This window comes from Notolabrus celidotus, chromosome 5, assembly GCF_009762535.1.
Source record: "Notolabrus celidotus isolate fNotCel1 chromosome 5, fNotCel1.pri, whole genome shotgun sequence".
Taxonomy (NCBI): domain Eukaryota; kingdom Metazoa; phylum Chordata; class Actinopteri; order Labriformes; family Labridae; genus Notolabrus; species Notolabrus celidotus.
This window is the reverse complement of record NC_048276.1, coordinates 12681659-12753747: the sequence shown is the minus strand read 5'-3', so window position 1 is coordinate 12753747 and position 72089 is coordinate 12681659. Positions and strand designations below refer to the sequence as shown.

The following is a 72089-nucleotide window of genomic DNA, read 5'->3' as shown; positions in this document are numbered from 1 at the left end:
TATTGTCCCCACTTGGCAAAGCAACAAAGTAGGGTCTTGTGCAGCATGGAGGCATGTGCTTCATAACAAAGAAATCCTATCCACATGCTGACAGTGTGCGCTCCAACCACATTCTTAGTAAACGGTTTCATAGACTACACACTAGGGATGTACACAATTAATCGATTATGGATTAATTGATTGTTAAGAAATTACTCAAAACACACATTTTTGTTTTCAATTTTCTGTCAGGTGGAACAAACATCATGTGGTCTCATATTACACTCAGCTATCAGGGAGGTGTTTTAAGTTTAAAGCATGTTTCGATGTGAATCAGCTGGTTAATGGTTATTGCACACAGCGGAGACGCTCAGCTGGCAGCTGCGGCTGTGCTTCGCGTAAGCTTTTTAAAGAGGATCAATGCGCAACTGCTGCCAACAACGACACAGACACGAAGGTTGACAACTTTAAACAGGACATTTCCCCACCTTTTGATACAAAGCCAACAGACTGGTGGGAGTTGCTAGTGCGCTATGTTTACAGACTAGCAACATCAGAACCGTCTGAGCTTTTCTGACGCTTGACTGATTATGACCCGGTTGCGCTCCCGGCTGACACCTGACCGAATACACACGTTTATTTTTCTCAATAAGAACGAGTAGACAGAAAACTAGACACTGTGAGTCTGAAGTACTTTTTTTTAGTTTTATGAGCCTTCACATTATAAGACTATGAGAATATTTTTATGAGCCTGATCGTTGATAATCAGTGTTAAACATGTACCCGTATTCAATAGCGTCAGTTGTATGTATTTTGTTGCTGTAGAAAATATAATTTAGGGGGGTAAAAATGTATTTGGCCTGTTTTTGTTATTTTATAACTTATATTTTGTTTGCTTTTCTTGATGAGGTTACATCAAAATAAACACATTAAACAACCTTTGGTGTCAGTTAACATACGTCAGTTTAGCCTCCTTTAATATCGTCCATTCTCTCCATACTTTTTGATGGGTTACAAAGTTAGTCCATTTTTTCCATTTTCCTTGACTGGCAGATTGTTAAAGTCTTGAATTGTGTGTAACGTTCTCCATATCGTGTAGTTTTTCCACAATGTCCAACAAGTTTGGACTCTGAGTGGGGGGTCCTCCATACACCACTATCTTGTTATAGCTTTCTTTGATGCCAGTAGTAGTATTCCAATTTTTTCTTGTTTTTGACATAAGAAAAATAATGTTTTTTATTTTTTTATTGATTAATCAATAATTGATCGTTAACATTTCCAAAAATCGATCATGGAAAATACATCCCTACTACACACCTTATGCTATTTACATTCAAATAGAAAAACAGATCCTGTATCTGTCCCAGTGTTTACTATGCTACAGCTTAGGTTGCACTACAAGCCCCAATAACTCAAATCACTGGGCAAGATTTCCGTCCATTGCCTCAACATGTCCCAGCTAAGTCTACAAACTCACTGGCTACAGGGTGATACGGTCAGATCAGATGGCTTTGAAAGATTGGTATTATTCCCTCACTGTGCTCAGATACCAAAAGATTAATGTACAAGTAAAAGCAGCCAACAGCCATTCATTTTCCATAAGAGCTGGTGATGAAGGCCAGCCATTGCTGTGGCAGAAGCAACCAGCCCAATGATGCCAACATCCAGTTTGACAAGTCGAGATGATGATGTATAACAGAATCCATCTACATCTTTTAAACGGCCATCCAAACATCCATAACTGCTCTTTTTTGCGAGGCTGACGCTTGAATTCAATCCTATGTGCTTTCACTTTTTAGATACATTTCCAGGAGGGATGTAGGTCACCTGAAGAACTTATTAAATTCTATTACTTTCTTAATACAATCTTGATTAACAGAGTTTCATAATGTTCTTGTTTTGCTCACTCTTCATATCAAATTACACAGAAACCATCTCCCAAGTGCTTTAAGTTAATCATCAGAACATTATCTAAGCCATTAAATTGTGTCCTTTAATACATGCTATGGGCTCTTTGGCATAGTTTGGATTTCTGCTGCGCTGAGGGGTTTTTGAGCTGTAAAGAAATTCAATAAGGACAAATTTCCCAGTTTGTAGTCTTGTTGAATGCATAGATTAGCTTAGATAGAGCTTTATCTCATTTAAAAAGTGATGGCCATGAATCTGAATAAGTCTCACCAGTGTGCAGTCAGCAGTATTAAAAGGATGGAGCTACATAGCCTACATTATTCACAGGATCTCTACAGGAATAGTGAGGAAAATTGGGGGGAAATTAATAGATATGACCCACAGTTGACTTCTCTGTGAGACACGGTGGCGACATGTCGGAGCACTCACCTGAAGAACGACTGAGCTGTGTGTGTTGCTTGTGAAAAATCGAGTGTTTCCTGTCTTTGATGCCTGAAGGTGAGCAGATATGCCCATATCACCATAGCCCAGAGCCACTTTCATGTGAGCGTCGTCGTCCTCCACGAGGGATCTATTAGGAGAAGAGGAAAAAAAAGTTTAGACTTCAGGAAAGGTAGCAAAAACAAGTCCATACACCTAATTTTAGTTAACAGAAAGTAGGACGGGGAAGTTTTCAAAGTGACCCTACTTGAGGACAAATTGGGCGGTGGTAGCTGAACTGTTAGACAAATCGCAGGTCTGGGTGAGCCTTCAAGCTAAGACCTCCTTTCCTGTTGTAATATAGGCCATTCAGTGGTCTTAAATATGATCAGTGTCCTCCAGATTCCACTTCCTGTGCCGCCTTAAAGCTCCAATCTAAACAGACATAGCTCCTCTAAAAAAGGAACATTACATCTTATCTGTTGCCAGAGATGCAGGTAAGAGTTTGGTTACAGCTGCCAACAGGACCTGCAAGCAATTTCCTTCATAACACTTGAAATGAAGGAGACTCTTCTCCCATAAGGTAATAATTTCAATAACTCAAACCTGGTCTGCCTCACAACTAGCAGGCCAAGGATCCTGAGAGTCATTTGTAAATCAGTCTGTTCACATAATAAAGTCCAAAGCAAGATATATCGCTGCTGAATATTCATGTTCCTCTGACGATGATCACTCCTGATGACATTTGTAGCCTCCTGATCTTTAATCTTGTGCCACTGTCAGGTCAAAAAATACACACCAAATTTCCACTAAGTTTTATGTGGGTATTCATTGTACCCACAGAATGAATCTTGGTATTTTAGTGAGACCATGACCTTTAGTTTAGTGCCAATCTATAAATCCCACATGGAAAGCTGTGGCTCAGGAGGCAGAAGGGATCTATTCTGTCAGTGAGTTCTTGCACAAACAGTGAGCCGAAAATCGGTCCAGATTCAGGCGGCACCCTGCAGAGAAGCACTCTGTCATCGTAGGACACGTTTGTGAGGAGATGAGGAACATTTTTAAACACTCACTAACTCATGTGTACAGAAGTTACTGCTGGAACAGGAAGAATCTTCTGAGTGGTTCCCCTCAAAACAAAATAACCATGTTCCTTGGATGATGAACTGCCATTGAAAATGTAACGATCACATGACCTCTCCTTTTAGCACCAACCATTTTTCTTGTTGTATGCTGCACACAACATTAGTGCACTGCAGGTTATAATGAACATTAAGGCTTATTAAGTGTTTGCAGTAATTAAGTTCAACGGTTTAAATGAAAAATCTGAATGAGTGTTGATAATTTATTATATTAAAGCTGAAATTATTGTGGAAGCAGAATAATTGAAAGACCATAATGTTGTCCAGTCACTCGTAGTGCTTTGGCCCAGGCAGGTCGCTGCATCATGTGGATCCTATGAACCACCAGGAAAAATGAAGAGACCCCTCCAGCTTTTTAATCATATCAGCATCTCTACATGCATGGAAGCAGACCCATCGTTGGCCAGAATTAAATAAGATCATGAAATGAAACTCAAAAGTGGAATTTCTGCACAACAATGAAAAGATCACCGGGCCTCATTCACTTCTTAAGTCCAAGTGAGATTAATGACACAGTTTAAACACAGCATTGATCACAGTTGTGTTCTTAAACTGATGAATGCCATGTCCTCATAAATTTGAAGCTTGATGTTCCCAATTAGCATTGGTATACGCCCCTTTAATGTCCAAATAAGGGCATGAGACTCAGTGTCGTATGCACACAGGAGTAGGAAGAGAAGTCGAGAAACGTTGGTAATGATCAAATGAAACAATTGCACGCGAGTTAAGATATACTTAAGAACTCCAGAGATGATGGTAGTGCTGTTTGCAGTAAAGACAAACAGCCTGATTCATCAAATTAGGCTTTATTTTGCAGAGCATTTGATGACATTACTTGTTCAGAGGAGGCTGTCATCAGAGACGTTATGTTGAAAAGGACGCACACCAGATGAAGTGAAATATAAAGATCAAGCTCAAATTTCTTTTAAACATATATAACGTGTATAAATTGTGGACGATGTTATTGTCTAAGTTCAGCTTGTACATAGAGCTGAGCTTATCACAATAACATTTTTCACATCATTCTATATAGATAATTATCATGATTAATAAATATCAAATCATTATTTCATTCAAATTTAAAGGTAGAATTTTAAAAGTTGAATACGGTTTGTTTGTTGTTAGTGTCTGGATTTAGTTCTCTGATTAAATTTCTTGAATCCCTCATTTTTGACAGTGCTAACAGAAAGCTTGTCGTCAGTGTAAGGAGATTTTGGTGACGTTTTAGTTTGTAAATTCTTTTTTTTTTTTCCAGATAATTTCCATAATTTAATTTAAATTCACAACAAAGATATATCAATTTGTGTACTGTGTATACTGTGTATCAGTTTATAAAGTATTGTTTTCAGTTAGTGCATATAGACTGTATAAATAATGAACGTAGTATCTGTGACGTCACCCATCTGTTCCTGAGCGCTGTTTTAAAGGCAATCGCCGGTGGCAGCAATATTGGAAATGCGGAACTCAACCAGGCAGAGTGTTACATAAAGAGCAGGGTTTGAACCTCCAAGCCAACAGCTATGTGCTCCCGTCCGGGAGTCAAGTCAGTCATGTCCTTATTTGGGCAAAAAAATGTAATCTTAATATCTTCTGAACTGCTGCATTAGAAAAAAATTCACTCCCCCGTACAGTGTGTGCCGATAGAGAGATTAGCTACATAGAGCCAAGCCGTTTTTTGAACAAGGCTGTAAACATGTTTATTAATGCTGCAAAGATCGTCCTTTTCCCATTCATGTCTATGTGGTTTCCGGTGTTTCTGCAGCCAGCCTCAAGAGGATTCTTGATGAATTGCAGTTTATAACACTTCAGCATGGGCTTCATAGTTTGAGACCGGAGGTTGCCGCTTGGTAGTGCGCCCTTTAATGGTTTAAGTGATATTGTGTCCAACAGTGCACATTAGCGCCCCCTCTCTTTCCGATGGTTAGGGGGGGGAATTACAGGTTTAAATATATCAAATTTTGAATCCAACATTAGTTGTTTTTATATTGAGAAAAATTGTATCACGATAATTATCGTTATCAAATTATCACCCAGCCCTATTTTTACATATTAGTCTAATATTAAATGTTGCATGTTTGTAGGACTTCATATCATGCCAATAAAAACTAATTCTGATCTGATTATTATGTTTTTTAGTAGTTTATATTTAGAATTAAAAATTTTGCAGTTCATACCAAACATTGAACAGTGTAAAATAAGTTGTCTACATTAAAACATGTATTTATAAATGTCTTTAGTGTTATAAAAGTTGCTAAATGAGGCCCTTTGGTTTCAGAAACACTAAAAGATGAAACCACAGTGTGTGTACAAAAAATGCTTCCCAGTGATCTAAACTCTGGGAGGAAGATGAAATACACTCAGAGGAGAAACTCTGTGTTAATTGTGACTGAAGCTAATGAAGGTTTTCTTTCAAAAATGTGTAATTGATTTATAATCAAGGGTTTCTACACTGTAACAGAACTCTGATGATTATTCACAGCCGCAGGAAACAAATCAGCTCAGAGGGAACATGATATTACTGTTTCTCATCTGTACTGTCCAATCCCTGTAATGTGTCTGTGCTCTAGGACAGGCTGACTAAAATCTAAAGCAAAGTCCTTAACTGCTCCACGGGGAGTGAACGTGGAAAGATGGTGAGTGTGACTCAGAGCCCCAAGGGAAATACTCTGGGGATATTGGTACGATTCATGCTGACAAAGCTGACATTAGAGAATGAAGCTCATTTGGGTAAAAAAAAACAACAGTCTGTGAATCAACAAAATCAGCCAGGCATTAGTCATCAGCTATCAAATAAGATAACTGTCTCTGATGTTTGATAATAAGCTAACATTGTTGATTTCCCTGCTTTGCTTCTGTGTACAGTCTTAGAAGTGAGATTGATGCCTCTAAAAAGGCTGGCCTTGGTATGGAGAGTGTAATTAGTTGAACAAAAAACGCTGAAACAACCGTCTTTCACAGCAGTTCTTGAAAAGGTAGTTTGTTTTTTTAACTTACACAGAGAAACTAAGGTATCATTGAAACAGAAAGATGTGCAACTGATTATAATGAACGTGCTTTGTGTAAAAAGGTGTCTTAACCTGTTGAATTTTTAGTGTGAAAAATACAATTTGTATTTCACACATTGATTAAGAAACTTAGCTCATAAGTACTACAACTGCTTCTCTATGCAATATACGGAAATGACAGAGTAGTTGATGTAAGTGGCATGTGAGACTTGAAAGCCAGTGGTTTTCAGATGAAGATTTGCCTGGTTTGATAAAATATTCTTTTACAAAAATGTCTGGCTCAGCACAGCAGTAAATTTGTGTCTTCAAACAGGCCTGTGAGCAGGCAGTGCTTGTCAGATCTAAGAGACTAATGGTTTTTGGGTGGACTACTTATATAATTAGGCAACTCTAAGTCCTTGCGTGGATGAACATTTGATTTTTTTTTGTGGTTAGCAGAGTGGTTGTATTATTTGTAAATAAATGCCCCTTGTGTTTTGAGGGGACATTATTCAGCATTTCTGAATAAAACATAGCTTTATGGAGGCTTTTTGGCTTTAACAGTAGCCTGTCAATTATTTGAAGCACGTCCGTTTGCATCTACGATGGATGTGTTCGTGAATGTGGGAGATTTGGTCTGATAATCTGATATTCAAACGTACTGCACTTTAATTAAAAACTTCCGCTCTCCGTCTCTATTCCTGATTTCTCACAACAGCAACACTAAAACAGGAGAGTGGTAAAGACATGTACATGTGACGTATGTAATTAAATGTTCATTCAATGTGATGATATCTTTTCTTCTTCTTGTGGACTTAAATACATTCTTTAGTGAACTTGTAAATTAGGTCTTAAATAGAAAGGAGTCTTTTTTTAACAGTTACAAACCATTAATCCTTTTAAACACCCGCCTATTTTAAGAGTAATCAGGTGTAATGGTTTGTTCATCTGCTCAGCTTTTATAGATAGCACAGCACGCCACTTTGGATTAGTGAAACATTCACGGTAATTTGTTATCAATTTGATGATTGTAGCAGAGATGATCAGTATCTAGTTATAAATATGATACTGAGAAAGAAAAGGAAGCCAGATACGTTTTTTTAATTCCCTAATGGATTGAGGGGATTTGATGTTAAACTGGTGTCGTTACATCGGGACACAGCAGACAGATATTTGGCCATAAAAGGTTCAGAACAAGGTTGCTCTTATGGTGAAATCAATAATCTGAGACAGGATTTATATGTTATTTCTACCTGAGCGCTGACCTCGCTCATTCAGCAATGAGATTAACTACGACAATCAAATGAGGCACGCAACCTAGGAAACACATGTCCAATACAGCCATCTGCGATAAACCCAGCTTTAGGTTACGTCTCCACGTTAGAGTCTATCACACAGCCAGGGAAAAAACCCATGGCAGAACATTCACTTAAGTAACTTTTTCATGGTTAGTGGTTAGTCACAAATTCTGGAATGACTCTGAGGTGAATATGTTGGTTATCCTGTTAAAAAGAGACTGAGGTTGGCAAACTGAATGAAATGTATGTTGAATGCTGAAAGAAAATGTTACATAAAGGCCATTTCATCTACTGAATTTTGGGATGAAGTCTTTACTTCACATCAGGAATGTGATAATCAAAGTCCCAATGTGAATTAAGGGCTCAAAGTTACCTCTCCTGGCCTCACATCTTTGCAGCTGATCCCACGACAATGACATCAGCCAACTGAAGCCCATTTCACACAGTCATAGCACTCCTGAAAATTTAGCACACTTAGACCTTTTTCTTCCTGTTAGATCTGACGTGACCTTTTTGGAATGTATAAGATGATCTTTTACTTCACTAGGTTGGGTGATAAGTTGTTACGTTCCTACTTTATACCTTTGTTTTAATGATGTTTTTGTTTCTCAAATTGTTTAATTTACAATTGTTTGCTTGATAGCTTTTCTTTCCATTAGTTAAAGGCTCATCCTCTTTTTTCTACTTTGTTGCTTTGCCCACACATGATGCAGTGATACTGATTAGGCGATTACTGGGAGCCATGCCCTTTTGAAGTTGTTCTGCTGGTCTTTGCAAAATATTTGCCTAATGAAGGTCTAGTACCGAAACGTTGCCTTTAAACTTTTTATTTGCAAGTTGGACAGTGTGCGGGATTCTTAATATTCCTGAGAATTCACTGTCTTTATTCAGTGAGCGGGACAAAAAGCTGAATCGGTTCACTCTGACTTTAAGAGGACTTTTTTCCTTTTTCTTCCTGGCCCCCATGAAGTCAGTGTGAGTAGATGTGTGAACGCACCACCAGGGGACACTCTTTACATTTACGATACGTCAGGGGCGGAGTGATGTGGATAGTGATTTTAACACAGAAATAGTCCCCATTATTGAATATGACCTCACATCATTATCACCACTTAAACCAACGTAGTATCTGAAATTGTGAGAGCAAGCCAGACAGGGACAATCTCCTGCTTTGAGGTGCATGTGTGAAAGCAGTCCCTGAATACTGTCACTTTAATAATCTTTGAAATTGTTTTTCTATAATAACAAATTGTTTTATTTTATTTTGAATGCCCATTTAGCTTATTTATTTCTGCTTTTATTTATTAGCATATCAGTCATAGCTTTTTTTTTTACCCATTATGTTGCATTGAATTACTGAGTGGTGGATGTTTGAATGACAATCTTGTTTTTTATGTGAACAGAAAAATGACAAATAAAGGAATCTTGAAATCTTGACCTGGATGTTCTAAAATGATCCAGAATGTGTGTGAAACAGGATGAAGAGTCAACTGCAGTCCTGCATGATGACTATAACTTGGTCAAAGATATTGAGGGAACATGATTAATAACATAATTAAGAGAGCAGCTGTAATCTAGTTGTCTTTTCAAATGCAGGATAGAAACTAAGAACAGGTTATTACAGCAATGAGCACAAAAATGGAGGTTTCAGCTACCACAAGGACATATGAGAAGCTACGCTATGATCTAAACTACACATGCTTCATCTACTACACACATCATGGCGATACTTTGAATACTTATGAAAGATGAGGAGAGGAGGAATCTGTACATTTTACAAGGGGATGATTATGGACCACGTCTAACCGGGAGTTTGTGAACACCATCACTGAATGCTGAGTAACTGGCATGGCTTTAAACAGTGGTCACAAATCACACTGACACACAGCACAGGCAATGTACTGGTACATTTACCCCGTCAGGTGGTAAGTCGGACAGGCAGCGAGGAGAGAGTGGGTTGTCCAAACCACAAAGGAGTGTTGGTGGCTGCCGGGACGAAACAAAGAAGACAACAGCTACAGCATCCCACATACAAGTTCTGCTCCTCGTAGAGACACCGGAGAGCAGAGAGAGTGCATCTCCAGCTGCCCCCGTGGCATCGTGTTTGAAGATTATTATGACTAAAGCTTTAGAGTGGCTCAGCCCTGACCGATGCAAATAACCTGACATTGAACATCAGAGCACATCTCACAAGCTGTTAGCCCATCAAACAACCTCTAAATGAAGCCAATTAAGAGTTTATTTTAGATCTGCTTTTTAGCACTTTCTTCCTTGTTATGTTGCTTTCACATTTCAGTCTCGAGACGGGAGGTGTCAAGCAACAAAGTACAAATAGTTACCTTACTTAAGTAGAAATTTTGGGTATCTATACTTAACTAAAGTGATTATTTTTCAGCCGACTTTTTACTTCTAGTCCTTGCCAAGCAATTATCTGTACTTTCTACTCCTTACATTTCAAAAATAGCCTTGTTACTCTAGTTTCATTTAATCTTGTTTTCATTTCAGCTTGTCATCTTAAAAAAAAACCAAAAAAAAACCACATTTTTGTGCATTGACATTCCAATAAAGGCTGTTGATAACATGCCTGTGAAGTTTGACTTTTTGCACCATTAAAATACTTACAGGCTATTTTAATTAAGACTTTCATGTATTATAATTTGGATGTTCATCTCTATAAATCTTAGGTATATGTATGTCTAAATTTATGTCTGTATGTATGTATTAGTATGTGTCATGTGAATGGTAGGTCTACCTGTGTGTACATGTAAATGAGGATGATTGTGAGTGGCAATGTATGGCTGATGTGTGCATGTTCCACCCTGTGTTGGACTGCTCAGCTAATATCCTTCTGTGAGTTGGAAGGGACCCAATCTCAAGGTGAAACTGTTTTTGTGTACATTTGTATAAATTGCCTGCCGTTTTAAAACTGTGGCCATAAAGTTAAAAAAAAAAAAAAAAACTTTAAAAGGCAACGAGTCATCATATCTTCCGCTCCATGAAACATGTTAATGTTCAGTAGTACACATATATGGTTATTTAATGTATCTGCATTGTACGAAAATGTGTTGGAACAGGTGCAACCCAAATATGTAAACATTAACATATTAATATAACATTACAGTCATTATGGCCTTTAGAAACATGTTTTTTTGGGAGGTGGGGTAGTGCACTATAGGCCCCTGTGGCACAGCCTAAGCTTTTGTCCTTATTGGCCTTTTTTCCCCTTACATTACTTTTACTTTTATACTTTAAGTAGTTTTGAAACCAGTACTTTTACACTTTAAGTTGAGTAAAAAGCTTGAGTTGATACCAAGCAGCAACCTCTGGTCTAAAAATATGAGTCCAATGCGTAAGTGTTAAAAGCTGCAGTTCATCGAGGATCTGCTTGAGGCTGGCTCCGGAAGTACCGAAAGTCACATACACACCAATTCAAAAAAGCCGATCTTTACAGCAGAAATAAACATGTTTACAGCCTGGAACAAAAGACGAGTGTAGTCTGGATAGCTCATTTCTCCATCGGCTCTTACTGTGAGGTGGATGAATTTTTTTCTAACGCGCCAATTTCGAAGCTATTGAGATTACGAGTCTTCCAATGAGAGGCACAGCTGACTGCTGGAACGCTGCAGCTGTTGGCTAGGAGGCTCAAACTCCGCCTCTTTACGTCACACTGGCTCCACAGCAGCAATTTGGCTCCTGCCGCCGTTTTGCCTCAAAACAGCACTTCAGAAACAGATGGGTGACAACACGGATACTATGTCCATATTTTATACAGTCTATGGTTGATAGTTCAACTTCTACAGAAGTCTTTTTAAACCCTAGTATCTGTACTTCTACTTGTGTAATGAATGTAAATACTTTTGACACCTCTGCTCTAGACACAAGCATTTGTGTTTTCTTTTAGGAATATATTGCAGCTCACTCTTTGAAAAATAGGACGATTAGAAGAGAAAACCTCATTTCAAATGATACATTTCAACAGATACTGAAATTAGAAATCTACAAAATCATCCGCTTTCCATGAATCAGTCGCAAACCACAACACTGACCACAGGTAAAGTCTGTTAGGAAGATAATAGGCTTTTATCTTTATCTATAATTTGTCTGAGACAGAGATCTATAATTGATCTTATGGGTGTAGCACAATATCTTGAATTTTGATCGCCAAGTTAGTTTTTGAGCAGGGCAGGGCTGGTAAAAGAAATGGTTTGAGGAAATCGTAAGAAGCCAAGGAGGAAATTGGAGGATTGAAAAGGAAGTATTAGATAAAAGAAACAAGTGTGGCAGTCTGTACAGTCCCTTCATGTCAGTGGAAAGCTTAAAAATCATCCTTCCACTAGTGACAGTTCAGGAAGCTGAAGTCAACTTGGCTTTTTTTCCCTGGGATGACAGTGGAAGGGTCTTAAAAGATTAATGAGTATATAGCTTTGCTGCGTTGTCATGCTTAGCCATGCATTGATAGAAACTTTAATAATCTCATCTGCTTTAGGTTCTGAACATCTGAAGGACCCATGTCAAGATCTCTGGAGCAGAATACCTCTGAAGTTGAGCAGTGAAATACACAGCTAAATAAGTTTGCACCTCTGTTAAAGGATACGTTCACAGCTTTCAGGTCTATCTAACACATATGCCTCTTTCTATCCAGCGGGATGGTTACTAAATGATGTGTGATGATGCGGCGGTACTCGAGTAAAACTGGGTCATGTGTCTGTTCCTGGTCCCTGCTTCAAACAAATGCTTCTTCACACGAGACGGGGAGAACAACGCTGTGGAAAACGCCACAATTCCCAAATAAAGTGAGAGAAGCACTGATGAAAAATTGATTACAGCTCGTTTTTTTCTCTGACTAATTTTGTGCAAACTGCATTACATCGGCATTTCAAAGTTTTATTGCATTTTCCCGTCGCCAACAGCTACAGTGGACTTATGTGACACAGTTTAAACATGAACACCGGAAAGGCCTGAGAGCCAAACAGACAGGCAACGAGGCAGCGGTGAAATTGGCAGCGAGGCAAGAAAAGAGCAGCATCAACATTTTCTAGTTAAAGAAAAAGGATACCTCTGCCCCATTGACAAAAAGATCAAAAGGACTCCTACGGTCTGGCTGAATCTCTTAAAGCACTCCAGCAGAAGAAAACAAACCACGCACCAAAAAATAAATCAGAAAGGCATGAGAAGAGGTGACCAGGTGCTCCGAGGAAAACAAGCATCTCGGAAACCTCTGAGGTGATGCGAGTGGAGTCAGGAGGGAAATCCCTATTTCTACCCCAGCACACAGAGAAATGACAGAGTCCTAACCAGAGGAGAGTCTTCAATCACAGAGTGCAGCAATGCAATAAAGCTACATGTCAAACAGCTTCTGCTCTTGGGAGAAAGACGTACTTAAAAGCCACTGCAGAAGAACCGGTTGTAGAATGAAGAAAATAGAAAGCACTACATGATGTGATGGAATGACCCTGCACTGTATTCTGCTGTCATTACATTAAATGAAACTGGATAGGTTCAATTGACTGGAAAATGAAAGGAAATATTTGGTACAGTCTTTATATATATATATATATATATATATATATATATATATATATATATATATATATATATATATATATATATATATATATATATATATATATATATATATAGTACTACACCTTATATGTTACTATGGCAACAACACAGCTCTGTAGCAGCAGTAGAATTACTGAAAATCTATGCCCATGAGTGTGTATAACTAGGGTTGCAAAATTATGGGAATTTTCAAAGTTGGAAACTTTCCATGAGAATGAACGGGAATTTATTGGAATTAACAGGAATAAACCAGGAATTTACTAAATTGATGGTTGGTTCTGAAAAGGGAACTTAAATATAGTTGGGGAAATATATTTTAGCATAATCCTGAATAAAACAACCAGATTCCATGCAAGTACAGTTGAATATCTATGCTATTCCTCAATCACATGCACATAGCACACTGCTTACTGCAGGGCTACTGAGACCACGCCCCCTACATGCAGTATGCATTCCTCCATCACATGCATAGATGATTTCTAGAATCCTGCAGAGGCTAGGAAGAGAAGCTTGAGGGAAGATGCTTTTTCATTTAACATTTTGAATGGGACTTTGTTGGGATTGCATTTTTGTTAACTTTTGAATGGGTTGGGTCGGGGGGATGAGTAATACTTAAAGCTGGGGTTGGTAATCAGATTTAGATACACTTTTTTTGAACAAAAGAATTAATGACATTTAGTAAGTCCTACAGAAAATGTATATGTACTGTAACGTCCGTCCGGATCTTTACAAATCGATCACGGTCGGCCGTGATCACGACAACCAACAAAGCAACAATCAATGTTTGAATGAATGAAGAACTTCTCCTCTTGTCTCTCCTCTCTCCCGCTCACACGCTCTACATCTCTCCTGATGCCTTCACTAACCGTCAACACTGTAGGAATTAGGAACATCTACACTGAACACGTTTAACAAACAGTAGAACTGTTACAGTATTATATATGTGTTATAACTTTTCTCCTGATATCGTGTCACCAGGACAACCGGATAATGCTAGCATGACAGTTGTGAGTACTAACAATAGCTATGTCTGTTTGTGTTTTTAACTTTCACTATGATTATGTTTTGGTGAGGACCGGTTATGAATCAGTCACGATCATATGGTCGCTAGTCATTTTGGAGGAGCTCCGAGGGAGGAGGGGAGGGGTTAGACGGAGTCATGAGGAAATGCTACATTCAAATTCATGCTAGTTTTCCGAGACTACCAGTCCCAGCTTTAACTCAACATTCATGTTTTTGTTCTTCAATGAAAGAATTGATTGTTTAATAAAATATTTCACACTTGATAAAGTTCTACTTACAAATAAATCTGTTATAATTGTATTATTTTGGATGGATGTCTGCGTATAACAAAACAAATATTTATGCTTAGGTATGATACCTTTCCATTAAATTACCCTCAATTTACAGTTAATTTCCATGGAAAGTTTACAATATGGGATATATCCAAAATTCCCCAGCTTAACTTCACATGGAAATTTACCAGAGATTTCTCCCCCCCTAGGGTGTAACCCTATGGATAGCACAGTATCACCTGAATTTGTAGTATTACAGAAGTTGCCTGTGAATATTATTTTAAAATGATGGTCGGGCGCTGACTTGGCCTACTGGTTAAGTAGCAATGGCCTGGGTTCAAGTCCAGCCTGTGGCTCCCTTCCCGCATGTCATTCGCACACTCTCTCCCAGTTTCCTGCACTATCCACTGTCCTCTCCCTCTATCAAGAAAGTTGTAAAAAGCCCCAAAATATAACTTAAAATGATGCTCAACCATTACTAAGTAGCCTCTTTAGGGCCATTTGAAGTCTGATTCAAATGGTTTTATCTATAAACCTAGAACCTTCACAGACTTTTATCTATAAATAAATAATGTGATACCTATTTTCATATTTCAGAATGTATTACTGCATGATAGACGTGTTTGGTCATCAAAAATAGGCACTAATATTGTATTGGAAGTTAAAATTTGGATAATAATACGAGAAATTTTTCATTCAACTATCTTTGATTGGAGTTGCCATTACAACATTCTTTTCCAAAAGAATATCAGAAGTAGATATGTAATAGAGATGGGCATTTCAGGCCAAAATATAATTACATAGTAACTGGCATCTATTCTCCGATGTGACAATGGTAATGATTTGGGTGCTCACGTCTGTGTCTGTTTTTGTCGAGTCCTGCCCTCTGGCTGCAGGTTTGAAAGGAGAAGCAGAGACAACAGCGAAACACACAACACTTCTCTTTGCGCGCTGCAGCTGTAAACACCGCAAGGGACACCCATCCTGTTAACGGTCCATTTGTACGACAGTAGTGTTAAACAGCACTGGGGTTAGGTGCTTCTGGTAGTGGGCACTGGCAGCCTTTTCGTCTGTGACGCACTTGCTCGGTGTGTTTGTGGTTTACATTTTACAGCCAGCTCAGTCTCTGCTATTTCTCTGTTTCTGAATCTTACAACACTACACCAGAATTTCAAGGAGCTGGGGCTCATGTTTTCTTCTTCTTTGGTTTTTAATGCATTTATCATTCCTCTTCTTCTTATAAATGAATAAACACTGGAGTATCTGAAAATCATGACCCATCCATCTTACGTAACACATTCCTTCTTTTTGTTCACCTGATTAGTTTTTTGGATTGTGCGCTGGGACTCATGAAGCCACTGTTGTAAAATGTATGCATTGATTGACATCACTGGACTTAGCTTCATACACCAGTCAAAAGTTTGGACACACCTTCTCATCCAATGGTTTTTATTTATTTTAAGTATTTTTTTCGACATTGTAGATTAACACTGAAGACATCAAAACTATGAAATAATCTGGTTTTGCCATAATCTGGATTACAACAGTTGTCAAATAGAGCTATCCATTGTGTACTAACCCTACCTCTGATCAACACAACTGATGGTCTCAAACACATTAAGAAGGCAAGTCATTCTACAAATTAACTCTTGACAAGGCTCATGTTCATTAGAAACCATTCCAGGAGACCACTTCATGAAGCAGACTGAGAGAATACCAAGAGTGTGCAAAGCTGTCATGAAGGAAAAAGGGGGCTACTTAACAGAATCTAAAATATAAAACATATTCTGGTTTGTTTAACACTTTTTTGTTCATTACATAAATCCATTCATGTTCTTTCATAGTTTTGATGTCTTTGGTATTAATCTACAGTGTTTCAAATAATTAAAACAAATAAAAACCATTGTATGAGAAGGTGTTTCCAAACTTCTGACTGGTAGTGTATATAATGCTTTTACACAGTCTATGGTCTCAAGAGCCAGAGTTTAGAAGTCCATTGGTTGCCATTGGCTTTACCCGCTATTGGTCAACCTAGCAACAGGCAAAGAGGGGGAGTTGGCTTTTGAGGCCAATCTCAAGAAGACACTTGAGGAACTACAACTTCTGGCACTTCTACATTAGCTTTGGTTTTTAACATTTAAAGTTGTTGCACGCATTGTATTAAAAAAAATCATGCATCAGTAGCCCCTCATACAAAGCCTGTTTTCCACTTTCAGTAAGTATTTAACACTTCTAATGAATACCAAAGCTATTAAGATTCAGCATGAGACCAGCCAAATTACCATTCAATGAGTTTCTGCATGCTAATACACAAACATATTCAGATTCAGCAACTCCTTCACCTTCGCCAGCGCATTATACATTTTCATTGTATTTTATAGATATCATTTTTTTTTTTTTTTTACAAAAGATTGGTTGGGATAGAAACAGATACTTTCTTCACACTCCACAGAATTTGGTGCAGCTCTTGCTTCCCCTTTCTCCAACCACACATGGCGAGAAGCAGGAGAACAGCAGAAAAAAGCAAAAAAAAAACAGTCAGATGTGGGGTCTTAAAATTCATCTCTCATACTGTCTCCATTCCATCACACAGACTTTGGTGCATCTGAAATGTGAAAATCGGTCTGGTGGATAGGTAGCATAAAAATAAAAAAAATTGTGAATTTGTTCATCATCACAATGAATACAGATGTTCTCAATGTGCCAAACTGTAAAAATGAGCATTGCATGATGTATTGAGAAGAGATCTCGCCTTTCATTTTCATCCATTCATAGGGTTCCAGTAGAAAGGAAGCGTCATCCCTATTCAGACTGTTTCAAACATCTGTGGCCCATGTGTCTCACACATGTTGGGTGCTCTGCCCTTTCAGATGAAAATTGGCACTTCCTTAATTAATACTCCAGGCTTAACCAAATGAATGGATGGTTCCAGTGTACTATTCACAGGCTCAAGGTCACTCTTTAAAATGCTGGGAACCAAAAGGAGGAAAAATTAGAATTATATTTATCAAGAAAAAATGAGAAATTGGGAGTTAGCTTGATGAGCTTCAGTAAAAAAGGTAGGGCTGGGCAATAAATCGATAACGATAATTAACGTGATATAGTTTTTCTCTATATAAACATAACAAGTGTTTGATAAAGATGTGATTTATTTAATCCTGTAGTTACACCCCAAACCAGGGATATGTTCAATGAGATCCTTGATTTTAGTGAGGTTAGTACACAGTCATAGCCATGAGTGCAATGGTACGGGAGACCGGAGACAGTTGTAACATTTTTGACATTTCAGTCTATAACTTTGAGCTCTTTTAACCCAGTGTGTTCAAACTGCTATACAAACTAGCTTCAAGTGTCTGCTAATTAATGGGCTAGAAAATACCTGTGCAACACAAACAGAAAATGCATGGCCTACTCCCTACTGATAATTGGCTGAATAATTTATTTCGGTATTTTTGGTTTTTGGTTTTCGGCCTTGGTTTCCTCATTTTTGGTTTTCAGCCAAGAATTTTCATTTTGGTGCATCCCAAGAATCTACAAACTAAAACTTCACAAAATCTCATCTTACATAGAAGACCTGCTTCCTGTTAGCACCATCAGAAATGAGGGATTCAAGAAGCTTATCTGAGAACTAAATCCAGATACAAGCTAACAAACTGTCTTCAACTTTCACTCAGGGGCAAAAATCTGCCTTCAGGGGTGCTGGTGGTCTAAGCACCCCACATACAGAGGCTACAGTCCTCATCGCAGGGGTCTCCGGTTCGATTCCCAACCGGTCGACCATTTCCTGCTTGTCTTACCCCACTCTCTACTCCCCATATTTCCTGTCTCTCTTCAGCTGTTCTATGGAATAAAAGGCAAAAAGCACAAAAAATACAACTTAAAAAAAAATAATAATAAAAATCTGCCTTCAAATTTAAATGAAATGAATTCATATTTAGATTGTAATACGTAATTATCGATATCGACTGATATGAAGAATTGTATCGTGATAACATCTTTTTCAATATCGCCCAGCTCTTGAAAAAAAATAAAAAAGGGTTCCATGAAAACCTACAAAAACTGAAAAAACACTCAGTTTCATGACAATGTTCTCTCAGTCAGCATATAATATGTTTAGTGGTTATGTCGCCTCAGTGTATTGAATCTGCAATAGTCTCCTCACATTCAGCTGAACAGCATGTGTATGTTTCCAAATTATTTGTATCTCACTCTGTCCAGAATAAACTATCCACGGTGTCTGGATAATTGCTCCAATCAAGGCTAATAATCTTAGCGATGTGTATGCTGTAATGAGTCTGTAATTACATTTTATAATCAAAGAGCACTTTAAGGTCAAGGTTTTCATTAAATCAGGCAGGGGAATAAATGAGTGCTTCAAATCAAGTTTTAAAAAAAGCACAGTTTCAATGCACACCACAAGCGAGCACAAGTTAAGCCAAACACGCTTCACAAAGTGTTCGCGTGTGGGTGGAGCAGACAATCTGTCAACATGTACCAAATGCTTAATCAACCTGAAGGATGCTGTAAGCAGGAACACGACCAAGCTGAGTCTGTTGAAACCAAAAAAAGGACAACTACAGACAGAAAAAGACTAATTTGTGACTTTTTTTTTTTACAGAAACAGCTACACAATGTGCTGAACTCTGGGGTAGATATAGATAAAGAGTTATTCTGCATATGTAGGCTTAGCAGGAGATGCTCACCCAAGGACTGAGTGCAGACTCCAAACACAAAGGAAAGAGATATGCACTCAGTGTGGTGAATTACAAGCTGTGACTTTACCATATACAACTATGCAAACAAAGAAAGCTGGAGCAGTATGAAAGAGTCTAAGAGCAAGCATCAAAATGTAAAAGATGCAGTAGTTCTAACCTCACCTGCTGATAGAGATCAAACATCAGGCATCAGAGTGCTCTAATTGAACGGGACTTTTGGGAACCTTCACTGCAGACTGGATACAGATTTGTTTTTCAAATCCAGTCTTCAAACCTGCAATAACAGATTTCTTGGACCAGCGTTCTCTCAGGGCTCGACTGTAACGCTTGTCTGGATTTGTCCAGCTGCCCTGCGGATTTCTCCGGGGCAGGCAGGCAAGCGCTATTATTAATTTTACAAGTCACGCTTATTTTTGGCAGTCAGAAGTTGTCCGTTGTTGTTCTTCTTCTGCACCCCTTCTGACAACTGGACAGGAGCAGAGTAAATCTGACTTGATGCATCCAGCGAGGGAAGTCAATCAAGATCCTGCGATGCATGGAGAGGTTTTGTTGTTTTTGTCTGATGTAATGTAATCCTCTGGATGACATGGATATTCTCACCACACAGTTGACCGATGTTAAGTTTTAAGAGGGAAAGTAGAACAGAATAGAATATATATTTTTAAGTGGGCAAGTGTGTGTGTATATATCTCACAAAGACATGACAGTTTCACCTGACTGAACTAACTTGATGCTCTGCCAGCCAGACTGCCTGCCTGCCTGCCTGTCTGCCTGCTTGTGCCTCTCTTCTGGCCTTTCAGAGAAAATAAATGATCCCTGGGTGGCTGTTGCATTTTGTACAAAACGACCACAAGTCAGCAAGAACTAAATGTCCATTTAGCAGGGCAGGGTAAATTAAAAGCTCCACAACAGTTCTCTCAAGATTTTTTTTATATTTTCACAACAGCTAAGCACATTATGGATCTAAGCTGATTGCTGATTGGGTGCTCCAGAAAATTCACACACACACACATGCTGATATCAAAAAAGTGACACGATGGTGGCACATAAAGACTTCAGCAAACTGAAGGAGAGTACTTTGATATCCTCAGGTTTATTAAGTAAACAGATCAGAAGGATTATCTCAAATTTGCAACACATATGATGTTATTTATCATTAACAGTGGCCATCTAGTGTTGCATTTAAGGAGCAGATAACTCACTTTGTTTTCATAAACACAGACCAACTGCAGGCTGCTATAGGATAACATTTTTGCATTATTACCTTCCAATCAAATCTGTGATAGCTGGGGACTGGCGTTATTTCTGATGCAGTAATTCAAGACAACCTCTTTTTGCGTCATTACATCATTCGATCTTTGACATCTTCACTTTTCTTAAAGCAGGCTTTAAGTAAACAGAATTTTTTGCATCAAATTGTATGTTGATACCATAGACTGTATAATTAATGGACGTAGTGTCCGTGACGTCACCCATCTGTTTCTGAAGTGCTGTTTTGAGGCCAATCGTCGTAGGGAGCCATATTGCTGCTGTCGAGCCAGTGTGAGGTAAAGAGGTGAGCTTTGAGCCTCCTAGCCAACAGCTGCAGTGTTCCCGCCTACCAATAAAGTCAGTTGTGCCTCACATTGGAAGACTCGTAATCTCAAAATCTTCAAAATTGCTGCGTCTTGAAAAAATTCAACCCCGCGCAGTGTGAGACGATCAAGAAATTAGCTGTCCAGACTACACTCATCTTTGTACAAGGCTGTAAACATTTTTATTTCTGCTGTAAAGATCGTCCTTTTGAATTGGTTTGTATGTGGTTTCCGATACTTCTGGAGCCAGCCTCAAGTGGATCTTTAATGAACTGCAGTTTTTAGCACTTGCGCATTGGACTCATATTTTTAGACCGGAGGTTGCCGCTTGGTTGATACCATAGAATGTATAAATAATGGACGTAGTATCCTTGATGTCACCTATCTGTTTCTGAAGCGCTGTTTTATGGCCAATCTTCGGCGGGAGCCATATTGGAAATGCTGAACTCAACCTTATTGCCGTCAAGTTAGTGTGACGTAAAGAGGCGGGCTTTGAGTCTCCTAGCCAACAGCTACAGTGTTCCCGCCTGTCAATCAAGTCAGCTGTGCCTCTCATTGGAAGACTTGAAATATCTTTGAAAATGCTGCTTTATTAAAAAGTTTACGCCCTGAACGTACAGTGTGTGCTGATTGAGAAATGGGCAATCTAGACTACACTCGTCTTTTGTACCAGGCTGTAAACATGTTTATTTCTGCTGTAAAGATCGTCTTTTTTGAATTGGTGTGTATGTGGTTTCCGATACTTCCGGAGCCAGCCTCAAGCGGACACTGCAGTTTTTAACACTTCCGCATTGGCTTCAATTCTTGCGGCTGGAGGTTACCTCTTGGTAGATACATACCATGAAAACTAAAACAGCAGCAGCATGATGAGATGAACTTTCAAAAGCCACTTAATTGTATAGATCTTAAGAAGATTAAGCATTTAAAGATACAAGAAATGGCACCATACCGCTACAGGAGCTTAGGAACACACTACAGTGCAGAGTTTGAATGCTGTTTCAGTTCAGCTCTTTTTTTAGCTGATGTAGCACACTGGATGATTCTCTGCCTTCAATCAAAATGGAGAAACCAACAACAGCCCTGTCACTGTGACAGCAACCCTAATACACATGGACGCTACATTTTCAAATGTGCATCCCATCAGTTTGGATTAATTTTAACATGTTCAACTTCTTTGAAAGTCTCCTGTTATGATTCATTAATGTGTGAATGTGTGATCTGACTGTAGTTGCACTGTAAGAGTAGAATCATATAATATTCTGGCTGAGAGCAGCACTGTAGTTTTAACATCTCTGCTGGCATATCATCCCTGAATGAGTCCAATTAACACAAATCACACTGCGATATATCTGGTGGGACCCTGGAGGATCATTCTACTGTTTTATGTATTTTTAACCATGAAAAATGTCTTTTTTGTCAGTGAAAGTTGGTGTTCAAAGTCAGAGTGAATGGAAATCCTCCGGCGTACACCCAGCTTTTGCTCAGTTTGATGCCACATGACAAATAAACTCTGTTCAGTTTGTTTTGACATAGATGGAGTCGTAGTCACCAATGAGTTATGTTTCAGAGATATGTATGTAAACTAAAGGAGGGCTTCAGGATCTCACGGCAGGAGTACAGGAGGCCATTCAGCAGACGCAGAAGGATCTGACAGCCACATGAGACATGTGAAGCATCCAACATTCATGAGAATATGTGACTTTCAAAGCTTTCATTTTACTCATATAGCTGCACAATCTGTACTGAGCTCAATATGGTCACACTGGCTTCAGATACAGTCTGCATCACTGGAGACATTTTACAGACTTGGTGGTTTCTTATAAAGTCTAAAAGCAGCGGGCATGCTGAGAGAAGTTTTAAACTGTTTTTCTTTCAAACACAAAAAAAACAAATGAGTGGAAACAATGGGACAGCAGCAGACAGACAACAGCAGACAGAAAGGGAACATGGGGAGAGGAGAAACGGGTCCGACATATGCTAGAGGTCCCTGAGTGGAATCGAACACGCTTTGCTGCAGCTGAGGCTGCTGGCCCACTGTGACGCCTCCAAGAGGTGATTACTAAAGACAGCAGTCACACATATTAAGTGCTTAGTACTAAACCAATGTGAGATGAGGGGTGACATTTATTTCAAAGACATTTTGTGAGAAGAAAGATAAACCAGATGACGCACTGAGCTGAAGATTATTCCATGAACCATACTGACTGTGAACTTTAACCAGTCTTTGCTAGCATGAAATCTGCACCGCATGGAGTTTACCAGTCTATAAATAGATTTGGGTTGTTAATGTGCAAAAAATATAATCTTAATAACTTATTAAGCGCATATGTCCATCATTTCGCTGTTTTGGATATACATAGATTATTACATCGCTGATCTGCTGCTACTTTATGAACCATCTCAACCTCTGAGGTCATCAGGTACTGGTCTGCTTTTGGTCCCGAGAGTCAGAATGGAACATGGTGAAGCAGCGTTTAGTCATTATGCACCACATGAGAATGATCAAAAACAGATTTTCTTTTAAAAAGTCACTTGATGAATTCCTCATAGACGTTATTATGTAATCACTGTTTTGAAAGTCTTTGTTTAATTAGTTTATAGTGCCACGTGTTTGTGACAATTTTGTTTTTGTTTCGATTATTTTGTAGTTTAATGCTACTCATCGTTTATTTACTCAGATACTTAGTTTATTTTTCATTTTTATTCTTGATTTTTATAAGTGGCTGCTATTGCATCTGTGTTCTATGGATATTGTGTGATTTTGAATAATTGTTTTTCTTGTTTTAGTTTTGTTGTGTGGACCCCAGGAAGACTAGGAATCACAATGTGGAAGCTAATGGGGATCCTAATAAATAAAGAAATAAAGAAATATCTGGAACAAACTCCCTGAAAGCTGTAGGTCCGCTCCAACTCTCACCTCTTTTAAATCAAAGATCAAGACTTTATTTGCCACTGCCTTCCTATCTTAGCTTATTCTAACTCGCTTTAAATGCAAATTCTAAATTTACTTTCAATATATTTCTAATTATCCTTTTCTTTTCTGTTTTATTATATTTGTCATTTTAATTGCGCTCTTTTATGCTTGTCTGAATGTTTCCAATGCTTTTAATGTTTTAATGTAAAGCACATTGAGTTGCCCTCGTGTATGAAATGCGCTATAAAAATAAAGCTGCCTTGCCTTGCCTTGCCTTGCCTTGCCTAGCACACCGAGTTAAAAATGTCTCAAAGCCAAACAGACAGAGGCACGGCTCAAAGAGCCTATAAAGAGTGATTTCTCCCTGACCACAGACTAACCTATAATTGGGGGCCCAATATCAGCTTGCCTAAAAACACAGCTCACATTATACACGTTTTAAAATAGTACGTGGTAAGGTGGGGCAGAGCCACACTGGGCAGAGTAAGGTGGAGTCTCAAGACTTCACTTGCCAGTGTGTGGACACAATCTTCCATGGAGACACGCAAGCACAGTCTGCGTGCTTTCTCGCATGCACTGTCAGAGTCAACACAGTCCTCTAGAAGACAAGCTGACATGCTGGTGTGACAGCTCCCTTTTCTTTCAAATGATATTCATTGTAAAATTAAAAAAAAAAATGCTTTGCATAAACAATGCATAAAGTCTGTGACTGGGTCTTGATTAATGCAGCAACAAGACGACACAGCAGCACTTTCTATAATGATAATACTGAGCAACAGTTGAGTCACATAAAGCTCTGACAGCATGATGTCTTTCAAAACAAGTGCAGTTATGAAATAAACTGCCACTTAGGCGAAATTATACTCATAGAAAAGATTATCCATTAAGACGAAATATCCAGAGATAGAAAGTGATAAGGGGAACTACACTGAGGCATACAGCCGATAGCAGCACTGTGAATATTCAAACAGAGGTTAGACAAACATTTGCTGCGTTATAAAAATACTTCAGAAGGTTTGTGTGATGAAAAAGCAAACTAAATAAGAGGAATACATCTTTTGCATCTGTGCTCCCTCTCGTGTGTTTTCTGCATATATACCACCACTCCAAACAAGCCAGCACCACCATAGAGGTGCCACTGAATGTATTTACAGACAGACTCCTACATAGATTGTGTACATTCAGTTCATGTTTCTCATTTATTTCACTAAACAGTGAAGCCTAAATTTTTTTTTTTTTTATTTTTCAATCCAAGATCCCTATTAAAGCTTTGATGGCTGAATGATTGGCTGTGTGACAGTTTGGATAAAACTGGATGAGAGAGTGAGAAACCAGAGCTAGCTCCTATAAAGCTATTAAGGTGCCCTTGAGCAAGCCCTTAACCCCCAAACTGCTCCAGTGGAGCTTCTGTGTCCAACTGATAAGACTGTGGGTGCACTGGACGGCTTCCAGGTGGGAATTTGTGAGACACCGAGTGTGTGTGTGTGTGTGTGTGTGTGTGTGTGTGTGTGTGTGTGTGTGTGTGTGTGTGTGTGTGTGTGTGTGTGTGTGTGTGTGTGTGTGTGTGTGTGTGTGTGTGTGTGTGTGTGTGTGAGAGAAGCAGGTTGGTCAAGCCAAATGACGGTGATTAAATCAAGATTAAAATAATGATTGCTAGTCAATAGCGCCAATACTGAAGCATTAATCATGTCTTTTTGTTCACAGCGGACAAAGTGACACTGTTTAGTCAAGATTTCTGCAGGTTACCTGGATGGTAAGACTGTGAGGTCAATGTACAGACACATTTTGTACATTTAGATTTTGTCACCACTTTTCATTTAAAAGGAAATGTGCAAAAAACATAGGTTAGAGGATGTGTTTACCTCACTGTAATGTTCAAAATTAACAAGTAAAACTAGAAACAAATCAGCTCTTAAGCTCATATTGATTGTAAGCTCCTGATTACTGGAGTCTGCATACATCCATAATAAAAAAAACATCCAAGAAAGCCTTGTTAGCCTATGAAACTACCTTTAGGCTAGCGTAGCTTTGCATTTAAACCGTGCATGTGTGCTTGGGGTTCAAGATTTTGGTTCTCGTTCCCTATAGGTCATGTTGCTGTCCAAAAGTCAAACCCCGACACTTGTTCATTTCAGTAGAGCTCGGGAAAAAGGGGGTAAAAGAGGGAGGATGGCGAGAGGCTGTGAAAAGCACTTCCATGCTACCCTCCCCCCTCCTGAACAGTAGCAGATGACAATAGCTTCTAAACCAGGGCACGCCAGACATCCTGACAAAGGCAGGCTCCTCCCAAGCTGCTGAGTCCCTGTTCCCAAATAAACATAGCCACAGGGAGAGGGCAGGAGCCGGGGATGTGCGGCTTGCCATGTCCAGACTAGCGGCAAAATGAGTTCTCAACCAGAAAGCAGAGCATTCTGCCAGCGAACCATGAAATGCCTGCTGGACAAGGCAAATCTCTTGACACACTACAACCCACAAATCAAGTTCTGTCTAATTAGAGCTGCAACAAAAAATATCTACAACACAATCATTTACAAAAACTGATTCAATATCCCAAACTGAGAGGCAAACACATTCATCTCCATATTTAAAGCACAAAGAAATATCTGAATGGTATTGAGGTTTTACTCACATGTAGGCAGGCGAAAGGGGTGAGGACCTGGATGTCTTAAGGACTGGCACTGGGAATTTCCAGCTGACAGGAGAACCGCTTTTCCATTTTAACGGCATGTTGTTGTCACCAGAATGGTGCTACAGAAACACCAACAGCAAAGACCATTTCCATGAAAAGGTTTCCAATGCAGTCTTCCATCCCACTCTGCCCACACCATTTAAGGGGGAGGGAGAGCAGCAGTGGCAGCAGCGGCAGCAACAGCAGCAGCAGCAGCTACAGAAATACACTGGCAGAGGCAGTGCAGGCTACCGTCAGGGTTGTGACTTTAGCGGCAGCGCTGAGAAGCCAATAGATTGCATCCAACGCAACTACTTGCCCTGCTGCATTCACGGTTGTCTTGTGGAAGGAGGGGGAGGAAGCCCAGCCTTCCCATCACCCTTTCAGGGTTTGTGTATAGCTCAGTAGCTAAGCAACAGTGCCACCTTGTTAGAGGAGCGGTGATTACAGTTCTGGGCTTGCTTTGAGAAGACTTCAGAGAGATAAAGGAGGAAGAGAAAATACCATCACCAAATTCATACAATTTCATTACTTTAAATAGAGTCCATATGCTTAAACTAAGTGTTTACAATGAGCTTTTAGGAAGTCACTATGTGATTTTAGTTTGCAGTTATACTTAAATAAAATATGCAAGAAGGGATGTTTCCACTGTTCAATAACGCCACATTTTTAATCTTGCCCTGTTACTTTTTATGCATCAAGATGAGGCATTGTTGGTGGGTTCTGTGTGTAGCTGTTTATTTGTTTTAAGAGATAGGTATGGTGGCCCTGAAGGACAAAACAAATTTACAAAAGATGAAACACTTTTACAAAGTTGGAGACAAATTTACATTTTGGATTTTTTTTTACATTTTATAAAACAAAATTACAAAATCAAAAAAACACTTACCAAGAACAGAACAAATATACATTTGTTTCTGCCTTGGTTAAAGTGTTTTGCTGATATAATTTTGTTTTATAAAATGTAAAAATGTTTTTTATCTTTTGTAAATTTGTTATGTCCTTCAGGGCCACCGTAGATAGGAGCACTTTAGCCTTATCATTTCTCTAGAGGAGGTAATGGTGCTACAGATTTAAAAACTGGCTTATCTTTTAGTATTCAAATATTTCAAACTTGGACTCAAAAGCAAAAATTCACAGATAATTCTGTAAATGTCTTATTAAGATATCAGCGCTTTCATTTCTGAAACAGCTGTGTTGATGGCTAAACATGAAAGACAGCAAGAGAAACTTTAACTATTCTAGAGCATTCCACGGTGCATCCACAAGTAGTCAGCTTTCCCATATTCAATAAAAAGCCATAAATGTGGACCAATACAGTTCAGCAAGCACATTCATGTTTAAGGACTTTTGCTTACTGCTAGAAAGTGCCAATACTCATTTCAGAAACTCCACAGTGTGGAGCGATACAACTCCCAGGGCCAAACTGACAGTTATCAATACAGCATAAAATGTACTTTACAGGGTGAGAATGTGCCTGTGGACGCCTGGTGTTCATTAAATCATGTTTGGATTTATTATTAGGCTGTGCCATTACTAATCTACAGGGCCGACAGCTTTTGAACAGACAAAAATCAGTTAACAAAATGTCAAACTAACCCCCCAGGAGCCAGCACTGCAAAATGTTTATGCAACTTTAAAAAGTCCCTGTTACACTGCCTGACTCGTGTGTAAACATCATAGAGGTTGAATCAGTGAAGTGAAGACATTTTGCTGCTGAGCTGGGTTCAGAGGTAGAACCGTACTGTAAACGCCAGAGCTGGCAGAACTTACAGTACAGTGTGTGTGTGTGTGTTTGTGTGTTTGTGTGTTTGTGTGTTTGTGTGTGTGTGTGTGTGTGTGTGTGTGTGTGTGGCTCCCTCTGTAGTCCTTTTATTTATTTATTTTATTTACACGACAGCACTTTGTCATTACACTATTTTACTTTAATATTGATCCTGCACCAGTGTGATATTGGTGTCCCAGTGTGTGATTTTACAGCGTGTTATGTTATTGCGTAAGCACAAGAGGCGGGATCAAGCTGCAACCTCCAGTCTCAAAATGTGAAGCCAAGTGTTATAAACTGCAATTCATCGAGAATCCCCTTGAGGCTGGCTGCAGAAACACCGGAAACCACATAGACATGAATGGGAAAAAGGCAATCTTTGTAGAATTAATAAACATGTTTACAGCCTGGTTCAAAAAATGTCTTGGCTCTACGTAGCTAATTTCTCTATCGTCACACACTGTACGGGGGTGAATTTTTTTCTAACGCGACAGTTCAGAAGATTTTAAGATTACAAGTTTTTGCCCAAATAAGGACCTGACTGACTTGACTCCCAGACGGGAACACATAGCTGTTGGCTAGGAGACTCAAACTCCACCTCTTTACGTCACAATATGCCTGGCTTGACGATTGGCTTCAAAACAGCGCTCAGGAACAGATGGGTGACGTCATGGATACTACGTCCATTATTTATACAGTCTATGGGCGGGATGTGTAAATATATAGCCGGAGCTTTACATAGACACACATGGGCTGTTCCGCCCTACCATCTACACTGGTTCACTGACTTAAAAAAAACTTAAACGGAGGGAGGACATATTCCCACCGTTACGCCTCCACTAAATCTATATAATGAGTGAGATATTTGAGGGGCGTAAATAATCTGCCTTGAACTAGCTATGTGAAAAAGGGCTTTTTCTTACATGTTTCCCCTCTGGTGCTTCTGCAATGCTGAAACACTGTAAAATCACATACAGGGACACCCGTATTACAATGGTGTGGGGTTTCATCTCATGTCAATAGTACACAGGTATATAGACAGCAGAGCTTCATTACAGGGATGCAGCAGCTACCATAACAGCCACAAGTCAGCAAACAACAACCACCACTTGTATTTATACGCAATATAAGACGTAAAGCTCTGAATCAGAATCATCTATTTCCCCTCACCTTAGCATCATTCACAGCACAAACTGGTTATAGCTCTGCCAACTGAAACTTGATCAAGTTGAGCCTGCTTTACATTTCAGATGAGAGACACTGAACAAACACGCTGTAACACAACATACGGATGTTTGATGTAAGGTGTGATTTAAACATGAGAGGAGTGACAGCTCCACTCACAAAGCGACCAACTCATTAGATAAGTCCAATCACCTGTGCCTAAATAAGTTTATTTTAGATGTATCCTCAACTGTTTTTAATTCATTCCCTAAAATAGGAAGACAGGAGTAATCAGATAATTTGGGTGTGTGGTTCACCCTGGACTCCTTCAGGGCTGTGTTATTCCAGAGAGGAAGGCTTCATTCAGACTGTTGTAAGGCCATATTAAAAAAGGGGTTACAGATGGCCGATTAATCAAAAAGAGAAAAAAAAAACTAAAGAAGCTTGAGCAAAAAACTTCAAAAGCTGCATACATCCCCACCCCCACAAAGCTGGCAAATCCCAGGATGATATGGCAGCAAGAATCAGATTGTTGGTTTCTGTAAGCACAGAAACTGTCAGACGCAGCCCCCGCACATGTGATGGTGGAAAGGTCTGAGGAGAGGAGGTTGTTGAAACTATTTGACCTCCTGGTGAGAGGATACAGGTGCTTTAACACTCGGGTCATTGAGTTGCTTACCACCAACTCTCACATTATTCTAAACCCTAGTATCATGTAATATTAAAGAGCTGCAATTAATGCTGTACCACGAAAAAGAAGAAAACAGAAAGTGTCATGCCTACGGTCTCGCGCCACTTTCATCAAATCAATTAGATCTGTTGGATTATTGTGCTAGAGATTAGAAAACAGCAGCCTCTGATGGGATTTGTAATTCTATAAAATATGCGAGGTCATGTGAGGTAGAAGTCAAGCTTTAGACTGTAATAAAGAGCATTAAAATTTGGGTACAGCACCCTTTCTTTGCCAACTGTTGCCAGAGTCAGCATGTTAAAGCTAGTGTAAGAAGAGCGTATATCTCTAAACTCGATAAGCAGATGTGGATGAAGCAATCTGCGTTCTGACCTGTTGGGATTAAAAAGCTGCGTTTGTCCTGATAAGTTGTGCTTGTGTGAGATTCATAATATGCTGCATGTCAGTACAATGGCCAGTCTGTTGGGGATATTCCTGCATATGACATACACCTGACCTCTCCTACAAAACAAACCCCACGCAACCCCGTACTATGATGGCTGCACTGACAGATTTCTCCCCTCGGGCATTATGAATGCAAGGAAATATTGAAGCAGCTGACAGCAACATTGTTTATATGTTGTTTATAAAACTTTCCAGATTTGCTGTATGGAGTCCCTGGGGAAGTTAGCTTATTTACATAGATCCTGACGTGATCCTTGTGTATTCTTCGATCACCTACAGCCCCATCTTTATGACAACATTGTCACATTACAGTTCCCCGTCTCCACCAGTTTCTCTCCCAGCTTTCACTGCAAAGGGCAGAATGACCTTGCCTCCATACTGCAAGGGCATTGGTCATGCTGTCCCTTCTGTCAAAGCCTATGGGCTCAGCGCCAAACCTGTTACACTCAGTTCTACAATTAAAACTAAATCATACACTTCCCATAGAGAAATCTATTTTTAAATAATGCCTGTAGGAGAAGCACTCTTTGTTTACTGAATTAAAGTGAGCAACAGGTTGTACAAGTATCTGTTATTGATAACTTATGCTGTTGGGTTCTGCACTTTCTCCTCTAACTGTCTGACCCCCAGATCTCCTGCAGGTTCTCAAACTATTCTTCTGCAGAATCAAAATACATCACCGTTGGAAAGAGATAGCAAGTGCTATGGTGTGGTTTGTAGGGTCCTAAAAGTCCTGTTGACGTGCGAACCAAGCGGCAATCTCCGGTCTTAAAATATGAGTGCAATGCGGAAGTGCTAAAAACTGCAATTCATTGAGGATCCACTTGAGGCTGGCTCCAGAAGAACCAGAAACCACATACACACCAATTCAAAAAGACAATCTTTACAGCAGAAATAAACATGTTTACAGCCTGGTACAAAAGACGAGTGTAGTCTGCATAGCTCATTTCTCTATCGGCACACACTGTAGGGGGGTGAATTTTTTTTTTCCTAACGTGGCAATTTCGAAGGTATTTAGATTAAGAGTCTTCCAATGAGAGGCACAGCTGACTTGATTGGCAGGCGGGAACACTGTAGCTGTTGGCGAGGAGGCTCAAACCCCACCTCTTTATGTCACAATAACTCAACAGCAGCAATATTGCTCCAGCGGCCGATTGGCCTCAAAAGAGCGCTTCAGAAACAGATGGGTGATTTCACGGATACTACGTCCATATGTTATGCAGTCTATGGTGCGAACACAACTGACTTCTGCAGCTTTTTTGTTTGATACTGCATTGGAAGTCCAGATAATGGTTCCTAGATTCAATTAGATATACTTCATAGTACCAATGGGGAAATTTGCCATGGGCAATGGTGAAAAAGAAATATACGAGTCAGTGATGTAACATAAAAGTAAACAACACAGCAGACAGACAAATCAAGTAGAGTCTAAATATGCTGGATGAAAATAAACGATTCAGTCTTTAGAAAACAAAGAAAGGCAAAGAGGGTTGTGACAGTAAAGAGGGACTGTCGGCAAACAGTTCGGAATATGCCAACATAAGAACCCACAACCCTTTCAGATGTGGATATCTGACACAAATGAGTTTGTTCGTTCTTTCTTTGTTTCTCTTTCTTTAACCAGGTAAAAGACTCATTTAGATTTAAAACCTCTTTTTCAAGAGTGACCTGGCCAAGACGGCAGCACAAAACAAGTCACAACACACAAGCACAGAAAACAACACAGTCATGGTTTCGCATGGTTACACGATTACACAGTGCAATCACAAGATCCAATTGAGCTTGTTTCTCTGTCTTTTATGATTGACTTGAGTTCCCCCAGAGTTACAAGATGTGTCCGTTTCAAGTCCTTCTGCACATCATTCCAAGTAAACGGGGCGGAAAATTTAAAAGCCTTTTTGCCCAGTTCAGTTCTGACTCTCGAGACCTGCAACTGTATGATGTCCTGAGAGCGTAGGCCATATCAGCTGAGGTTTCTACACATGTGTACACACAAGTATGTAGGGAGAAGTCCAAGAATAGAATTATAAAAAAAAAAACAGCCAGTGAGAGAGTCTACGACCGTACAAAGATGGACAGCGTATAAGGAACAGTGATGTATATGATAGCTGCAACCGGTAATAAAACGCAAAGCACAGTGATATACAGTATCTCATTTCTTTATAAACTGATCTGAAGCATTCTGGCAGGAAAGCGTGGATATTTTTTAAGCCAGTTGTTGATGCTCTTGACTCCCTGTCACACACGCACTGCAACCCTGAACCAAACTTTCCCCAGAGGCGTCCTACGAGAGAACATAAATGCCTGTATCACCTGTGAATCAAGCGCCAGCTGCTTCGCATGAATTCTGTGTAGTGTTCAATTGAGAGTCTTTGTGAATGCAGAAGGTCACTGTCTGTACATTTCAGAGTGAGAGTGCAACAGGTCTTTTTCTCCTCAGACACCACCCTTCTTCCTCTAAATGAACAGAGGATTTCTAATGGTTGAGTATGGGTCTGACACAGATAATATCCTGTTCTGTGCTACCTGTGTGAAATCAATACTCAGCACAATGTAGGAGTCGATTCTCCAAAACACTACTCTGAGTTCATGTAGGAAAGCAGTCTCAGACTATTAGACGTTCTTAAGACAGGTCATTGAGCATTGCAGCCGTATTGCTTTTCTTTCTTATAATCTTATCAGGGATTACCTGATTAACACCTCCTGCTCCAGGTGGAAGCCATTTAATAGCCAGGGCCGATATCAGTGCTGATAAATGGGGCACTGTTTACAGTTTAATACTTGATATTTAAAATAAGTTATTTTCCTGTTTGTGGTTAATCTCATGTTGAGAAAAGAAAAGCTTGAATGTTAAATAAATGTGGAAAAAAACTTTGTATTTGCTGGCAAAGTTGTGAGATTAAAAGAAAAGAGAAATGTGACAAGATGAAGGGATTCAATAAAGTTATTCAAATTGATGACATAAGAGACGATGAGACACTAACCTGTCATGCAGTCCGATGGGCATCGTCTCCCCTCTGTGTACAGGGTGCTCCATACCCTCGCCAAACCACACCTCAAAAACACAAAACAAAGTTCCGTCAACAATCAGGATTTCTTTCTTGAAAGCAGACCTAACAGCACAAAACATTTCATCTCAGAGAGGGAAAAAAACACTGTCATGTGAGGTTTTAATGCATCACTTCTAAGTAAAAGTTATGTCTGCACTAACAGAAAACACTTCAGTTTACAGTACATATAGTTTATAAACAGAGATAACCCTTTTCTAACAATTAGTCATACATATAAGTGTTCTGAATCTGCTGCTTTATCAGCAGAGAGAAACGAAAACAAAGTCACTTTTACAACAAACCACAAGGAAATCTCCCCCCAGCTTCATGCTGTCTGAAAACAAGCTAAACAGCCAAAAGGATTAGTTTCCTCAACTAAGATTTACATTTCAATTAAATTGCAATTTATTCATCAATACTAACATTTGTATATAACTAGTCTAAATACGCACTTACTATTACACCGTTAACTCGCCTCATGAACTGGCCTGCCTGCTTACCCCATCTCAACCTGACTGAGAACTTGTGCTCAATAATAATGGAGATAATTTACAGTAATGGCAAGAAATACAGCTCAAAAGAGCATCTTTTGAAAGCCATACAAAAGGTGCATTTCGACCAAGAGTTCCGGGGTCTTTTAGCCCCCAGAACTACTTTCCCTGGAACTAAAAGGTTCCTGAGCCCCCATTGTTGTCTGCGTTTCGACCGCGGGCTGAAGTCCCGGATAGATTGTGCAAATCAGTCCAGCGACATAAGGGGGAAAAAAAATATATTAAATAGTATTTTGAAATCTTAATAAATAACTTAACTAGTATGCATTCCCAGGAACTCTCTCTGTGTTTCAACAACTGTGTAAACTCCACAAACACTGTTATGTTCAGCCAAAAGTCCCAGGACCTTTGAAAAGTACTAACCCCAAAGCAGGGGCTTTTCAGGGGGAGATTAACTACCCCTGAACTCAATCTAGACCCTGGTTCTTCTGGTCGAAACGCATGTAGTTCAGGGGTAAAGTCTCTAGTTCCAGGGTAAAAAAAGTGACTTGAAAAGTGTAAAGAAAACTGTTGTTTTTGTTGAAGTTTGAATACAGTTGTAGTAAATATTATTATTTTCAATCAATAGAACGTTTAAAATGGTGCCTAAAAAGTTTTTAATTCTCACAAGTTATATGCTCTCATCACCAACTTGCATAATAATTTGGCATGCTCATGTCTGCAGATTATGCATTTATTTAAAAATACACGCCAATGTACATTGAAAAGCACAATTTTAACCACACACAGTTGAAGAAATATATTCACTATCTGACTTCATGACAAATTTGAAAACGACTGTTGACATAGTTTTTAAAATATTTGCAAAAATGCAACTTGCTTAATAATTTGGAACACGGTGTATATCAGGCTTCAGTTCATACACAATGATTTACTTTTATCCTGAAGGTAAACAACAGACTTTAACTCCATGTCATCACTTACAATTTATTAAACATACACAGCCTGTGGCTTTACTACTTTCAGGTAAGGTACAGCATTGTACTGTAGAGAATATCATACACATCATATTTTGTACTTTTTAATTCTCTTGATGTAATAACTGTATTTAAAATAATTGTTAATTCTGTATATTCTTATGTTATGTTATATTATATTTTCAATATCAACTATTGTCTTTATGTGTCAATTAAGTATATTTTTTATTAATTGTTGACATTAGAACACTATTTGGGTGGAAGCTTCAAATAAGCTCTGAGTTTGCTGCCTCTTCCTGCTCAGTATATTATTTACCTTTGCTCTTTTTTGTGTGTGTATTTTCTTTTAATTGTGCAAATAAACAAACATAAAGACACATGTTAAATTGTAAATGGAAAATATTTCAACACCAGCTGGGGTCACATGCTGAAGTGTGACAGTTGCATGATAAGTCTAACTTGTTGCTTTACACAGAACTAGGCTAATTAAAGCTAAAAATACCCTCCTTGTGTTAGCTCACAGAACAATGTCCTTTTATATTTAGACTCTCAGCTATAGTTGTGTGTGGAAATGTAAGGATGTAATAACATTGATCTGGGTTATTTATATAGAAAGACACCTGCTCCACGCGTCCATTTTGGATGAACAGTTTAAGCTGTGTTACTGGTAACTGTTTGCTTTCTTGTTGTGATGTATTAATAAGTTAATGAAAAGATGTGAAACAAGACTGCTTTCCTCCTGTAGTATTGCGCGCTGAGCTATCACTCGGACACGAAGTCAGAGAGGTGAACTAAGTCCCTTTAAAGCTTAGGAGTGATACATGTGGGGGAAACTTAAGTTCACGACGAGGTAGCCGACCTGCTTGCTAGCAAAGGTATTAGGCTGTTATCTATTAAAACACTCTTAACATTTACCCTGACTTCATACTTGTACTGTCCCAAAAAGAACCCCTTCAAGAACGAAGCTTTGCTATGTTCCTGGCCATGTTGCCTGATCAGTCACTACATCTCCATTGGGAGCAGGCTACAGCTAACTAGCCAAGCTAACCCTTTAATGTTAACACTGACTAGCTTGAAATAACGTCAGTAGCTGAGGACAATTGACAGAAAGGCTGTCAAGTAAGTTACATCTCATTGTCGTCGGATTGCTGTATTGGCTCAACTAAAGACGGCGGTAACCACCGGGGACGAAACACGAGTTAGTTGGGTGACTTATTAGTTAGTCTGGTTGGTAGGTCTGCCACCACCACCAACAAATGTCTCTGACTGTCTGTCAACCTGAAAGTTTCAGCTAAATACACTAAATACGATATTAATATAATCATACACAGCTTGAATAAAGTCTGTAAACTTTTAAAAAGAAGACTTCATACCTTGAACAACGAGAAAACGTTAACTAGCGTCCTTGTTTTCCTTCCAAGCCCTCAAATCCACTTATACCCACTGGAACCTCCTATCCTGTTTTATCCAATCAGCGTGTTGCTTACTAGGACAGCTGGAGCATCCGAACTTCCCATTGGTTGAGGAGTATGGCAATCTTTTCTCATTGGCTCAAAACTTCCGTTACTAAAATAAAGTGGTTCCAAAAGGGGGAGTCGTCTTTCTATGAAGCTGAAACAAATGTGTGCATTGATTTGATCAACAGCAGGATTTTTTTAATTTTTTTTTAGGGGAGGGGGGGCAAATTAAGACTGTGTCCTTCACTGTGACTTAGGTTAAAGATAGAACTAAGGAATCCCTGACCCTGTTGCAAGTATGAACTTACAGGGAGCAACAAACAGTTTAGAAGTTAGTGTTAAATGGATGAGGGTAATTTGGGTAATGCAGTCTACAGTAGGGGCATGTGATAATAATCAGAATAGCAGAAGTATTACATTTGATGTTTATTATTGAGGTAAAAGAAACTGAGATGTCTTCATGATGTACATCCCTGAGGGAGCAGGAACTCCCTTTAAAATGTAGAAACAGCATGGCCTCTTTGTAGTCACTATTTAGATAAATATTAATCCTAATTGAAATCATAATAATAATAATTCATAGGATTTATATAGCATTTTTCTTAATGCTCAAAGTCGCTTTAAATAAAATAAAAGCTAAAATAAAACAGGTAAATAAAACAGGAGGACAGAGGTCATGTGTTGTATGCTTTTTTGAACAGGTAGGTCTTGATTATAAAGAAAATATTTTGTTAGCTTTTTCTTTATCTCACAAGTGTCTGCACACACTTACACATAAACTCCAACCCTCTTCATTAAGAAGCTTCCACAACAACTGAAAAGGGCATCAAGTTACACAATGCTGAAAACTAATCTATAGTAGGCAGCTAAAAAAGTGTATTTAAAGTGATACATCTCTGGATGCATATCTAAAGGTGACCATGAAATTTGATCCATCCTCAGATTTCCAGACTTGGCACATGTTACAAAATGACTTATTTGTTGATTTTCATATTTTATAACGCATAACAATTCTCTTTAATTGTGTTTTAACACAAGAAAAGTTCAAAATCCTTCAACCTATTAGTTTATATCTTCATTTAAAACACAAACAATAGGGTGAAGTTAAACCAACTGTCATTTTTTTTTGTTAGAAACCTCTTATAAAGTGAGGGGTTACTATTTATTATAAAAGCCTACTCTCAAAGAGCATTACGAAACACATCATTTTGTGTTGAGCTGAGAACATTTAAACAAGAGTGATAATTGTTATATGTTTAATTTACCTCAACAAAAAATCAAGGCCTTCATTAAAATGCAGCCAGGTGCTTTTCCTCTGCCATCTCCACCCTTTGTCCTTTAAAAATATCAGTTAAAATGTCAGCTCAAGCTCAATGAACTAAGCCATAGATCTGGAATAAAGAGTGCTTTTGAATAGTCTTCAAATCCAACAGAATTTTCTTTTTTAGGTTACTGCCTTCATTATGTGCGAATGAATGGGATCTAGAGCTACTAATTTATGTGTGTTATCCACCAATACTGACATCATGGTTTTCTTAACAGAAGCCTCGAACAGTAAATAGAATGTCCATTATTCTTACATTGTATTATTAAAGGTTAACATTTTTTAAATGTAACTTTGTATCATCCTCAATGTTTAGAATTATTCAGATTACCACTGTGGGCTTACTTCAGGTTGCACACATTACAAGGAGCAAAAAAGAAGCCAAATAAAGCTAGGTAGCACAAATATGAAGAGATTTAGTGAAAGAATAGGCTGAACATAAAAATATGTTAGGGTTAAACGTGAACAGAATTGGATCCTGGCAGAAAAAAAGGAAATGTTTGAACTGTGAAATGAATATTGATTTAGGACCAGAGTGAAGTTCAAGAAAAACAAAGGAGAACATATATACACAAGGAAGGATCACACAGTAACTCAGACAGATTTGAAATAAATAGTGGGGTGTTAAAGTGGACTATAAGATAATCATACACAAAAGTGGATCCACTTACATACAGTAGGATATCAACACAGCTGTGTTTGCGAGCCAAATAACAAATTCCATTAAACGAACTAACGTAAAAAGTGTCAATAGGTCTTTTTTATTAGGCTCTTAAGAGCTGATATCTTAATAAGTAGCTTCTTATCCTCTGATAGAAATTTGCCAGCCATTGAAAAATACTGCTGCAAGTGTACTCTGTGTATTAAATGAACACATATCTAATACATTTCTACTTCTTGAAAAACAACAGGTTGATAACCATAAAAAGAAAATGTTTTTTTTAACTGACTGTCATGATAGTGATGTATCTTTCCTTTGTGATTTTCTGAATATGGAGAGATAGTTGTTCTCCTGTGAGACATGTACCTGTAACTAACTGTGAATTACTCTTGTATCATTCCACCATTGATGTCCATACAACTTTAGTGTCTATATTTACAATGTTTTCCCTATCTTGGTCTGTAAATCTCTTTATGTTCAATTTTAAAAAAAGAAAAACAAAGGAATACTTCCTGACTCAGCATCCCATGTCACAAAACTACGGAGGAGGATTAGGGCAACTGGAAAAAATAATAATAATCAAGGTCAACATTTGTCTTCATTATTATTATTTTTCTGAGAAAAAAGTCAGAATTCTGAGATTAAAGACTGAATTCTGGGATTAAAGTCAGAATACTGAGATAAAGTCAGAATTTTGAGATTTAAGTCAGAATTCTGAAATTAAATAATTCTGAGAAAAAAGTCAGTATTCTGAGATTAAAGTCAGAATTCTGCGATTAAATAATTCTGAGAAAAAAGTCAGTGTTTTGAGATTAAAGTAAGAACTTGAGATTAAATTATTCTGAGAAAAAAGTCAGTATTCTGAGATTAAAATCAGAATTCTGACTTTTTCTCAGAATATTAACAGTTAAAAAAAATGTACCCTCATTTTTTTTCCAAATGGCCCTAATCCTCCTCCGCACAAAACAACACACCCCTAGTTGTGCCATCATTTTTTTCTCTGCTGTTCTAAAATCCCCCTGTAGAGGGCAATAAAGTCTCTAAATCCACCAGCACTGTACTGACAGAGCAGCAGAAGAAGACAGAGCTGTGCCCCGCCCTTTGACTCACCTCGCTCAGTTACATTTTTTATGCTCCTGGTTTGTTTATGACGCGATCCAGTGGCTCCGTTAGCTTCTCTGCTTACTGTAGCCAGTGTATTCTGTTGTAAAACTGCGCTTATCAATGCATGCTCCCATTGGAGAAAGTGTCTAGTGAAGGAGTTAAATAGAAAAGACGACAGAAAGCTAGTTAGCAATAGGCGTTGGTCAGTTCTCACATCCACTATATATTTGTTAGCCTAGCATTTTGCTAGCTTATAACGTTATGACGTGACGGTGGACATAAAAGTGGGCTCAGCCTGATTCTGTTACTAACTTGTATCTTGAAAAGGCAGAGATTCGAGAGACGAGCGCATGTGTGAACCAATTCAGCTCGTAGGTTCGGCTTTTAGACAGCTGCCTGGGGTCTAACTTTGAAAAGCTAGCGAGGAGAATTCATGTTAGCATGGCGTCAGATACAAGTGACACCGAAGAGTTCTATGATGCTCCTGAGGACGTTAACTTTACTCCATCTCCAAAAGTGTAAGGACATTCATTCATTCATTCATTTCTATTGTCTCACGTTTGATAAAAGTTAATCACGAGCACGTCGCCCTCCTTTTCAATCTGCTGTTGTTATGTATAAAGTACCCTGTCAACTTGATACAAGCCACAGTTCATTTCTGCAACTTCACATTTTATATCACCAGAGCTACTTCAGAGGAAATAACTGCCTGTAACATTAACATTACATTTGTATTCAAACCATATCCTTGTGCTTTTAAGTGTCGACTTCACCAGCTGTTAGGTGTTAGTGCAGGGAGAGTCTTCCCCAAGTCACATGATGATATTCCTGGGAACACACTTAATGTGATCAGTACGAAAAACCCTTCATGTTGTTTCACCAAATGCATGTATTACAGGTTGTCATTGTGGAAATATGTGGATCTGGCTTGTAGGAACAAAAATCAAATCAAGATGAACCCGGAAACATTAACATGTTGCAAAGTAACGCCAGGAAATGCTACCAGTTTAATGATGGGTTTAAGTGATCCTGCCAGATGAAGCTGTCACTCTACCAAGGGTCATGGTGGCCAGAGTCTGGTGGGAAGTTGGGCATAGTAAATACATAATAATAATAATAATGATAATAATAATAATAATAATACTTTTATTTGTATAGCACGTTTCGATACAAGTAACAAAGTGCTTCACAAGAACAATAAAAACACAATAAAAGAAAACTGACAGTAAAAGCAGAGAGTTAAAACGTTAAATATTAAAATATATTCACAAAATAAAAGCTTTACAATAAAAGAGTCTCTTGAGAGGTGAAATAAAATGAGGGACTGACTCTGCAAGTCTGATAGCAGACTTGCAATCCCTTACCAGGGATGTAAAGATACACTCAACCCACGATTCGTTTGGAATCCCGATTTTTGGTTCACGATCTGATTCATTCACGTTTCTCTAACGATTTTCAAGACAACTGGATTGAATTCAAAATTTAAATAACTATTATTTTATTTAAATTCTCAGATATGGACAGTTGCAATATATATTTTTTCTCTTATATTGATTTGTAAACAAAGTATTCCTTTTTCATTTTAAAGGTGCACTGCACACTAAAATCAACGCACAAAAATACCTTGTTGGAAAATCTCAGAACAGTTATAGAGAAATGGAAAGTGAACATTTCCCCAAATGAAAGTGTTAAATATTAAAACATATAAGGTAAATCTCTTTAAATTGGGGATGTAAATTGCAAGTATTTTCCATGATCAATCTTTGGAAATGTTTTTGTTTTTTTTCAAATATCTTTTTATTTAGATTTTTACACATTACAAACAAAAGATCAATGCAAACAATTCAAGTAAGTGATGTTTTTGTATAAGAAACACAATGTGAATGAAAAACAAGCCAATAATATGTGATAATAATTTAAAATAAAAGATTGATAAATACTGAAGGAGGAAAATAAAGAATAGTGAAACTATAATATGATGAATAAGTGAATATAAAAAAATGAATTGGATAAGGTAAAAGAGCAATAAGTATAAAAATACAAATGTATATACATATATATATACATGTTTAACTTTTTCGTTAAATTGAGATCCACAGAAGCTAAGCTAGTGAGTATTTGGCTTTATCTGACTCGGATGCCCTTCTTGATACTGATTAGTATAGAAACCACAACACCAAGCTTGTAGTCTGATCCGTTGAATGAAAAGCCCATCCTTGTCTGTGTCTTGCTTTCAGACTTGTCGGCGACATAGGGAGCTTCTTAATGTTGGAAAAGGAGAGGAAATGTGTGTTCAGATTTGGGGATGGATCATTTTAATTGACACATTAAATATTGAAGTCATACTCTGATGTAATAATGTTTTTTTCCACCTAAAATTAACATTGAAACTTGAGATTTACAACTTCTGGACTATTGAACTTCTGTTTGTGTGTTTTTTAGGTCACCTGCAAAGTTTGTCATTCCTTCACCTCAGGTATGTTTATCTCAACCCTTGTTGCTATTTATTTCTAGATAGATCACATCTGACTGTGAGCTGTTGTCATTCCACTCAATGATGACCACTCTTTTGATTAGTACTTTGCCCTTAAACAAGACAGAGTTCTTCAGAGTTAAACCTCTATGATTGTGCATATTTTAGCAGCCTAGAGATCAATAGCTACTAGATCTGAGACCCAATAAACCCTAACATTGTCCAACATGACCCATTTAGCTACCTGGAGAGGGCTGCAGAGTTAATACTACTCTATTTTAAGTTAAACCTAACTGAAATTACCTCAAGGTAAGTTATTGGTGCGCTGTGTGAAATCATTAACACAGCCTGTTTGCCAATGTTAAATATTCAACCTCTTGCCCCTCCTCCTACCTCCTATAGCTGTCATATGCCTCCTTCCGGAACTGTTAGAAAATGTAAATCATATAAATGTAAATGATTCATCAGTCCTCGTCGCTCTGCCTGCCCTTTCCACACAAATGAAATTCAAATGAGAGTTTGCAAATAAGAACCACTTTGACTGCAACACATACACTGGACTGATATTTAAAGTTTCCCCTGGGTGAACATTGCTCACATACCAGCAGTATCTCTGCGCTTTAAACCAGCAGTGTGTACTGAAAAGATTGATTTTACAGCAAAGGAAGTTGCATCATGTAACAGTGTTCAGACCAGTCACTGTGTTTAACCCATGACAAGCATCTGCATCAAACAAGGAGACAACAAAGAAAGACAGAAACAAGTTACCTGGATGAGAGAGCTTTATTTTAGCAGGTTGTGCTTAGAGCTGGGCGTTATTAGAAAATATGTTATCACGATAACATTTTTCATATAAGTCGATATCTATAATTGTCATGATAAGTATCTATTTCATTTAAATTTAAAGGCAGATTTTTGGTCCAGAGTGAAAATTGAAGACGTATTGTTAGCTTGTATCTGGATTTAGTTCCCTGATCCTCTTGGAATTTTCCTCAGTAAAGGGGAAGAGCTCATCAGCACTCATTGTGGCTTGCAGGAGCACTAGTGTAATGTAACACATACGACCCCACTTAAAAAAAACTGAAATATCCCTTTAAGCCTGCTTACCCCTCACCGTGCAACGTGATTGGCTGTTCAATGCCGTCTTCTTCTTCTGTTCAATGTTGAGTGGCAACTAGCGTTTAAGGCACAATAGCACCTCTTCCCTTTCCAGTGTAAATACAGGTTTAAATATATCCAATTTTTATTGAACAGTTGTCATATTTACATTGAGAAAAATTATATCATGATAATTATCTTTATCGAATTATCGCCCAGCCCGAGTTGTGCTCATTTAAAAGGCATTTCGTTTGTAAGGTAGGTACCAATATGCTCATTCTGCATGAACAGTGATGTACCTCAAAGCTGATGTCTCACCTTGTTTTCATCATATTTCTGCTGATAGTTGAAATAGAATGTTGTGTTGTTTCCTAAACAGCTTTCACAGAGGAAAGTAAACGCTGCACCAGATGTTAGCTGTGGAGCAGCCGCTTCTGAGAATCAGCAAGATGATCCCCTACAGGTGATGTTTCCTTTTGTAACAGTTTTGCACATTGGATGGTCCTGATGAAGTAAAAGAAAAGATAAATCAATTTTTTTTTTCAAATTCTGCTCTGATATGTATGCTTTGTGTATAAAAATGTAAGTTACACTTGATCTCATAGATTTCAGATTGAACACATATATGTTGTAGTATGCTTCAGAATGTACGCACTTCACTCTTCTTTTGTTGTGCCCTTCAGCTTTATTCTTTATTGTTTTGATTTAGTAAAGGCTTTTAAAAGAAAACAGAAAAAGAACCTGCAACAACATCAACCTGTTTATATGTAGGGTAACTAACTGGACATGTCAGATGAAATCTGCCAGAGTTGAAATGACTAACAGTTATGATATCTTCCTCTTAGATCATTGATAGCATCATTGAAGAGAGCCAAAAGGGAAGTGCCGAGGACGTTGGTGAGGTGGCACAGCTTTTAGATCAACTAAATGTTGATGTAAGAGCAGAACCGCAGTCAAAGGAAGACAATGCTGCTCAGGAAGTTCCTGTAGAGCTACCACCACCACCACCAGCACCAGCAGCAGCAGCAGCAGCTGAAGTACCTCTGCTTGTTCAGGGGCCGGAGGAACAACAGGAAAGTGCAGCAACAAATGGAGCATGCTCAATACCTGCTCCAGAACCTTCAGATTTCCCAGGACCATCAGTTGGGTCACAAGAGGGCATTCAGCCCCCAGACATTACCAGCACCGTAGGACAGAGTCAGCCTGGCGGTGCTGGCATGGCTGCAAGTGGAGGGCAGGAGCAGAGACCTGCAGATATCTTAGACCAGGTTCCATTCACAGACGGAGGAGCTGACTCAGACTCTGGGCCTTGTAAACCCCCAAGGCAATTCACAGTAGAACCCGACATTGTAGCCAGCACCAAGAAGCCTCCCCCTTCTCGCCCACCACCTCCCAGCGGAGGTCCTCCCCCGAGACCGCCTCCTCCATCTTGGCAGAGTCTACCATCCAGGAAGTCTCAAGACTGTCTGAGGCCAAGTGGACTGGAAGGTAAAGAGAACTGCACTGTGAACCACATTGAAGTATCACATCGTTCCAAAGTGTGATTTGAAACTTTGATGTTATATGACACTAGTGGATTAGTTCCTGTTTTAAATTCAACTCAACACAACTTTGTTTATATAAAGCATCTTTCATACATACAAGTGTGACGCCCAAAGTGCAGAGACAAAAAAAACAAACCAGAAATGGGTAAAATAAGAAAAGACATAATCAGAAAAAATATTTAAAAATAAGATAAACTCAATACATTAAAATTAATAAAATAAGAAAGGGTAGAAATCAAAATTAAAAATCAGTTAAAGTTAAAAAGATCAGATAAATACAATAAATAAATATACATATATATATATAGATAAATACATTTTGTTAAAACAACAATTGTAATAATGCAGACCAGGGCTAAAAATAAATGGCTCTAAATTAAAAGCCAGATTAAAAAGATATGTCTTAAGTTTTCCTTTCAAAACACCAAAAGAGCTCGCCATTCTGATGTTTAGAGGCAGAGAGAGTTCCACAGTTTCGGTACATTAAAACAGAAAGCTCTCTGGCAGGTGTGTGTATGAGACACATGAGGAACATTAAAGGGAAGCGTTCAAGGTTTTAAACGGTTCAAGTTGCTGCATGGTAGATTCTTCAAAGAAATTGCCTTTTTCCAAGACTTGTTTTGAGAGAAAAAGCCCTTCAGTTTCACTGTGTGGATTATCAAGCATGATGGAAGGAGGGAAAGGTCTGTTGCAACCAAGTGTAAATAGTGTTTAGATAAAGGTGGTTTAATCATTGAAACATAGCAAGTGGATGGAAAAGATGAAACACAAGGACGGCTTTCTTCCTTCAACTTTTTGCACAAGCTTTCCAAATGTAGGCTTTCACATTAACTGCTCTTATACATATAAACAAAATAAGTTATACTCTATACAGAAAACTCAAGTATGTTAGGTTTGCGCTGCCATCTGAACATTCTTTTTAAAGTATTTTGTAGTTGTTTAGACATTGGACTAACCTTAGTTCTTGTAAATACATGACTCAAGGCATGGAAGAGCAGCTAATTGCAATCATCTCTTTGTTTCTTCTTCTACTTAACAGACAATAAGCATCCTGACAGAATTTATTTCTTGTGAACCAGCATAATAAATAGCCATGATCAGCCTTTGCCCCCAAAATTTGAAGCAAATAAAATAGTTGAAAAGTTTTGAAAATGTTCTTCTGTTTGATTATCCAGTGATGTGTGCAGTCAGTGGGGACGTTCTGGAGCCCTCTGGTCTGGTGTCTCCCAGCAGCACAGTGAGGAGTCTAACCAAAGAGCTGCAGCATTCCTTGGATCTAGCCAGTGCCACTAGTGGGGACAAGGTGGTGACAGCACAGGTCAGTGAGGCTTCAGATCTGCTCATTTAGGGCAGCACAGTAACAAAATAAGGGTTGAATTTCTGTTTGATTCTCTGTTGCACTTCATTCCATTCTTGCTTCATTTTTTAGGAAAATGAAGATGAAGAGTCTTCATCACAGAGTGGAGAACACACACCTGGCCCTCAGCGTCCACGCTCCAACTCTGGCAGAGAACTGACAGATGAAGTAAGAGTCCCTTCTGTGCTTGTTATTATTGCCTTTACTCAGCTTGAATCCAAGCCAACCTCTCACACATTCCTTCCCCCAGCACTTTTCATCCACTGAATCTGTACTTTTGCGTTATCTAAAAACAGGAAATCCTGGCCAGTGTGATGATTAAGAATCTGGACACTGGGGAAGAGATCCCTCTAATCCAGGCAGAGGAGAAACTTCCTGCTGGGATCAACCCCCTCACTCTGCACATCATGAGGAGGACCAAGGAGTACATCACGTAAGCAGAAAAAAAAGTCTCTTTTAGTGGAAGCGCTGTGGAAGTCGATCTAAATCATACACTGACTTTTTCAAATCCATGATATATTATGCAAGAAACCTGATTTCCTTTGAAGGCCTTTCTACTAAAAGGAAAGAGTAATTATGATTTCATACTAAAAATAGAAATGTACTAATGAAGCATCAAATATGAGAGACAAAAGACACAGTTGTTAATTTTTTCAAATCAGTTCACCAGACATCTACGAGGAAAGGAAAGGGAAATACTGTGGCATGTTCACACTTCAAGTCCACAGACAGAGTCTTTGTTTGTACAATATTACAGCATACTGTAATGACCAGAAATTCAAAGAATCGACAAAGTCTGCATACTCTTTCTATTTAATCAAGATTCCAGGAAAGGGTATTTTCCTGAACTGGACTTGTTTTGTGCGGAGCAATGTCAGCTTGGGATCTTTTGTTTTCTTTGGAGAGTTTCCACATGCACATTTGCGACATGTTCCCGCTATAAAAAGCACTAAAGATGGCAAAAGTGATATTTTCTGAGGAAGTTTTACAGTCCATGCTTTTCCTTTTTAGGAACGATGCAGCACAGTCAGATGACGATGACAAGTCTCAGGCTCCTCTGGCAGACACTGACGGAGGAAAACTAAAACAGAAAACGTGAGAAAATGTGACATCTCGTTTCCTGATCGCCTTCCTGTACCCTCCACCACATTATCAAATGTAGAGTTACATTACCTGTTGCCCCTTGTTTCTAACCAGGACCCAGTTTAAGAAGTTCTTGGGCAAGTCGGTGAAGAAGGCCAAGCATCTCGCTGAGGAGTACGGAGAGAAAGCTGTCAACAAAGTGAAAAGTGTGAGAGATGAAGGTAAGAGAACACAGGGATTATAGCCTTTGTTGATGATCAGAAAGAATGCTTCAAGTGTTTGTGATCAGACAAAAAGGTCATATTGTTTATAATGAGACAATAGACCTGAGGGGTACACTACGAAGCAGGTTCAACATATCCCAGATATCTTTTCTTGATCCGGCTTCACTGAACCTGGCAAAGGAGATCGCGCTAAACTGTCACGAAGCTGGTTATCAACTTGTTGAGTCAATCCAGAATTACCCTGAGCGCGTTCACATGAACGGGGCGGAGAATGTAACATGTGACCAATCACAGACACGGACAGTCTGCCGTCAGCACATCGACATATTTTTCAAACACTGCACTGATATTAGAAAAATATGAAGAAGTGAAACACACTTCTCCAGATTAACTTCAACACAGATGAGTTTGAAACATGAAAGAAAAACTGAGAGATAAGACTAAAACACTGTTTGAATACGCAAATTACGTCTTATTTGTCATCACTTAGTGCAGATAGATCTGTCTATAATAACTGTGTATTCCCTGACAGTGATCTCTCTCTCTGATTTAATCTTGTGTCGCGTGTGACAATTTTAGACTAAACATTTCAGCTGCAGCCCTGACCGTATCAAACTGAGCGCTGTGGAGAAACAAAAATGAGAACATGGTTCAAAGTGATAAGCACGCACAGTTTTATATTTAACACAGTAAGCTTACAACAACTTAATCTGACTAAATTATTTTAGACTCGGTTTAAGTATGATGTCAGGAAAGAAAATCAGTAACTGTCGTCAGTATTTTAGACGTAAAATCCTACAGGTAGACAAAGTGTCCTGACGATCTCTCCCCCCTCCCCTCGCGATCAGCTCACAGAGCTCCGTGATCGAGCGAGCTGATTGGTCAGTGGGCGGAGTTTTCTCCAAACAGATCCCTGATCCTGAGCACAACCTGCCCCAGAGCAGGTTAGGAGTTCAGCATGAGTAGCCATGGTGATCTTCCCAGGTAAAATGGGAACCACCTTCGTAGTACGGAAAATCCAGAGTTAACCGTGAAGTTACCTCGATAACCGCAAATCCGGCTAGTAGTATACCCCTCTGATATCTCTGACAAATCCATAAAAGCAGCCACAAAGTAGACGCACAGAATTTACTAAACTCACATATTAATTGTGAGCAGTCAGGCTATTGTCTCATCAGTATATCTACATGTATTCAGCATTTGGGTAGTCATTTTTTTCAATAAGATATCAGATATAAATGCAAAGAACTACATAAATAACAAATGATAACTGCTATTCTATAGTTGTTTTTTTGTTTCTTGGTCTGTTAGCATTAATTCTAAAAAATGCTTCTGTAAACATGATGCTCCCTCTGCTGCAAAGACTTTGATCAACTCAGTTTTGTGTTTTTTTTGTTCTCCTTGTCTGGTCTCAGTGTTCCACACAGATCCGGATGATCCGTCGTCGAGTGACGATGAGGGCATGCCTTACACCCGACCTGCCAAATTCAAGGCAGCACACAGCTTCAAGGGTCCCTTTGACTTTGATCAGATAAAGGTCGTGCAGGACTTGAGTGGAGAGCACATGGTAAGAGGGTCTTTCGTTTGTCATTATGAATCTTAAACAGATTCATCAATGAATGCGTCAATGAATGCTCAAATTACAGCTTTTGTTCTTTGCTTTCTCCTCAGGGTGCCGTTTGGACCATGAAGTTCTCTCACTGCGGGAGGCTGCTGGCAACTGCAGGTCAAGATAACGTAGTCCGCATCTGGGTCCTGAAGACCGCCTTCGATTACTTCAATAACATGAGATTAAAGTACAACACTGAAGGTGAGCTCATCGACATCTCAGATATCTTTGTTAGAAGACGGGATTGATTGTTTGAATTAGATGCTTTAGCTCGGCTTCAGTTGGTTTATTTTGTTTGTGCATTTCCAGGTCGAGTTTCACCTTCTCCCTCTCAGGAAAGTTTATGCTCCTCTAAATCTGACAATGACCCCGGGGTGAGTGAAGATAATCATATCAGCTATTTTGAGCTACTTGTTGTTTCTAAAAATAGCAACAGAGCTGGATACTCTCGAGCACTGTTAGTAGTTTAATGTTTTACCTTCATTACAGCCTGGAGACTTTGTGTTTTCTAACTTACTTTACTTTCATTTCAGGCAAGCTGTGTTCCAGAGGATCCAGAGACTGAAGATAGAAATGCCCCTTTCCGCCAAATTCCTTTCTGCAAGTATAAAGGCCATACAGCTGATCTGCTGGACCTGTCCTGGTCAAAGGTAATACTTAATTACTGTAATAACATCTGTTTTTAGTCCTAGCTGTTGTGTTTGTAGTCATCATTTCATATAAATAAGTAGGGGAGAACAGGGTTGGTTGTCACACCTTTTACTGTTTTGATGATTGCTCATCATCAAAACATATTTCAATAGTCATTCCTACATTAAATTGAAGCTTAAGGTGTTGGCTTGAAATGTGTATCCCTCTCATTTTCCAACTCATTGTAACAAAGAGGCAATTAACTATCAAAGACACTCTGACACATACCATCGTCACAATGGTATTTCAATGGGAAAAAATCTTTTAAAAAAGGCAAGAAGGCAGAACTAAATTTGAAAGTTGAATTGCACTGACAAGTGATAGGCCTACATAACGTAATGCATTTTAACATAAAATGAGCAAGGAACATGAACAGGAAACACATCTTTAGGCCAGCCTATATAACAACATAAAGAGCAAAACAAATAGGCCGAACAATAACGGCCTACTCAACTAGGCTACATGCAGTCACTGTCTGAATTACAGTGATGGCAAGTGTAGGGTCTGCGCACTCCAACTCATTTCACCATGCATGATTTTGCCAACATAGGGGTTGGTTGTTACATGTGACAACCAACCCCAAAGAGAATGTGACGACCAACCCCAACTGGAATTTTTTGCTAGCATCAAGGTTAACCACCATCTAACAAATAGTTAGCTAGCTAATAAAAACTATAGCTTTCCCCTCACACTTTGTAAGGGTCACACTTGTTTTGTTATAAACCCATCGTTTAAAAGCCTACAAGAGAAATACTGAGGAGCTAAATATTTACAATTTGACATGAATAACAAAAAAAGTCCTCTCACCTCAGGTTCAGTTGTCTTACTCCAGAGAATACTATGTAGGTGAGCTCTGATCCTAATTCCTGAAATGTCCATACCCCAATTAGAGAGAAAGTGCCCTCTGGTGGTGAGATATAAGGAGTGTGCCAACCAACCCATGTGACAACTAACCCAGTTCTCCCCTACACCTACTCTATTGTGTTCAAATTAAGAAATGAAAGTTTCTTTATTCATGTATTTCAGAAGCTTGAAGTTTTTTTTTCTTTAATTTCTCCCTCTTCTTTTTCTACTTTCGTGCCACATTAGAACTTCTTCCTCCTCTCCTCCTCCATGGATAAAACGGTCAGGTTGTGGCACATATCCAGGAGAGAGTGTCTGTGTTGCTTTCAGCACATCGATTTTGTCACAGCCATTGCCTTCCATCCCAGAGTAAGTTGTGTCATCTTGCATCACCTCTCTCAGCACAAGTCATACATTTATTCATCTGGGCTCCTAAGAATGTATTTATAGTAACATTTGTTTCTTGTTTCCCCAGGATGACAGATACTTCTTGAGCGGCTCTCTGGACGGAAAGCTCCGGCTCTGGAACATTCCTGACAAGAAGGTGGCTCTGTGGAACGAGGTGGACGGCCAGACACGTCTCATCACTGCAGCTAATTTCTGTCAAAACGGGAAGTACGCTGTTATTGGAACCTATGATGGCCGATGCATCTTTTATGACACAGAGGTACCAAGCAAAGCTGCAAAATGTCCCAATGATCAGTTTTTGTTGTGACTGTATTAGCACCATGTTGAAACTGATGTTTGTACATCTCCTCAGCGTCTGAAGTACCACACTCAAATCCATGTGAGGTCCACCAGAGGCAGGAATAAAGTTGGCCGCAAAATCACCGGCATCGAGCCTCTTCCTGGAGAAAATAAAGTAATATCTAATCTCTACTTCAAATACATCACAGCTCGTTTGATGTCCCATCAATGATGCATAAATCCGACTTCATAAATAACAAATTCCCTCTCTTTCCTCACCCACAGATTTTGGTGACCTCAAATGATTCCCGTATTCGCCTTTATGACCTGAGGGACTTGTCATTATCCATGAAATATAAAGGTTACGTCAACAGCAGCAGCCAGATCAAAGCAAGCTTCAGGTAAGAAGGTTTCACTCTGTATAATTCTGACTTGAGCAATGTGGAAAAGCATCAGAAAGGGAGCAATATTCCAGTCTTCATGAAGGTACCGCTAGTGCGTTCATACTTCTAATTAATTTCTTTGTTTCCAGTAATAAACATGGACAAGGGCTCTTTTGAGTATTGTTAAAGCTACCCGGTCATCATTAAGTCTTTTTATGCTTTGTCGCATCAGACCTTGAATTCAAAAGCTGACTTACAGGGATTATCTCCCTACAGTCATGACTACTCCTTCATAGTCAGTGGCTCTGAGGATAAGTACGTGTACATCTGGAGCACTTACCACGACCTCAGCAAATTCACTTCTGTACGACGGGACCGCAATGACTTCTGGGAAGGGATTAAAGGTAACCATGCCGTGTGTGTCAAACGACAAACATGATTTGATTGAATTTGTTCCTTTCACTGTCACTGATACTAACGGTTTGTTTACCTTCCAGCACACAATGCAGTGGTCACCTCAGCCATCTTTGCACCCCACCCTGGCCTTATTGTTCCACAAGAAACTGGAGCAGATAAACCAGAAGCAGAGTGTAAGAGCCTGGACTCCACAGACTCTGAAACCATACCCTCAGGTGAGTTTAACCTCATTCATTCATCAGGGTTCCCACACGTCCTGGAAAACCTGGGAAATAGTTGACTAGTTTTCCAGTACTGGAAAACACCTGGAAAATGGGAGAAAAAGTAAAATTTCCTGGAAAATCCTGTATTGTCCTGGAAAAAAATATTCCAACACGACTGTGTGACCTGACACAATTAAAAAAATGACCTGGAAAATGATCTCTGGATAATCAATCAATCAATCAATCAATCAATCAATCAATCAATCAATCAATCAATCAATCAATCAATCAATCAATCAATCAATCAATCAATCAATCAATCAATCAACCTTTAAATGTATAGGGCCAGATCACAACAAACGTTATCTCAAGACGCTTTTACAAACATAGGAGCTCTAGACCACTCTATGTCAAATTATGAACAGAGACCCAACTTCAAGACAGGGTAAGACTCAGTCTGACCCCACCTTAATCCATCATGAGCATTGCACATTGCAGTATTTAGCTAGTTACAGTGGCGAGGAAAAACTTCCTTTTAACAGGCAGAAACATCAGGCAGAACCAGACTCATGTTAGACAGCCATCATGCCTCGACAGAGTTGGGTCTTGAAAGAGGGATAGAGGGGAGTAAGAGTGGAGAAAAGAGTGGGAACCCTGATTCATTCATTCATGGGCACGTTCTGTGACATGCAAACTGTCATTTCATTGTTTTAACCAAATTCCTTTATTTCCAGGAGCCCTCAAGACAGATCACACAGAGGTTCTGCTTTCGGCTGACTTCACCGGAGCCATCAAGGTTTTCATCAATGTAAAGAAGTACTGAGCACTTCAGAGGTTGACAGCCGCTCACATTCAGGCCTGTGTGTTGGATATCAGTCCAAGATGAAGAGGCCAGTCATTGTCACCCTACTGCTTAATGGTTATCGCTCGGGGACAAAAAGCTGTGTGTAGCTTTTTCGGGAAAACAGGGACCCTGAAGATGAGAGAACGGGTTGGAAGTAATAGACTGTAACAAAAAAAATGACTGACAAGGTTTGATTCCCTGTCACATTTCTATTTTTTATTTTTAATACCAAGCAACTGTGAATAGTTTGGCATAAAGAAAAAAAGAGCCATATATGCCTCGTGTGAGGTGTTGAGCAGAGACTGAATCTGTTCTGGTATGTGTGAATAACAGTTACAGGACTGAGTTAGGCTAAAAGCTATTTGTAACAGTACAGGCACCTTACTGGTCTCTTCTGCTCCGACATTTTAACGATTAAGGGGACTCCTGAAATCAAAAACACTGTCCTTATGTCAGTCACACATTTCAATGTGAGAGAAGTGTAACCATTTGTCTTGAAGCAATGTGGTTTAAATTGTTATTTACAAATAATGTGTGCCTACAACATCTCGGTAGATTGCTTTTCCAAACACAACTTCTCAAGCTCTCTAAACTCAAACAAACATTTGGGTGGATGAAAGCAAATCTGTGGTACAGGAAGTCTGTATACGGTTACTAATGATCAGGGCTGGGTATCTTTGAAGCTTTTTCAGAACCAATACTGGCGCTTAAGTACTTTTGATATTTTGGGTTTAATGAAAGCACATTTCATTCTTTAAAATAGTACTGTAAATGTAGTGTGTAACATTGCATACTTACTGCTTTTGTAAACAGAAACCAAATGATGCACTATTCATTTCCTCAATAAAAATCCACACAAACTGGAAGAAGACCTGTGAATAACCTTTTTCAACTTAAAAAAAACAATCCAATCAATGCCTACAATTCAGCAGAGGAAGTCAAAATATCTCGATACCTGGCCCTACTAACAATCACCACGCACACAATCATCACAGAGTGATTTATTCAGTGTCAGACTTGCAGGTTGTCATTTTTTAACAAACATAAAAACAAAAATATACATATTCTTTACGGTGTTCAAACTTCTTCATATAAAAAAAAGTGCTCAATCTTGTACTGATGGTGAGAGTGGGGACCAAGAGAACAGATGTGTCGGTCTGTTAAAAGAGGAAGCCAGCCTTAATGGAGGACAAAGTCCAGAGCTCAGAGTCAATGTTTGCTCTTTTTTGCCTTCTTGTGGGAGTGATGTGGTGACCGGGACCTGGACTTCCACAGCTTCCTGTCCAGAGATGGCGATCGGGAACTTTTGGACTGTTTGGCGGACTTCTTTCTGTGAAAAAAAAAAGGGGAACAATTGATAACAGGTAGACTTCAGGAATAACAACCAGGATGAATGCTTTGATACTGATCCGGCAATCACTTGCTTTAAAGGAGAACTGCTCCTCGATTGTCGGGTCTGGTCAACGAGATCTCTACTCTGCCCTCTTCTTCTGTCCCCGTCTTCTCTTTTTTTGCGCCTTTCTTTGTGTCTTCTGTCATCTTTTGAGCTGTCTTTGGATTTTGATCTCAGTCTCCCATTCTTTTCTTGATCTTTTTCAAACTCCTGTATGAGACAGGGTAACACATCCCAGTTACGTCTGATACAAGTTTCTTAGATTTTAACACCTCCCTGAAGGTTGCCTGAAACTTTCAAACCTACTGATCTACACTTAACAGGCTGCAGGTTTTTCCACAAGGGGGAGCTGTCAGTGACACACAGACACTCACACATACACTGTAGTTAAAAAAAAAAACTGTAGCTAGATGTTCCTCTCCTGTAGATGTCCTTCCTATGTCTGGTTTTGAGTGCTCTGCATCAGTTATACTGTTTCTACTGTGCCAACTGACTAATTTAATAGTCTAATTTTAATGTACTTATAACAAACAAGCACTTTTGTATATTTTGCCCCATGCTGTTTGTGATTAAAGAAATATTTCTATTACACTTGATAGCTGTGCTTCTTCAGAGACCCCACAATGCAGAATACATTAGGCGCTGCTTTGATTCAGCATTTATGTGAAATGTCTGGCCAGCTAAAGTTCTACCTATATTTTCATGTTCAGCGCACAAATGAAAACCTTCCAATGCCTGAGTTTTTAAGCTGAATGCATTTGCAATAAGTGCAATTCAGATTTTCTGCTATGAACAAGCTCAAATATTGTGGCATGACTGAAAGTGAAGCCATTGTTTTGTGAAGGAATGAGTATGGTAAGGTCCAGATGAGTGGTTCAACACACGCACAGCAGCCTCTGCCATCAGAGTATTAGTGCTGAAAGGGTAAATGAGACATGAAATGTTGAGACGCTATTAATGGTCATAAAACTTAAAAGGGCACCATAAAAGAGCAATCAATTTACCATTTGTTTGTAACCACCTTTCTATCCACATAAAAGTGCTAACATTCACAAGTGGGAAATTTCTATTGAGAGTTCATGCGGAAACAAAAAGTGAAAATCTATAAAGCTTTTGTTCACTTCAAACCTTGTTTCAGGCATCTAAACAGATATAACTTTAAAAACAGATGGTCTTTTAGAGCAGGGGTTCCCAAACTTTTCAGCCAGTGATCCCCAAAGTATTGGTGCCAAAGACTTGCGACCCTACTGTCCCTCAAAGTGATTTAATGTGGCTTCATGTTGCTGGTCTGCAGAAAATCAGCCTACCTATATGAGCATGTGGCTTTGTTTCCTGTGCCGCTATGATTTAACCTACTGCTACTGATGCTTTTGATGTTTAATTGTTCACTAACCCTAAACTTAGGAGTCATCTGGCAAAAAGAAAGGCAGAAAACTCATTACATTTTCTATTTTCAAGGTTTTATTTCAAGTTTAGCTACTATTTTTGTCTATTTTTTAATTATTTATATTTATTTATTTATAATATAAAATGTACTCTTTTTAGATAACTTTAGCCTTTAACCTTTTTTATTGCATTTTTTCGGTATTTCTTTGTTCACCACAAGTTCATAAATTACATTTAAGTAATACAAAACCAACAAAGAAGAAAAAAAACTATATATATAATTAAGAAATAATAATAATAAACAGTACAAGCAAAAATGAAGATAAACATAAGAAAAAAAAGGTAGATAAACAGTGTAAATAATCAAAATTAACAAAAATAAATATTTTTAGATAAAAAAAACATTCTGGAAGACTTCTCAAGACCCCCATTTGTGTCTCGCAACCCCCCAGGGGGTCTACACTTTGGGAACCCCTGTTTTAGAGAATGAAACCAACTCTGTACAACTTTGAGCCAATACTTCATTTTCTGTACTCTGCATTGTTTTCATTCCAATCTGCAATTTGAGGAGCTACCAAAGTGAAATAACACCCGTCCAGATATGTCTACCACTCACTCATTTCTTGGTTCATAGCATCCGCTGGAATAGCAATTGTTCATCTGTCTCTGGTGAGTCTCAGTTTCACTGTTAATAGTAAGTTACATACAGTCTTAACTCTGGCTCACATCAGTGGCATGAATCCAAAAAATAACATTGTCTTGTGATTTTAACCCTCCTGTTATGTTCGTTTCTCTGGAGGAGCAATAATATTCCTGGGTCAATTTGACCCGGGGCATATTCAATTATCCAGAAGTGTCAGAACCCAAAAAAATCTCAATAATCATTTTTAAATCAAATTTTTAACTCCATTACTAACCATTTAAATCAAGGTTTAGTCCATTAGTGTTCTTTAATTCTCACAGATCATGGTTCAATGAGGATAACTCACTCGTTTTTCATTTAAATTAATGTTAAAACTTTTTTAATGTACATTGGAAAGACCTAAATATAAATACAATAGTTTTACATGACATATTTTTGTTTATTTTATTTTAAATTTATTTTTATGGAGTGATGTTGATAAATTTACATGATACCTCTTCTGTCACATGCTGCCCAGATTTTTATGCTGCATTTAGCTGGTTTGGAAGGCATATATTGCCTAAAGTAGACTTTAAAAAGGGTCAATTTGACCCGCAACATAACAGGAGGATCAAAAGTCACATTGCTAGCTTGGTAAGATCAAACCTCCAGAAGGGAAGAAATCTTTGAAAATCCTTGCCTGTTTACTGGAGGTCACATAGATCATATGGTGAATACTAGAAGTAAGGAAACCTAAACACTACTTGTGTTTGCAACACAGCATTGGGCATAGTTGTAGCTGACGTTGGATGTTTAATCTAGAACAAGTTGATACCTGCACTTGCATACAGTTGTTTTACCCTCCTGTTATGTTCGTTTCTCTGAAACAGCAATAATGTTGCTGGGTCAATTTGACTCGGAGCATATTCAATTATCCAAAAGTGTCAGAACCCCAAAAAATCCCAAAAGACATTTTTTAAATCTCATTTTTAACTCCATTACTAACCATTTAAATCAAGATTTAGTCCATTGGTGTTCTTTAATTCTCTCAGATCATGGTTCAATGAGGATAACTCACTCATTTGTCATTTAAATTAATGCTAAAAGACTTTAATATAAATACAATAGCTTTACATGACATAGATTTTTGTTTATTTTATTTTTATTTTTTTTTATTTTTTTTTTTATGAAGTGATGTTGATAAATGAACACGTCTCCTCTTCTGTCACATGCTGCCAAGATTTTTATGCTGCATTTAGCTGGTTTGGAAGGCATATATTACCTAAAATAGACTTTAAAAAGGATCAATTTGACCCGCAACATAACAGGAGGGTTAAGAAGACATGCAAATCGTTGACAGATTACTGTCAATGAGAGACAGAAAGACCTCCTGCCTGCTTTTACTCTCCATATTTATATTATATCTCCTGTTTTGGTCAAAACTGCTGAGACCAGAGACGAGTACAAGCCAGGATCATTCCAATGCAAAAGTCTGGTCCTGCGTGTATAAATTCTACATTTTTAAGTAGAAACTGTAAATAGAGATTAATCAAAGGGGAAATAACAACATGTGATACAGATCACAGGCTGCCTTTAGCTCACCTTCTGCAGCAGCTTGTTCCTGTAGTGCTCGACTTCTTTCTGTATGCTCATTCCAGACTTACTCAGCCTCTTGCCAGACTCCAGCTCATCTTGGATCTTCATAACCTTTACCTGTGTGAGACAAATCTCATTAATTCTGAATATTGGGTTACAGAAAATTTTCACATTTTGAATGTATTGAATATAAAAGGTACTACAGTGAAGCTGCTAATGTGATTTGGTGCAGGGGTTATGGCTGTGCTACCATATTGCAATCTATCTATCTCTATTTCTAAAATGAAGCACTGTATTTTTCTTATGGCGTATAGTGAGTCTTCACAAAGTGGATGAGTTGAACTACAGCTCATTACACTGCCACATTGTTAAAAGAAAAGCAGCTTGCCTCCAGCTCTCTCAATCTTTTCCTTTTGCTCTCAGACATCTGAAAGCGTCTGAGGGAGCGCTGGAAGTCTGCACTGTCATATTTGGCTGTACTGCCCCAGTCATCACTGCTGTCACTCTCTGAGTCCTTATTAGCATCCTGTGAGTCGACACTGCCAACAGGAGAGAGAGGGAGAGGATAGACTCATGCATCTAGCATTTGACTGTTTGAATATGATGTGTGTGCTTTACACGAGCACAAGAGCACAGAGGCCTCACCTTACATTCACTTCATCTTCACTGTCCTGCTCCATCACCATGTCCCAATTAGACTCAGTGACGGCTTAGAGAGAGATGTATGTATGAGCGGGATCACAGGGGGGAAAGTAATACGATTCAGAGTTTATCTTGACCTGTGTTACCTTGAGAAAATGTCCCAGTGTCACCTGTCCTCTCCCACTTAGACAGAGGAACAGTGCTGTCATCCACTGAAGAGGAAAAGAAGACAGCGGGTCAGAACAAGAACATGTCATCAAAAAAAAAAGAAGTGTATTATTTGAAATGTAAGGCTGTGCAACAGAGATTTCTGGATATCATATTCTCCTTTCCTCTGATTCCAACGTCAGCATAAACTTCTGGTAACTATCTAAAAACTCCACACACTATTTACAACTCATGATATAAATACGGCCTTTAATGTATGATGAACTTACAGGGCATCCCATCAATGTCATCAACTGCGACTCTGAGGGGAACGCCGTCTATGTCATCAACGGGGTCTCCATCCAGAGGATCCCAGCCCAACGGGCAGCCATCGAGGTCATCCACAAGAGCTGAGTTTGAACTTATAGTTTCACTGTCCATTGGCGCACCATCGAGATCAGAGGACACATCCTAAAGGTGGGACACAAGTGAACAACTATTAATAATAAAATAATAACCCCAAACGCAATTCTGGAGATATCTCCAACTATGAAATGTGTTGCTTAAGCTCTTTGGGTCAAGTATACAATCTCCAAAGTCAGCGGCTAAGTTAAATAAAATTAATAAATAAAGGTATTGGGGGAAGGTCATGAAGCCACTAAATATTATAGGATGCTCATGGATTATGGAGGAGTTAATATGGTCACAGGCCTTAAAATTTCCTGGGAAAGAGATTTAGGGGTATCATATGATGAGCAAGAGTGCATAAGATTGTCAGTAATTTTCTAATGATTTCAAGGGATCTGAGGGTGAGGCTTATCCAATTTAAAATTCTGCACTGGTTTTATTGGACCCCAAGTAGGCTCTTTAGACTTAGCTTAAAGGATTTGCCTACTTGCTGAAAGTGTGGCATAGGTGAGGGCACCCTGGTACGTGTACTTTGCACGTCGTGCCCCATGATTAATCAGTACTGGAGGAAGATTCATTGTTATATTGTTAATGTTGTAAAAAGCCCATTTGTACTGTGTTCCGGGCTCTACATTTTGGGAGATTCTACAGTTTTATTGGCTTTTTCAAAACCACTGATCGAATGGATTCAAACTGCCATTATGATTGGACGACAGATTATACTGGACCCCGGGAGAACCTCCTTTTCTGAACTGGTTGACTGAACTGGGCACAGTAGCTGCATACGAAAGGATGTCTTTATAGAATGCAGGGCAGAACAGAAATATATCTTCTTAAGTGGGGCGTGTATCTTGATGGGATTAACAGGCCAGAATGAAGATCAAGTGTGAAAACTAGAAATGGTCTTGTATTGTTTTTTTATTTTTATGTTCCTTTATATGCTAAGCCACTATAGAAGATAGCACCTGCTGAACCCTCTTGGTGAAGATTTTGTGTGGGGGTTGGGGTGGGGTTATTTGTAACAAACAGATGTGTGTCATATATTACCACTGTTTTGTTTTTGTGAAATAAAAATTGAAAGTCATAAAAAAAAAAAATAATAATATATTTTATTTATATAGCGCTTTTCAGAACCCTCAAAGACACTTCACAAATAGCACACAATAAAAGAAACAGAAATAGAAACACAGTGGATATAAAAACATTAATAGTTAAAAGCAATTCTGAAGAGGTGTGTTTTGAGCTGGGATTTGAATGTTTGTAGCTCAGTGGTTGCGTATGTGTTTGGGGAGGGAGTTCCAGAGGGCAGGGGCAGCAATGGAGTAAGCCCTGTCGCCCCAGGTACGGTGCTTGGTCCTACAGGGTGGGGAGAGGAGGTTTTCATTGGAGGAGCGGAGAGCACAGGAGGGGTTGTGAGGGTGAAGCAGGTCAGTGAGATAGGAGGGTGCCAGGTGATGGAGGGCTTTGTAAGTCAGGAGGAGGAGTTTGAAGTGAATACATTGGGGGACTGGAAGCCAGTGGAGGTTTTTGGAGGACAGGGGTGATGTGATCACAGGAATGGGAGTGAGTGAGTAGACGAGCAGCTGAGTTCTGGATGTACTGGAGTTTATTGAGGACTTTGGATGGTGAGCCTTATAGGATGCTGTTACAGTAGTCAATTCTGGAGGTGATGAATGAATGTATCAGGGTTTCAGCTGCAGGGAAGGAGAGTAGTGGGCGGAGTCGGGCCATGTTTTATAGGTGAAAGAAGGCGGTTTTGGTGATGTTAGTGACGTGTTTTTCAAAGGTGAGGTTGGTGTCAAAAATGAAACCGAGGTTTCCAATACGGGTTGATGGAGTCAGAGTGGTGTTATCAAATGTGAGGGAGAAGTTTTGGGTGGTTGTGGTGAGGGATTTTGGGCCGATGATGATGATGACATCTGATTTGTCGCAGTTTAGTTGAAGAAAGTTTTTTTGCATCCATTAATTTCGGTAAGACAGTCAGTAAGACATTAAAGCTGTTTTGGTCCAAACATGTTTGAATATCATCTTGGTTTGAATATTTTCCAACATGAACAGCAACAACAGTACACTTAGCTTTAAAAGCCACCAGGGAGAGATGATATAAAGTATTTTATGAGTGGATAAATATTCTGCTCACCTCGGGCGTCTCTGAGGACGGCTCCTCTGCTTTGGCTAAGCCCAGAAAGATGTTTTGCAGGTGGATTAGATAATAGTCAGGATAAATATCCCAGAATTCCCATGCTCGGAAACAGCTCATGACCTTTTTCTGTGAATACAGAAGATGAAAAAAGTTTCACTTAGCAGCTAATATACCTCGCACAATGACATTCATCAAAAATAGAGCATGATTACCTTAAACTGCTCAGCCTGCAGCCTGGCTTGTATGTTGTTGTATGCTGTATTAAGGTCTTGGAATATCTGTGTTAACATTTTTTCAAAACTGGAAAATCAGAGACAAAAACAACTGAGAACTGATGGCTTAAGACAAGATAAAGTAGGTTGAAACACTTGAGAATGAATTACGGTGAAGTCTCTTACTGTTTACGATACTGTGATGCACCCGGAACTTTTGCAAAAGAGTTGTGCAAGATGTCGGACACAAGATACAATCTCGCAATCTGTCAGTGCAGAGGCAAATGAGCATAATCAGATATACTTTTTGAAGACATTTTCTACAATTCTACAATTTCATTTAGCAGACGCTTTTGTCCAAAGCCACGTACAACACAAGCAAGAATTTAGACTGGAGGGAAAAACCTTAGTAAGTGCGACAAAGTGCTTCAAGTTGATTGGCCACAGGTTCTGCCATCTAGTACCAGAAGAAGTGCCAGGTTTTTTTTAGTTTTTTTAAAGATAATTTCAATTCAAAGGTTTTTATTGTCAATTTTCACTATATATAAGAGACATACAGGAAAAACGAGATGCTGTTTCTCTCTTCCAGCTTTTAAATGTCTAAAATTTAAATATAAATACAATAAAATATATTAAAAAATACAGTTACACAAAAACAGCCTATGTACACAGTGCAGGTAGTGCAGTGACAGTTTAAAAATGGACAATGTAAATAGATAATAGTGCAAATGATATTAAGGTGCAGACAGTATTCGAGATAAGTAAATAATTAAGTAAATGGTTAATGTGCATAAGCAGCTGAGGTAGAGTCCTCAGCTGTAGCCAAAGCTAATCACAACTAATAATTGAAGTCAACAATATCGTTCAACATTCAACAGCATTCAATATTCAGTGCTAAACATTCAATAAGAGCTGGGTTTTAGACTTTCTGATTCATTCTACCCCTGAGGACAAAGAGGAGAAGAGTCAGGTTAAGTGCCTAAGTGTTCCCTGAACAGTTGAGTCTTCAGACATCTCTTAAAAGTAGAAAGGGACTCTGCAGATCTTAAGGAGTTGGGTAATTAATTCCACCAGTTGGGAACAACAGAGGAGAAGAGTCTAGCTAGAGATTTAGAGCCATGCTGGGCTGGGAGCCCCAGGCGTCTTTCACAGGCTGAGCGTAGTGGGTGAGAGGATTTTGCATTTTGTGCAGCTTTATTCATGTTAAGGTACACTCACCTTGTTGCAAAGAGGTGTTGGAGTCAACGAAAAAGACTCAGTGATGCGTCTCACTACTTCCTCTGCTGCATTTGATTGCTCCAAACAGAACAGCATGGCAACAGCGATATCTTCTCTTCTTGGAATGAGCTCTGTGAGTAATGTCTGCAGCCTCTGTCTGTCTCTGAGAGTATGAACAGAAGAAGAACAAAGATTTAAAACCTCAGATTGTGCCAAACAATTCAGACGTAGGTAAAAACTAATTTGCCAATATACCTGCCAAACATACTTAGCCCTTAGCTGCCCTTTCTTCACCTCCTCTTCTTCCTCCTCATCTTCACCTCCCTGGGAGTGGCTGACAGGAATAGGGGGCCTCCATATGGAGCCACCACGGAACAGACAAAAATCTGTAGTCCTCCAGTCTGTTTGGGAATCTCCCTGTGGTAGTCAAACCAATATAAATCCAACAACAAATCACTTCAAAATGAGACTAGTGAAAGGACTTCTGAAAACCAGACTTCAATGCAGAATCCCACCTGGAGGATTGAGAACAGTCTCCAGCGGTAGTACACGTGATCTTGACTTTTGTTGTCGAAAAGGAACCTGAGACAAGAAAGAAAGGGCAAATTTCACATTTACCCTTCAAGGGCACCAACAAGAAGAACACACTTTTCAACGGGTGCAGCAGTTCTTACCTGTAATCTGGATTGTTTATTTCTTTGTTCATTATTACAGCTTCAAACACAAAGCCTTCACGCACCACAAACTCTATCATCTTGTGAATAAGGAACAAAAGATTCCTATTGGGGAAGAAGAAGACAATATATGAGAAGGGTTTTTTTTTTGTCTAAACTCTTTCTGCACAAACATCATTTACAGTATAAGATCTGTAAAAGCTCTAAACGAGTAACTAGTGGCTCATGCAAACTGCAGGCTGTTAGATTAAAAGCAGCAAGTTAGCCCCAAGCTTTGTCATTGATCTCAGTAAATTTATTCGGTTAAAAATGTAAAAAAAAACCAAAAAAAAAACCACACTAAGGATAGAAGATCATACTGCATAAAACTGCATTATCACTGCCATTACATGAAACAGGCACTGTGTCAGCATGTATCAGTACTCTTAGCTCACTGTGTCCAAGACCACACAACTCTAAATTCATAAACAACAATCTAAAATTTGAAAATTCTTTTTGAAAGTACTTTTCTCATAGGTGTTCATTTCAAGGGGTTATCCTCAAATACATATCAAAATGTAGTAAACAGAATGCATGGATGTGTGTATGCTAAGGGCTTTGGTATTAAATTAAACATTGTTGGTATATAATTTATAAGGTAGCTAAATTTAGCACATTTTCTGGATCATCTTTGGGCAGTATGTTCATATAGTGATACTGCTTTTGTGTTTGATCTACACTCATAATTAGAGGTGTGAAAAAATATCGATACAGCAATATATCGCGATACTTCCTGAACCTTCCATGACCTCCAATATGATAACAATATTTCAACTCTTAATATCGATATTTTTGTAATAATAAAAATTCACATTTTAGCAGAGTTGGAACTAAAATAATACTTCAGTATCTCAAAAACAATAAAATGGAAAAAGTTGTTTCAATCAAATCGTTTTGACTTAACTTGTCCTTTCAATTTTGAGTAATATTGTGTGATTAACATATACACCATCTTTATTTTTTCTTAGTTTACTGTGTAGAATATCACAATATAATATAATATGTATATCGTGATACTATCATATCGTGACCCAAGTATCGTGATGCGTATCATATCGTGAAGTTCTTGGCAATACTCACCCCTACTCACAATAAGACCTTACAAGCCTTACTTCTCTAATGAATCACTTCCTGGTTGTATTTGGGGTTCTAGCATTGGTCTACCTTCTAGCCGTAACTGCAGTGTCTCAGCCAACATATGAACACACTGCTATAACTGATGGCTTTAACATTTTAACATTATATAACATTATTATAATTGTCATTTTAGCATTCACATATACAAGCCCATCATAACCCTAAACAGGGATATTGATAAAATGATGGGAACAACATGAACCACTTGCAGGAGAAAATGCACATGTCAAAATAACAACATTCACTGCTCAGCCATAAAGGCCTTTAACTTTTAGAAATCTAAAGCTGCAAATGTTAAAATTAATGATTGATGGCAAGTGTTGCAACACCTGACGGAACCTGTATAGACACTTTAAGAGTTCACCTCTGCCTCTGACCTACAATACCTGTGTGACAACAGCTGTTTAAAGTGAAGTAAGAAAAGAGTGTGTACCTTTCTTTTGGGATTACCACTTGGACTACGGCTTTGGACAAAGTCTGTTTGTGAAGTAAAACCAAAATAGTGAAGATGGAGTTAAAAAGTTAGCACCTGTACAGATGAAACACTGCCGCATACATACATCCATACAGCCGAGAAAATCACTCAGTCAGTGAAGTGGGAGGGAAGGGGATACAGGAGATTTATCTTTAAGAGCTTCAAGTTTTGAATAAATATTTTGTCACAGTTCAACTGTTATGCTACATTGAATTGGTGCCATGACATACTCCTGTAACAAAGGTGATCAATAACATGATCCAAACTCTTAGAATGACCATTTAACTATATATTTATTGTCACATAGTTGGATAAGAGGCTGTAGTTTAAAACTGGGGTTTGATTTTACCTTAAGGCCACATTAGAATTTTTTAGAAAGTGTCAGACAGAGTGGAGCACAAAACTTTTCTGAAAGCTCATCCCACTAATTTTCAAACACTGTGATTCTTCTCCCTGTGCACCTTCCCCACCATCGCAATGCAGCTAACACCTAAAACAAGTTCCTAAAAAGTCCTGCAGTGTCCTGGTGGACTCAAAATTAGTGACAATTAAAAGTCATGCAAACATCTCAGAGCACAGAGTCAGTTTTACCTTGTCAAGCTTCCCTTTGTCCATGTCCAACGGCTTGGTGAAGTCATTGCGGAAGCGATCCAATGGCTGAGCATTGAACGGCAGACCAGAATGAGGTGGCGGTGTTGCCCTCACCCCTGTTGATGTGTAGATTGGCTGACGTGGAATGCGAACTGGTTTAGCCCACCCTAGCTTCATCACAAACCCCATGATTTTTTTACCTGATATTAAAAACCACAATCATCGTGTCCATAAAACACAATAGTGTCATGATTGGACATAGAATTAAACAGAAACTTAAAAACAAAGTCAGCTGAACCTTCAAGTGCAGCCATAGCTCTTTCTGCATCTCTCCGTGTCATGAAGGCAACAAATGCTCTGTTGGAGATCCTTAAGCGCTCCTCTGCATTTCGGGGCCACATTATCTTCACACTGGCCAGGGGGCCGTACTCGCAAAACTCTTGGCAGAGCATCTCCTCATTCATCTGAAAAACAATAAGAATGAAGAATGAGAATTGTACACATGTGCTGAGCCAAGCTAATCAGAGTCAGTGTGCTCTTTACCTTTGGATTAATCTGGCATAAGAAGAGGTTAGTGGTGCTTGGTGCTGAAATCCCATCATATACTGTCAGAGGTAAGAACAGGATTAAGGTGAGCGTAGGCATGCAGCACTTTTATATAACATTTATTCTGGAGGGGACTCTCACTTGATCGTCCTGCTGATGGTATGTCCAGATCTCCTTCTCCTCCTTCCCAGTCTGTTTCATTTTTCTTCCTTTTATGCCTTTCCTTGCGCTCTTCTTGTATTCTGCATTTTTGGAATATTAAATTAAGCTAAGGTATGGCGAAGGAAAAGGATCAATTGAACTTAAACATGTCACTAACATCACCAGAACCGCCTTCTTTCACCTATAAAACATTGCCCGACTCCACCCACTACTCTCCTTCCCTGCAGCTGAAACCCTGATCCATTCATTCATCACCTCCAGAATTGACTACTGTAACAGCATCCTGTAAGGCTCATCATCCAAAGTCCTCAATAAACTCCAGTACATTCAGAACTCAGCTGCCCGTCTACTCACTCACTCCTGTTCCTGTGATCACATCCGACTGTCCTCCAAAAACCTCCACTGGCTTCCTGTCCCCCAACGCATTCACTTCAAACTCCTCCTCCTGACTTACAAAGCCCTCCATCACCTAGCACCCTCCTATCTCACCGACCTGCTTCACCCTCCCGTGCTCTCCGCTCCTCCAATGAAAACCTCCTCTCCCCACCCTGTGGGACCAAGCACCGAACCTGGGGCGACAAGGCTTACTCCATTGCTGCCCCCGCTTTCTGGAACTCCCTCCCCAAACACATATGCAACTCCACTGACCTACAAACATTCCAATCCCAGCTCAGAACACACCTCTTCAGAACTGTTTTAACTGTTAATGTTTTTATATCCACTGTGTTTCTATTTCTGTTTCTTTTATTGTGTGCTATTTGTGAAGTGTTTTCTGAGAAGCGCTGTATAAAGAAAATGTATTATTATTTTATTATTATAAAAACAAGACTTACATCTTAAGTTCTTCTTTGAAGAGTTCAAGATTACTCTTCTGTTTTTCATCCGTCGTTCTTTTATGAGCCTGTTAACCAAGCAGGCAGTCATAATGGTCACAATAATAAAAAAAAGTGGGAGGTCAAGAAAAAAAGTAAATTAGTGTTAAAGGCAGTTTTTGTTTACACTGAATTCAGTTTTTAAGCCTGCAAACAAATACTTACAGCCCTTTTGCTCTCAGCAGCTGATGCTGATGAGACATGCTGGGACACAGGACTCAACTTGGTGGGAGGCCGATACAGCTTAATTTTCTTGAGCGCTGCTGCCTCCTCCTCTGCAAAAAATGCAGCAATAAATGAACACTGACAAAAATGTATTCAGAGGTAGTAAAAGTTACCTGAACTGCTTCCTGTAGATACACAAAGACAGATGTGTTCAAGAATAAGGTAGGTGTGAGTGTTGCTGTTGTATTAAGCTTTGAATTTTAAGGATTTCTTTGTGTATTAGAATAAATAGAAGTAAGACGTATTCAAATTTGGCACTGTTTTTTAATTGGAGTGATAAAAGACTCCTGACTTTGAGTCCCCAGAGTGGTGGAATTTTTTTTACATCTTTCAAATGATATGGGCTCTGCCAGCCTAAGATGATGAACCATTGCTGAGTCAGCTGGCATTCATTAAACGCGCAATTCAGCTGCATCATGCCAATATGAGATCATAAAGTCCTGCTTACCTTTAGTTACATTCACAATACCCCCATGGACAAAGGGTTTTTGGCCACTTTTCTTATTTGACTCAAATGATGCCACAAACTCTTCAAAAACCTCTGCTGCTTTCTCTTCCTCCTATGAAGTCAAACAGAAACAAAGACAGTATGTTTAAGGGCCTCCTTAACTTCACTGTTGATAGAATAAAACAAATTGAAATCAGTGAAAACTAAAAGCATTTATTCTACATTCATTATAAATGGTTGAATAAATCCAAAAAGCACATATTGTGTCTTCTACATTCCCTTACCTTTTTCTTTAGTTTTTTCAGTTCTTTCTGTGTGAGTGGTTTGATAGGAGTGGCTCGTTTTCCCTTTCTATCTGCCATGCTCAACCTGCAATTAAAAAAGTGAAAGATTAATAAGAAAATAAAAAAGAATAAGTAATATCTCCACTCGATTTAATCAGCTTACTTTATCATTTCACCTTTATTGGTGGTAAAATAAGGATATAAACCCATTCACCCATTTGATATTGTAATTACATTAATCCTACTGAGTGTGTCCTTCACTAAAACAGTCTGGCATCAGTTATTTTTTGTTTTTACTTTTACAACCCACAAAGTGAGGAAGCCTTGAGTGGAAACACATTCATACAATTTAATTACTTCATTTTCCCATAATGATGTCTAATTTCCCTTTATTTTCTAAAGTTCAAGACTTAATTTCTCATTGTTTAAGGATAATGCTATTTTCTCACTATCTCAGGTAAAAGAAGCTGGTTCTCCATTTTGATGGATACATTTTTTTTCTTTATCTCAGGATAAAAAAGGTTTGTTTTTTGTGATATTGGGATAATTGTTGGTGATCTAGTTCCCAAAGAATACACTGGCTACTAGGACAGGCCAAACCACATCATGTCATGCTGCCATTGCCCAAACCGAGAGATGAGGTGCTTGTTTCTATGTTTTTTTTTTGCTTTTGAAATTTTGGAATACAAGCTACTGTATAAACATTTGTCATTAAAGCTAGGGTTGGTAGTCATGGAAAACTAGCATGAATTTGACTGTAGCATTCCCTCCCCCCCTCCCCTCGGAGCTCCTCCAAAACGACGCCCCCACTGATTCGCGACCATTTGATCGTGACTGATTCAAAACCGGCCCTCAGCACATCATTTGTGTTTTGCACTACGTCAACTCATGTCTCACTCAGCGGTAAGAAAACACCAAAACATTATCATAGTGAAAGTTAAAAACACAAACAAACATGAAATGTACGCGCAGGAGGCGGGCAGAACGGCAGGACGGGATTTGATTGGTTTCATATTTTGACTCCTGATGGCAGGGATTGGTTGGTGTTTTCCCAGGTTTACTCCGGCTGTAGATAGCAACTTTTTTCCCGCTCTTTTTTTAAGAACACATTATGTATTGATTGACATCAGGACATAAAGACATTTTTAACCAGTATAACAAAACGTGTATCTAAATCTGACTACCAACCCCAGCTTTAAGTCAAGATCTTGAGAAAACAACTAGCTCATAATCACAGCAAAACAGAGTAAATAAAATGTATGGATGCAAGCCCACTTAGGGCTTCCATACAAACAGTGTCTGCTGGGTCACATTATTAAAGTTTCATTATAAATCATCGTTAGGTCAGAGAATTTACAGTGGCCCTGAAGTGCATATCACAACGGCAAATCAAAAAACACTACAGCAAATCAGAAAACACAACGGCAAATCAGAAAACACAACGGCAAATCAAAAAACACTACAGCAAATCAGAAAATACTACGGCAATTCAGAAAACACTACAGCAACACTACGGCGAACCAGAAAACACTACAGCAACACTATGGCGAATCAGAAAACACTACAGCAACACTATGGCAAATCAGAAAACACAACGGTAAATCAGAAAACACTACAGCAAATCACAGAAAATTACAGCAAATCAGAGAACACTACAGCAAATCAGAGAAAATTACAGCAAATCAGAGAACACTACAGCAAATCAGAGAAAACTACAGCAAATCAGAGAACACTACATCAAATCAGAGAACACTACAGCAAATCAGAAAACAACGGTAAATCAGAAAACACTACAGCGAATCAGAAAACACTACATCAAATCAGAGAACACTACAGCAAATCAGAGAACACTACAGCAAATCAGAGAACACTACAGCAAATCAGAAAACAACGGTAAATCAGAAAACACTACAGCGAATCAGAAAACACTACATCAAATCAGAGAACACTACAGCAAATCAGAGAACACTACAGCAAATCAGAGAACACTACAGCAAATCAGAGAACACTACAGCAAATCAGAAAACACAATGGAAAATCAGAAAACACTACAGCAAATCAGAAAACAGTTTGGTTATTGTCGTCATGTTTTGTGAATTGTCGTCATGTTTTGTGAATTGTCGTCATGTTTTCTGAATTGTCGTCATGTTTTCTGAATTATCGTCATGTTTTCTGAATTGTCGTCATGTTTTGTGAATTGTCGTCATGTTTTCTGAATTGTCGTCATGTTTTCTGAATTGCGGTAGTGTTTTCTGATTTGTCGTTGTGATTTGCACTTCAGGGCCACCGTACAGAATAGACTCAGGCAATAGAAAAAAAGAATGGGCTGTGAAAATTTGAGTAAAATGTAGTATAATGTAATGCCACATATGCTGTTAGCTGTTTGAATGTATTGATGGATGGGATGGAAATGTATGATGTTAAAAGACTATTAAGAAGTTGTCTGTAATTAAGTAATATCATGAATAAATGTATTAGTTTCATACATCTGTTTAACAGATATTCTGCTTGTCCCCTGCTGTAGAAGTGACTAACAAGTTGTTTATGGTGTTTAAAAGGCTTGGACTGTCACTGAGCTATCCCTCCCCTTTGCTAACATGAGCTAACAGATGTTTAGCTTAGCCTAACTATCGCAGGGCTCCAGGGATCTGACAGCTTTTCTTTAATGCTTACTACAGCTCATATTGCTCTGTCGACCTTTTCTCCTCAAAATCCCTAAACCAGCACAGTTACTAAAATCTGTTTCTAATGCTGTCATCTGGTAACTCTCTATGTATAACAGTGCAGTGCTCTAAGCTAGCTCAATAACAGTCTCATATTTTCTCCCACAAAGCACCGACAGACCGCATAGTATACTATAACACGCCTCATGCATTAGCTGAAACTGCGACTTACTATGAGTGACATGCTATTGCTTCTGCATTTGCTTGCGACGACAATTGGTTTATATCACAACATGCTATCAGGAGGAGAGTGCTGCTGGGGCTGTGGAGGAGGACGTCTGCTCTGTCTGCAACATAACAAATGAGTCTGTCACAGTGCTGCTGCTACATATTCATGATGGAAGTGTCCACTTATCTACAGGACCGGTTCACTTGTCAAGACTTCATGGCTTGATGAGTTAATTATACAGTGCCTCTTCTCCACATGAGTTATGGTCACCTATAGCTAGAGAGTGTCTAATTTTATCAAGAGTTAAAGGCCCTGTGAGGAGTTTTGAACTGGCTGAGAAACAGACTGAAAATGATACTGATGCCTCTTTATGACCTTCAATAGCAAACAAGACCATCAGCAGCAACACTGACACCTTCTCTGTTGTCATTTTTAATGCCTGAAACCACCCTGAGGGGGTAGGTTTCAGACCAGATGATGGACATCTCGCTTCAGAGACAGCCTTTATTTGACTGTTTTCATGGAAAATAATCACATTGCCTGATAAAGTTGACTGTTAAAAGACAACAGGATGAGGTTTTTGTTGAAAACACTACTTTTGCATGCATAGGACAAGAGATGAGAGATTTCGCTTGGCGACAAGGGGGTGCAAGAATCGATACAAAACAAAAGTTCCTCACAGCAGCTTTAAATAGCTTCAGGTCTTTTACAGTATTTCTCAATTGCTGAAACACATTTCTTGTCATCCACCATGCTTTTCTCACCACTATAAGCACAAACCCCAATTTTTCAAACTACACCAAATCTCTGACTCTTCCTGCAAAACTAAACAATGTTGTCAGATCATACCCAAAGTCAATCAAAATTAAAAACAATACTGAGCAGTCATTACACACTGTATCAAAAAATTGAAAACACAATGCCCAGGAGAA

The 72089-nt window shown here is 38.9% G+C and overlaps 3 protein-coding genes across 7 annotated transcripts in view; 1 reads left to right on the top strand and 2 right to left on the bottom strand.

The window, feature by feature from the left end:
- The window catches only part of klhl13 (kelch-like family member 13), a 54111-nt gene extending 17597 nt beyond the window's left edge, over positions 1-36514 (bottom strand). Inside the window, exons 1-3 of the mRNA XM_034683507.1 lie at positions 36418-36514; positions 33511-33581; positions 2317-2458 (exon numbers count right to left, since the gene is read on the bottom strand). Of these exons, the coding sequence (XP_034539398.1) occupies positions 2317-2458; positions 33511-33563 (195 nt within the window). The 5' untranslated portion in view covers positions 33564-33581; positions 36418-36514. The remainder of the gene's footprint in view (positions 1-2316; positions 2459-33510; positions 33582-36417) is intronic.
- Positions 36515-39566: 3052 nt separating this feature from the next.
- On the top strand, positions 39567-54862 carry wdr44 (WD repeat domain 44). Of its 2 annotated transcripts, XM_034683285.1 has the most exons (20): positions 39568-40108; positions 42033-42066; positions 43541-43624; positions 44007-44649; positions 45881-46023; positions 46135-46230; positions 46359-46495; positions 47074-47157; positions 47260-47366; positions 48785-48936; positions 49041-49179; positions 49288-49352; positions 49512-49628; positions 50758-50880; positions 50987-51178; positions 51272-51373; positions 51484-51599; positions 51858-51985; positions 52079-52213; positions 52936-54862. In XM_034683285.1, exons 1-20 carry the CDS (start codon positions 40032-40034, stop codon positions 53022-53024), a joined length of 2763 nt encoding a protein of 920 aa, XP_034539176.1. In that variant the 5' UTR covers positions 39568-40031; the 3' UTR covers positions 53025-54862. The 2 variants fall into 2 exon arrangements, with proteins under 2 accessions (XP_034539177.1, XP_034539176.1); XM_034683286.1 differs by lacking the exons at positions 52079-52213; positions 52936-54862 and having other exon boundaries at positions 39567-40108; positions 51814-51928.
- zgc:163098 (uncharacterized protein LOC100037380 homolog) lies at positions 54032-71417 on the bottom strand. 4 transcript variants are annotated; one of them, XM_034683281.1, is made up of 24 exons: positions 71161-71411; positions 68266-68350; positions 67982-68093; positions 67474-67583; positions 67270-67337; positions 66416-66516; positions 66272-66333; positions 66027-66192; positions 65729-65928; positions 65096-65139; positions 63487-63591; positions 63328-63394; positions 63081-63229; positions 62813-62975; positions 61781-61860; positions 61595-61682; positions 61380-61508; positions 59122-59302; positions 58831-58896; positions 58688-58751; positions 58431-58581; positions 58049-58159; positions 54470-54648; positions 54138-54375 (listed from the first exon to the last, which is right to left on the bottom strand). In XM_034683281.1, exons 2-24 carry the CDS (start codon positions 68341-68343, stop codon positions 54255-54257), a joined length of 2595 nt encoding a protein of 864 aa, XP_034539172.1. In that variant the 5' UTR covers positions 68344-68350; positions 71161-71411; the 3' UTR covers positions 54138-54254. The 4 variants fall into 4 exon arrangements, with proteins under 4 accessions (XP_034539171.1, XP_034539173.1, XP_034539172.1 ...); XM_034683280.1 differs by having other exon boundaries at positions 54032-54648; positions 71161-71414; XM_034683282.1 differs by lacking the exon at positions 54470-54648 and having other exon boundaries at positions 54032-54375; positions 71161-71414.
- Positions 71418-72089: the final 672 nt, after the last annotated feature.

Coding starts and splice junctions, on each gene's coding strand:
- zgc:163098 (XM_034683280.1), bottom strand. CDS start 68,343: ATGGCAGATAGAAAGGGAAAACGAGCCACTCCTATCAAACCACTCACA. Junction 62,976..63,080: donor AAAGGGCAGCTAAGGGCTAA/GTATGTTTGGCA, acceptor TCATACTCTCAG/AGACAGACAGAGGCTGCAGA. Junction 59,303..61,379: donor CGTCCTCAGAGACGCCCGAG/GTGAGCAGAATA, acceptor TCCCACCTTTAG/GATGTGTCCTCTGATCTCGA.
- wdr44 (XM_034683285.1), top strand. CDS start 40,032: ATGGCGTCAGATACAAGTGACACCGAAGAGTTCTATGATGCTCCTGAG. Junction 44,650..45,880: donor GAGGCCAAGTGGACTGGAAG/GTAAAGAGAACT, acceptor TTGATTATCCAG/TGATGTGTGCAGTCAGTGGG. Junction 47,158..47,259: donor GGAAAACTAAAACAGAAAAC/GTGAGAAAATGT, acceptor GTTTCTAACCAG/GACCCAGTTTAAGAAGTTCT.